Raw genomic sequence first — 55106 nt, 5'->3', positions numbered from 1 at the left:
CAACAGCTTATCCGTGAAGCCTCCATGACTCCCTTGGCAGTCTTCCTAATTCTGTTATAGTACTTTCCATGTTATTCCTTAATTGTTCATGCAAGTCTGTCTTTCCCTTAGCCCAGGAGCAACAAGAAGGCAGAAAATTAATGCCTTGCCAGTTGTTTCCATTTATTCAACAAACATTTATTGGGTGCCTACACCATGCCAAACACTATTCTAGGTGCTGTTATGTGGTGATAAAGTGGATAACAGGTCTCTGCTCTCAAGCTCACATTCTAGCAAAGGAAGTGGAGGTGATTAATCAAACAATAAACAACAACAACAACAAAACTATAAAGTTATAAGTCCTATTCAAAGAATTAAAAATAGAATGAGGTGATTCAAGGTGACTGAGTGGTTACTGGAGATTTGGTCCCTCCAAGGAGAGTGTAGTATTTACAACTTGGCCTCTGAAGCAAGACAGAAATTGGTCCCAATCTAAGCTCCACTTTACTAACTACTTAACCTTGGGCAAGTTGCCTAGTCTCTTTATGCCTCGTATTTAAAATGGGGAGAAAAATGTCTTTGCACACCCAATATGACCATTATGAGAAAAAGACAAGACAATCCATGTTGTGCTTAGAATGATGACATGCACAGAGTAAACTTCCAATACGTGGAAATTAGTTTTTAGGAATATAATAAATATTTGTTGTTAAGTAATCAAGAAGAATAAATCATATGTCATCACTTAAATAAAGCATAATGGAAATCATATGGTTAGAGTTAGAAGGAATCAAGCAATCACACTTACTCAAAGGAGTATCTCTTGTCTCTTTGAGGCAAGAGAGCTGATTCTAGAAAAATAAGGCAATATAGAGTTAAGACACAATGCATCTCCTCTAATTTTTTTCAAATGGGTCCACTGGCTTCATGTCTGAACAAGAAAAGGGATCATTTTTTCCCCTTTAAAAGAGGTCTATTCTGATAAAGCACATACCGGTAAACCTCTTGTGTGTTTCCAGGCACAGGATGAGTGAGTCGATATTGCAGAGACTTTGCAGGGCTGAATTCTCTATTTTCATAAATCCTTGAGGAGCACTCAGTGCAGACTATCGAAATATGACAGAGATTATCTCAAAGTCCTATTAGACTCTTTACTAACGTTTATCTTCAGATGCGACTTCCCTTTTCCAAAGTCATGCAGTACCTGCACCAACTCTCACTGTTCCTCAATTACAGGAGATGTTTCAGTCATATAATTAATCATCTGGATATCAAGAAAAAAAAACCTTTTCATTGAATTAATTGCTATCTTTATATGAGCATCCACATTATATGAAGGATTAGGATTATATAAAGTAATCGGTATTGGTTTTATAATCAATGCATAAATATACAAATAAATATGACCCTTTGAAATCAGCCTCAGGACAGTAAGGGTGATGTGTAGCCCACCTGGTCATATTCAGGCCTCCTGCCAGCCTTACTCCAGACAAAAATCGACTTTGCTGGTCCACCTACTCTGGGAATGTGACCTTGATTGATATCTATCCCCGGTAATACTATATGAGTCATTTTGACTTACTCATTTACTTGTAACTTTTTCATTAATTTTCATTATTTCTCTTGCATCAGGTACGAAGTGAAGGAAATAGTGCTTGCCTTTATTTTTCCAAACCAAATTCAATCCAGCATAAGAACCTAACTCAGAGTTAATCAGGTATTATGGGGGAGGCGGAACAGGAACAAGTCCTGGTCGTCTGTTCCTTGTGGTCCCATTGCCACTGCTAAATCTTCCCGTCTTCCTGATCTGTCAGAGGCACTCCCTGCACAGGGAGCTTAGCCACAGTGACCTCCGGAGGCAGCTGTCCTCAGCGCCCACACAGTCAACCCATTCTGCAGGGGGCATTTTGAGAGGGCTCTGTACCCTTCCTCTGTGGCATCTCCCCTTGCTGGGCCTCCTCCCTTTCTCAGGATCCTAACCATGCTTCTTCCCATCGAGAAGACTCTGTCCTGGGTATCAGCCGTCCTCTGCCACAACCCAGCTTAATTCTCCTCTTGGACTCAAGTCTTGAAAACAAAGTCCTTTTTATGAGTCCAGCTATGAAAACAAAGCACAGAGTAATGTCCCAAATTGTCACCACAGTACATGAAATTACTAATAAATACATTACATAAATAACACTTGTTTAAGTAGTAAAATTTGAAAATATAGATAAGCCAGCAACATAAAATAATCCTACCACCAAGAGATAAAGACCACAGTGTTCGTGTATATCCTTTCAGATCATTTCTATAAATATAGATTGAGGTTTATATAAGACAATAAAATAATTTTTCACAAACTGAATCCTCACTAAAGAATAAGCTCTAAAGTTTCATAGTCATTTAAGCATAATTTATCAAACTACACACACAGTGTGGTTCTTGTGTAAGTTTCAATCCCTCTCAGTCAGGAATCAGTGAGGCCTTCAAAGGGTTTCGCTGAGGATCTCTGAGCTATCTATTTGCATCTTTATCTTTCTCTCACCCATATCACTAATTTTCCACCAAGTCCCATACTCCTGACAAGGGTCCCTTCTAGTGTAAGTGCTTTTATACCCCTTACAAGGTATTCTCAGTCTCACAGCCTGCAACTATCTAAAGTTTACCCATAAAGCATTGGGACCTCATCAACAGAGTTTCTCCTTAATTGTCCCTGTGCCTAACTGAATCTACCGAAATCCAGAGATGCTAAAGCGGCTTAACTCTCCACTCACGATGAGGATGTCTTGTTTCTCTTTCACTCTACGAAGGCTTCTTTCTGATCCCTGAGCTGGAGAAAGGTTTGGCCATTTAACCATCACATGCCCTCAATGTACTTAAGCCAACGCTGCTACTCCTCCAACAGTTTGCACTCCGGTTAAACTCAGCTCAGGATGGTGCTAACCTCTGAACTGAGTTGTTTCCCACCCTGGGACTCTCCTTCACTGTCTTGTATAGGATGAGTAAAAAGCAGTTCATGGGCATTAATTGAGGCATTTGATTTGGTTCAGAACCAGGAGTTAGTGTAAGTAGAGTAACATTAAATAACAATAGCAATGACATTAAGAAATGTCCTTATTTTTACTTTTGTTCATTAAAAAATGTATCACTTGATTATATTTAAAAGTACTTAAACTTTCAAACTTGAATACAATATAAAATTGAATAGTTAAAAACAATATAAGAATATTACTTAAATAAAGGAATGCACAAATAGCTGCCACCCATCGCGTGAGCTGAAGCTATTATAAAAGGATATTGAATTTTCCTGGATGGACTCATCCGGTAAAGACAGTCTATTCTTCTAACAGGCTGTGCTATATGTTACTTCAAGGTGTCTCTTTACAGGAACAAAGATGAAGAGAAAACACTATGGCCACTAGGGAATGCACTTAGCTCCTTACTACTTACTTGAAAAAAAGGTTCTCAGCCAGAAGTTACTTCATCTGTTCACATCCATAACCTCTGGACCAATGGCATGTCAAGTAAGAATGCTCAGAGTGAGAAATGACGATATGTAGAATGGGAAGAGAAGAAAGTGAGCAAGAACGAGCTGAGGAAGGCAGGAGGGATGGAGATAGCAAACAACTGGATTGGGAGGAGTGGGTGATTATGAGAAGAGGAATTTAAGAGATGGTCCATTCCCATAGTCCTTCAGAAAGAAGCACGTCTGAAGCGCTTAAGCAGCAGTGCAGGAATATGGTGTGGCAGCAAGTGAGCAGGGAGCAGAGAGGCCGTACCCCAGGAAGGCCTCTTGCCCTGCAGTGTCTGAAGGTCAACCTGATGTGTGCACAGGATTGGTAGGCAAGGAACTGGCTTGGAAAGCTGGGCAGAATGAGGCCAAGGCACAACTCCAAAAATGATTGCTGGGGACCTCCGGGTGAGGAGGAGAATGTGTTTAAACTAAAAGTTTTGTCATGTGCATATTTTCTTCTTCCCAATTCTTGACCTCAAGATATGCAGATTAGATTCTTTATATTCTGCAGGACAACCTTGTCCAAAGCACCAGATCTGCTCTCTGGATAGAGAACAAAGGAACAGCACATCCTCTCCACCCAGAGGCTGGCCCTCCCTCCGGGCTGTGGAGGTGCTGTGGCAATCACAAACGCAGGCTGCTGGAGAGTATCTGATCTGGCTCCACTTAGAAAACAGAATCCTGGGGTCTTAAAGCAGCCCTGAGCAGCACAGAACAGACATGCTAAAAATGGAAGCAGACTGGGCCCTGCTTACAGAAGACAAATCTATCTGTGGTCTGCCTGGGAAATATGGGTCAGAACTGCCAAGTGGAGCAAACCATTGCAAAGTATTGTTTAGGTTTGAAAAGATGAGTAGAAAGAGAAAAATGACTGCTCTACAAGTGGAGGTTAAGAAAGGAATGGGACTGGAAACCCCAGGGTTCACCTCTTAGCCTTTTGGAAGGCATGTGGCTCAGTTCTTCACAGGACAGCATGAGCCCAGCCGGGTGACTTGTAATTAAGCTCATAGACCAAAGTCTTGTAAACAGCCAGGGACGTTGCTGATGTCCCCCCCTAGAGATTTAAGACTTCACTGCCCAGCTTCCACATAATAACATTACATTTCTCTTTTAAATAAGGTGTACGTGATTGTTCACTCGTGCCCAATTACAGTAATGCATGATTTACATATAACTAACTCTCCTGCTTAATTACAGTCATGCAGGGATTAAGGGAGAAAGGACTTCTACTTTCTAAATGTTATGTGCTTTAACACTTAGCCTCTTTATGACGTATGACTGGCCCCATTGCAAATGAAGACCAGTTCTTCAGTCACTGGGATTTACCACACATTTTTTTCCCTTCCATTGGGATTACACGTCAAATGAGTCATCAGAATCTCTGTCTCGTTAGAGCAAAGAGCCAATTCTCCTGAAATGTGAATGTATAAAATGGAGGTCTTTGTAGCAAGGATCTCGGGTTCAGAAGTTTTGCGTGCAGTGCAGAGTGTAACTGTGTGGGCAAGGAATCTGCCAAGGGCAAGAGAAAGGGTCTCTAGTTTTCCAGAAGCAGTGAGGAAGGTACTTTCTTCAAAGGGTGATCCAAAGCTGCTTGGACAGGAAAACGATGAAAGGCTGCCTCTTCTCTTATCTTGCATCTGTCACTTCTCTGCATTCCCTTTTGCACAAACATGAACATAATTTTTCTGTGAGTAAGGAATTGTTCCAATCGCCCATTAATGGAGAATTAAAAGCGACGTTCCTTGCAACCCACACAAAAAGAATTTTTTTCCAGACCTGGTGCCAGAAAACTGGAGTTGAAGAAAAGTCATTGAGCTGGCACAATAAGAAAATGATTGAAGGCAACAGGCATTGAAGTTTCCTCGTTATCAGTTCAGTGGGGACATGAAAATGCTGCCCTGAAAAGCTGTACAAAAATACCTCCAGGGGCCTGAATGCTCACTGCACAGGCTAACCACAAAAGATGGCAATTTCGTCTTGCCATGTTGTCAACCCTCTTTTCACCCAGGATGCAGAAGAGCCAGATACCATAAGAACAGGCTTGGAAGGAGAAAAAGAGAGACAAGATAACCTGTGCGCTCCCGGGAAAATTCATGGAAGAGCAAGATCTTATACTCAGAGCAGATTGCATTGCAAGGAAAGGACTATAAATTGAAATTAGGCAAACTGGATCTTATTTCAGAAAAATGAAAAATGGAACAACACATTCCTAACTCAGGGTCTCAGTTAATTTCTTAAGCAATCCCATTAAACACTGTGCCTAATAAATTAGATACCTATATCACAGCAAGAACTTTTATAAAAAGATCATTTACCAATAATTGCCTTTAATATGTGGAAACACTTGGCATACTGTACAAAATAATTTTACTTCATAACCCCTGCCTGTTTATTCAGCGGCAGAACATAAAGTGAAGAGACCTTCTTCGAGCCCTTAAATCCAGGAGGGCTTCCGTAGGGGACATTTTCAAAGACATCTTTGGAAAGGCTAGAGGTAATATACAGTCACCTGATAGTTTGGGAGAAAATTGGTCCAGTCATCTGTGTTTTGGCTCCTGGTTTTCATCATTGCAAATTTTTCTGTCATGATCTGAGGCTTTAGAGAGATCAAGTTGTTGATTTTATTTTTCTCTGAAATCAAGGTCTTTCTGTTCTCCTGAGTTACATCTTGCTGGCACTAGCTGCTTCACATCGTGCCCGATGCTATAAGACACCTTCACTTTAAAATGCGTGAATCAACCTTGAATTTTGCATCCTTTGATCCTTTGTTGAGTTGTTGTTTCACAATGTCAGAAAGCCTCAAAAGCTATGACTTGAAGAGTGGCCCCACAAAGGAACACTATGCTGGATTTGATCCTGAATACACAAAATCAAGACTCCTTCCGTTGCAGACAGAACTGTTTGTGTGACCTGAGAATAAGGGAATGAAACAGTCCTTAAAGGATTGACTTTTTCTTTCTCGCTACGTCTGAGGGTTTTAAGAATTGGTACTATGGTTTACTGAGTGTGATAATGTATGATGCACATAAAATTACAATTTATGACACAGGATAAAATCAAGACCCAGGTAGATTGATTTTCTACTCATCTCTTATAGGAGAGAGATTGTTTGGCACTTTATGAATACCAGCTCACTTATTTCTTACAAGAGTCTCTGAGACACGTTATTATTATACCATTTTTATGATGAAGTAATTGGGAAGCAACTTGTAAGGTTGTAAATAACTTGTCCAAGGTTGCGGAGCCAGACCTAGTCACAGTCAAAATTTGAACCCAGATCAAACCATAATCCATTCTGTTCCACCCTATCACGCTGTGTCCACTACTTTTTGTTTAATACCAGCATGGCAGAAATCATACATCTTTCAAGGTTACCTGTTGGCCAGCCAAATTCTTGTTCCAAAAATGCTGTCGTTGCTCCAATTATTTTGAAATTTTGCCATGGAAATTATCCTCAGAGATGACTTATGAACCGAACCAGCACATGTGTTTCAACATATTATAAGGATACTGGCTTTGGCTTCCTACCTTTCTCTCCTTTTTCCCCTCCTCCTCATTCTCCCAATTTTAATGAGCTCCACTATCCACATACCTCTTTCTACCTACCATATAGGTGCCGGGGAAAGAGTTGAACAAGGTAATTTCCAATTGTTATAAGTGATATCATGTCAGACGTTACCTTGTTTGTGTACATGTTTGCTCGTTTTTCTGTCTCTTCTTCATCTCTGGTCCCTCCACCCCAAGGAATGTTAAGCTTCATGAGATCAAGAAGCCTGTCTTGTTTATATGGCCCAACTGCTTAGAACAATTCTCAGAATATTGCAGGTGATCAATTAATACTTATTGAAAGAATGAAATTAAAATCACCTCTGAGCTTCTGCCACCCTACCTGGACTAACTGGCCACATACATCAGGAACAAAACTATACCATTATGGTATAAATCAGCAGAAGCTGAATAATCTTTGATTTGAAAGTTGCCGGTCTCTGAAAGAGGCCCCAGAAGTCTAAGCCGATAGTACAGAGGCTACTAAAAGGGGCTTGGAGTCTTTTTTCTTCCTCCTTTCTTCCTTCCAACCCACCATAAGCCACACTAGTTTCCAGGCAGCACCCTGGTGGGGCTTAGGGTGGTATGGAGCTGGTGTGCTATAAATCATAGTCATTACACATGTCAGCAGCCCCCAGCTGAGATCTTTAACTCAGTGCTATGAGAGATTTCAAGGGCATCCACTTTCAGAAAGTTTTAGGAGCATTAAATGCCTTTTGCAACCCACCAGGCTTTTTAACTCATATGCACCTGATACTTATTGGGTGCGTTTTATCTCATAATCAATTTAATTAGGAGCTGTCCGATTAAAAATGATTTGTTGCTTCTGAAAGGCACTCAAACTGTAAGATTCATTTGTAAAAGCTGTTCTCTTTCCCTTGTCTCTCATTCTGTCCTTTCAGTGCCTAGTACAAAACAGCATAAGAGGGACAATGCCTTGTGGCTACCTGGACTGCCAAACAAATGTGCCTAACAAAGCTCATTTAAAAAAATGAGTGAATGCTAAGTCATTATTGGAGCCTTCAGATGGCATACACACACTCATTGAATAGTCAAGATGGAAACAGGCCCTTGTTTTATTTCTTATTAATATCCCTTATTTCTGTCCTTTTCTCAAAGATGGGAAACTTTTTAAGTGGCTCTGCAGGGCAGAGATCAGAATGGCCAAAGGGGGAATTGATACGTAGGATAAAACTCAAACACAAATCTAAGCAGGAACAAAGGGACAAAGGGTACCTGGTCTGATTTCATTTGTTCAAGACATGGGTCCTGATTCTATCATTAGCCATTCAAGTGAAGGGATGCAAGTAAAAAAGGAAAATGTTAGCTACCAAAGAACAGTACTTCCAAAGCCACTGCCGGAGAAACTGTAAAATGAACCCTGCTTTCCGTGAGGTCAGCCCTAAATGAAAGAGATGTATTCAGAATAAATTACCACCAGCAAAGGCAAACAGAGAGCTCTCTGGTGAGGAAAGTAGGTACCTCTGGATTTCACCTGCCCAGCTCTGTCCTAGGGAAGAGGTGAGAGCAAGGAGAGGAAAAACTATTTTAAATGACCTAATTCTAAGGACCTATTTTAAAATTTCAAATACAAAGAACTTGCTTCATTAATGGTTAATAAAAATAATTAGTAGGTAGAAGGCACTGAATCTGTCAGACCCAAAATGCTAGAGAGAAAAATCTATAAGATGCTACAGGAGATTAAACTGTTCTTAATTGCAGACATTACTATTATGTGTTTGCCCATTTATTATTAAAATTTGATTACTCTTTCCCTCGTTGGTATAAGCAAAGTAAACTGGAGGTCCAGTGAGATTTAATTGTGTTGTATTTGTTATGTGAATTGGGTCCATTCAAAATGTCCTGGGTCCAGTGAACTATTCCAAGAAGAATCTATGGGGACAGAACTATATTAGGAGCTACAAATTCAGTGCAAGGACAGCCTTAGATCTCTATAAAGGGATTTACCAATGGCAAGGACCTCCACAGTGAGTACACAGGAACCAAGGCACAAGGTTAGCAATGCACTTTTCGGCTCTGAGTGGAGACTTGCTCTAAAAACAAATTGCAAGGAGATCTATGAAGCCAAGCCACCTATGAATAATGCACACTGGTTCCTTTTCTTTTTTTTAACAAATATCACTATAGTTTTCCAGGTGAAAAAGAATGAAGTTCTCAGGATAAATAATACCTAATTGATTGTGGAAATCTGCAGTTTAGCATTTCCTTATATTTTCCATTCTTAGTACCATTCTTGAGATTTGGGGTAGGGGGAAGGGATGACGAGGACCCAAGACTGAGAGCACAACTGCCAGCTTTGGGAAGGTGACTGTTTTGCGCAGCCTTTGAGAAGTCTTGTCTGGGCACGGTGATGGCCACAGCTATCGTGCCCAAGCACTACACCACACTGGCATTTGGGCAGCAGGGGGTTTTGGCAGTGAAGGAGAATCCCAAGTAAAGCACAATCTGCCTTGTTTTAGGCTGCATTTCAGAATCAGTTGCATGAGCTAATCACTTTTTAAGATGGAATATAGTCTAGGAAACAAAGAGATCTGAGGACTTGTACAATAATGACAGAAGCTTGCCAAGTGGTGAGGTGGTGGCGCAAAGCATATTGCTTAATGTTTTGGATAGTCTTTACATTTCCTGGGAGAAATGCCCACTCTCTGTGAATTTCTCTAGATAGTCATACATCAGACAGTCAAATTCTAAGTTTGACTTAGAGTCTGTGAAGCCCTAAATAGTACATACCTGTTGAAACCAAGACAGCCTGCTGTCCTGTGTCTCATTAAAGGCGCTACAATCAGCAGGATTAGACTTGCTGAACATCCTGATGAATACTTGAAAGAGAAGAAAAGAAACAAGGACTCTCATCAAGGAATCCCTTTACCAAAACCTTTTGTACGCTTTTAAAGTCTTATTCAGGGTGGAATTAAAAACCTTTTCCCTGACTTATGGACGTCTTAATTTTAGGAGATGTTACTCAGACATTATAACTTAGGTTGAAAAGACATCCTTCCCTCTCTATTCATTTAGGATTAAAATAGTACCTATTTAGTTCAGCCATCTTCATCATGAAATACAGCAGTGTGGCAAGATGATTACCAGCAACATTGTGACTGCATGTGTGTATGTATGTGTGTTTGACCAATCAGGCCTACAGCTGTTAAAATGCTTAGTGGGTTCCAAATTACTATAAATGCCTTTTGAAGGTAACTTTCAAAAGTGAAACACTCCCAAAATTGAAGAATTGTTCAGATCTTTGAAAAATTAAAACAACAAATGGAGTTCAGGATGAGAGTTCAAAAGGAATGAGAAATAATTCATGTCGATACAAAAGATTCAAGAAGATTACGTCAGTTTTTAACTATCCTAGCATTATTAATTTAATTTCTAGTCATTATGATAATACCGAGCATTTAGAATGCATTTAGTGTTTATGTAGATGGAGTCATTCCTTCTCAAAATTATAATTTTGAATTAATATGCTATTAAAAATGTCACTAGAAAGTGCTTTTATCATTCTGCCAGAGGAATAACTGTTCCCTGTTTCTTTTTATAAATGGAATTTCAGCATTTATTTTTTGATCTTCCTTAGCTTTTGAAAACTCTAATGTTTCTGTTTAAGAATTCTCCTTATGCTACATTAGTGCCATGTTCTTTGACAGCATAAAAAATATGCAAATATAGCCTTTTTAATGGTGATTTTCATTTTGTTACTGTCATTTAACTAAAAAACAACTGATGATGTTTCAACTTATCACTTACAACAGTGAAGTTACTGAATTGATATTTATGTTCAGAACAGATGACACAGAAACAAATATGTTTGAAATACCATCTGCACCATGTTGATTTCTCCCTTGAAGGCACAATAGAGTTGTTGAAGTTCAGCCTTAGAGGGAGTATCAGACTTGGGGTCAGAGATGGCACGTTACTACCCAAGGAAAACGGGTAGATGACGTTTGCTGAATTTGGAGATGGGTTGTGAGGAAGAGGGGGAGAAGCGGAATGTAGGGCTGTGCAATCTGCAACCTCGTAGGAATCTTTCCATTTTGGCAACAAGAGCGCTCTCTCTTTTTGGCCCTCCATCTCCCAGACTGCCCACTTGGCTCCTCGCCTCATTGCCTACTCTCCTTGCAGCCTCTACTCGGTATTACACAGCTTCTCCATCTGTTGCTGGTTGCCAACCTGCTGCTTAGGAAACCCCAGAATACTCTGCGCTGAATTACGTGGGAGTGGCACCTTTCACAGCTATTTGAACTGAGAGAGGCAGGCAGCTGGGTGGGAGGAAAGTTGGACTGAAGAACTTTGCTGGAGCAACATGCCCTGCCTAGCAAGACCGACTCTTAAAGGTGGAGCTACAGGCTTATCTCGGGAGTTGCTAGATGTCATGTAGGAAGCTTTCTGTCATTCCAAAATGATTAGGAAATGAAGAGAACTCCTTTTAATGGGCCAGCGGATAGAGTATTGTATTGAATGAGATTTTTCTCCTAGCTTGACCTAGGTAAATGATGCTAGGCAATTCAATAAACTCCACTCTGCCTGAATCTCCTGATGCTGGGAGAGCCAGACTGCATCTTCATGCAGAGAAAAATTAGGTTTCTGTGAAGTCTTTCTACCCTCCCCACACACACACATGTTCACTCCGCTTATCTCCATTCATATATCCCATTAGCAGGCAATAATAATTATAATAATAGTTAACATTAATTGGGCACTTATTCTTTGACATAATTGGTATTAAGCTCTTTATGTGCTATGCCGAATAATTTCCATTTGCCCCTCAGAGCCACTCTATATGTATCTTCACCCTGCTCTGTGCCCCTCTCTGTGCCCTGGGAGGCTGATGGCTCTGGACTTCATCTTTAGTCTCCCTTGCCTCTTTTTGGCTTCTGGGTGAGTTCAGCTTAATATACAAGCCATTGGCAGCAGATGAGTAGGAGAGAGAAAAGTGAGGTCAGGATATTATTCCCTCTCTGCCCCGTCACAGCAGGTTGGCTGTGTCCCTCCATGGAAAAACCTACCCAGCAGCCATCTCCTATAGCTACAGAGTCCTCCCCTTGCCCATTCAGGCAGAGGAATGGTAACTGTTCTGTTTCACTATCCCTGTTTTTTTCCTTAAACTTGTCCACACCTTTGTGAACATTTCCTTTATTAAACTATTCTCAATCACTTGACTTGGGTTGGCCATCTGTTCCCTGCTGGAACCCTTACTGATGCGCATGCATAGAATCCTCTCAACAACCCCATGAGGTAGGTACCCTTTAATAGGTGAGGACGCTGTGACTTAAATTGGTTTAGAACTTGCCCCAGGTTATGTATCTGGTAAACACAATGATCAAAATGCAAATCCAGCTTTCTAACTCTAAACCAGTGCCCAATATTGTCAAGATGATCAATTCTAACTTCATAATATTTTATTATTGTGTAAAATATTATTGTTTTGTATTAGTCTGTCTCTTGCCCTTATCATTGCAAAACTCCAAACTCTTCCTTAGACTATTGCAACCCTACCACATTAGGAAAGATTTACTTGGTTTTAGGTAACAGAAAACAATTCAAGTTAGCATAAGAAAAAAAGAAAATTAATCTAAGGTTGTAGTGGGAAGCCTCACATAGCCCCCATTCTCCCCACCTCCTGGTATTTATACCCTTTTAGAATCCCCTCCCCCTGAGGGTTGACTAGGTGTGTTAACTTCTAATGAACAGACTATGGCAGAAGTGACTGGATATCACTTCCAAGATTAGGTTATAAAAAAAATTTTTGAAATGGCTTCTATCTTGGATACTTGCTCTCATTCGTTCTTGGATCACTCTTTCTGGGAAAAGCCAGCTACCCCATGGAAAGACCCACAAAGGAATTGATGCCTTCCAATAGCCACAGGAGGGGGCTCAGAAGCAGATCCTTCCCCAGTTGACCCTTCAGATGACTGCAGTCCCAGCCAATGCTTCACTGCAGCCTTGTAAGAGGCCTTGAACCAGAACCTCCCAGCTAAGCAGCTCCAGGATTCCTGACCCACAGAAACTATGAGTTAACAAATATTTGTTATTTTCAGCTATCAAGTTTTAGGGCAATGTATTATGCAACAACAGATAACTAAGATTTTGATTCTAAGAGTGATTCCAGAGGAACAGAATCTTAAGGATGAATTCTCTGAACTGGTTCTGGTTCTGTGAGCCTTGTAGGCAAGTTGAGTGTGCAAATGGAGGAGTAGTTTTTTTACAGCACACACATCATGGCTGATCTGCCAGCTCACCCATAGCATGAGGCAGCAGTCAGACCTGCAACTGCTCCACCTTCCCCTGGATCTCCCCCTGCACCATCTCTGCATCCTGGGCCAGGAGTGTGTGCTTAGTTCCCAACCTTATGGAGACCGCTTAACAACATCCTGCAATTGCATGAAGTCAAATATCTTGAATTTCATAAATTCAAGAAAAGATTTAATAAAAAGCCCAGGAAATTCAGGAGCCAGAGTAGTCAGCACCAAGTGATTGTTGAATTTCTTTCTCCAGCTCCACCCTAAACCCAACTCTGGTCCACTAGCTTCCCTTCTCAAATCTCCCAGCCCGAAGTTCCATATTCTTGAGAGATAATCTAATTGGTCCAGCATGGGTCAGCTATCCTCCCCTTGACAAATAAGCTATGGGTTTGGACCATTATGTGGTGAAAAATATAGAGAGACACAGTGTCCAGAAGAGAAGAGCAAGGTCAATAGCCCAACAGACCATCACATCTTCCCCAAAGGTCTCCCTGCCTCCAGTCTTTCTTCTCTGATTTCTCCTACCCACTGGGGTCGTAACTTCCTACCAAGTACTCACGACTCATTTAAACATGGTCTAAAACTACCATTTGCAGTTCAGACCAATATAGTCCACAATCCTCACCTAACATGCCCAAGCCACTTCGAAACCCCATGAAGCTATATTTGTGCATAATTTATGACAGTTCCCAATTTGGCCTTTTATTATAATTACTCACGGGCTTCGAACTTGAGTTAAGCTTTAAAATGCACTACACAGTTATCTCACTTTTATTCAGTAGTACTTGCTGTCACCACACTTTGGTCAGGGCACCATAAGTAGAAAGGCTTCCTGGAGATGCCTTCTGAAATCATAAATAGAGAAGGTGTAACTTTCCTTTTTAATTAGATCTCCATCTTTTCAGTGTCGGTAATGTTTATTCATCCAGTGAATGACTGATAAGAAAAAGGCTATAATACTGTAATAACGTTCTTGCCAAAGAAGGACAAGAGCAGTTGTTGTTGTGAGGAAGTCTTAAACATACTTTTGCAGGCACTGACTGGCTTTGTTCAACACAAGTCATTCGGTACACAAATGGAAACACTCTACCTTTGCTTAAATGTACAGGATGCTTGCAAAGCTGTGCTAAAAGAATGTTCACTAAATGGTATTGTCCTTTGCTTCACAGTTTCTAAATATCTCATAGGTATTTTAAATTAAAAAAATGAGAAGATGTGGCAACTGGAGTCCTGGATTTCTATTTTTTGTGTTCATGAGAATCATCTGAAGAAGTGGTTTCGATAAAAGTCCTGAGCTCCAGACTCATAAATTCAGATTCCGTTGATCCAGGACAGACCTGGGAATTCACATACTTAATAAGCAACTCCAGGTGATTCTGAGAAAGAATTTCTGCCCGTCCACACTTTGAAATATTCATAAAAATGGAGGTAACCCAGAATTTAAGCCAACCCATTCTTGGCTGAATAAACACAAATAAACTAATTCTTGTGAACCCAATCACATCCCAAGCCATCTCGCAGCCCAAAAGGAATTACTCTGACATGGAGGCTTGACTGAGTGTAAAGGTGAGTCAGCCACAGGATCAAACAAGCAAGGAAAACTCCAGGAAGGAGAAAAGGTCAGAATGAGAGTGAGCAGCCCTCCGCATGGGGTTCTGAGCATCTTGATAATAAGGCTGTGATGCTCAGTGCTAGCTGAGAAAAAGTGTTCTAAATGTTAGTCAAATAAGAACAAAAGACCATTTTGTTGTAAGAAACAGTTTCTGTTTAGAATGTTGGAAAATGAGCCCATAATAGCATCCTTTATGGGTACCACCTCCATAGATTTGGTTGCTTTTAGAATGATGCTATCAAACAGCCTCCCTTAAGACTTGCAGCCTGTTGCCTTTGCTGTGTGTCAGGCACAATTTAACCTTCATTATGTTCTCAGCAGAGGTGTTTATATGAGGCAGTGTGATCTCCATGCATTGCTCCCTCCTTTTGTTCCTCCACAGCCTCAAATACTAGGTGCTTTTTTAAAACCCTGTGGTTAGTACAACTGTCCTGTCTGGTCTGCCCAAGCCCACCCTGAGGGTGATGGGCTTTCAATGGCTGTGTAGGTTTCAAGGATGATGGCGTAGCAAAGAATGCTAAAACGGAGCAGGTTAAATTGAATGACTGATGTGGGTTCAACTGACCAGGGCTTCTGGCCAAGGGTAAAGGGAAACTCAGGCATTCAGGTAGGGGGCAAAAGACAAGACAGAGATGTGGTCAGGAGCAGGGTCAGAGGTCAAGGACGCCACACTGAGTAAATAGGCCACTGGAAGAAAAGTGAATTCTCGTTCCACTAGAGACAAAAAATGAACAAGCAGTCATACAGTCGGAAAGCCAAGGTCAGTTAACAGAGGAGTTGAAAAGGTAGCAAGACAAAAAATAAAACTCTCCACACCATTCAGCTGCTAAAGCCAAGGAGTCAGGACAAGATACTCTGGTGGTCCTGCTGAAAGTGGCAATGTTTCCCAAAGTCGAGTCCTTGTGTTACTGACTTCATCCAGAGCACTGGGTTAAAATGCAGTCACGTGACTCTAGCAAGGGGTACTAAATGGGACTTTGGGGATGGGGCTACCCTCCCACAGCTGGTTCTGTGTTCATCCACTAAAGCTGGAAACCCACAGCATAAGTGGCTCGAGCAACGGGCTCCATTCTACTCTCCTCCCCCACTGCCCTATCTAGTTGAATACAATTAGACGTCAGTGTCTTTATCACAGAACTCTTATCTATTTCCTTTGAAAATTGAATCTAGCAGAAGGGAGGTTCTCAAGGGAGTGTAGACTGTTCACTAAATGTTTCTCATAGACCAAAATTTACAGGACAAAATTTTGCAAGCCAATGGGGTCATAATGTCTAGAAAGAAGATATTTACCCATATTTCTAGAGAACATCATTTTCTTACCAGAGTAGCAAGGCATTACCATGTTGATCTCTTAGATTCATGTAGCAACTTTCCCCTAATGAGCTCTAAGCTGTTCCATTAGGATTGCTGTAAAAATAAGACGGGAGAAGTAAACACAGTCACCCAAAGTGAGTATTAACCATTCGTAAAGGGAAGACCAGAATCCAGTCCTTCTAACCCTCAGTGGATTATTGCTATATCTCTACAATATCAAGTGTGGGAAATTATATAAAACCCTCAGCGGAATCTCCCCAATATTGCTTTCTGTAATCTGAATGGAAAATGAGGCCTGCAGCAATACAGAAAAGAAAATAATATTTACTGTTTACTATCTATACGTAGTTCATCCACAGAGCAAAACAACAAGTAAATACACACGTGTGCAGTAAATGACGTAAGAGGGAGAATTAGCAACTGCAGTTTTTCCACAAATTGTTTCACGAAGTGATAATAAAATTCCCAAATTACTTGTACTGAGTTCCCAACTTCTGCACACACAGCCATCATCCCCTAGTAGGAATGGCAGCCGAGTCACACTGCTGTAACTGAAGCCAAGGACACGTCCTAGAAAATGCCATTAACCCCTCCTTCCTCCCTTTGCATCCACCGCCGCGTGTGTGGCTTTTGGGTCTTGTCCCAGAGTAAACAAAACTGTGCTGGTACATTCCACCGGTCAAGAATTTTACACTCACTCAGATTCATGGAGGACCATGAGTACTTTCCAGTTAAAGTAACCTTGCAAGTTACAATTCTGTCGCTCTTTACGGAGTTCCTATTAAGTCTTAAATGCTTCAGAGATTAAAAGGGTGTATTAATGTTATTAGAGACTTGAGGTAAAATGCCATGCCTTGCAGGGTATCTTAGCACTTAATGAAAACATTTTCATCACATTGAGTGTATTATGCCAGATCTTCATTTCATAAGTTGTAAGATAATCTTATTTTAATTAGAGGAGATATACCAAGTACATTAGAGTAATACAGTTAAATATATTCATCAACTTCCTTCTTGTCAGGTAAAGTGGCTCCTTCAGAGTTTGTTATACTGATGGGCTGCCACAGGTGTGAGTAAAAAAAAAAAAAAATACTAAATATCTATGTATGTAAATTCTGGATGGTTTTAGAGCATTAAAAGACTGTTTCTTAAGGAGGACCTTACCCAAGGCTGCACTGTCCAATAGGGTAGCCACTGTGACATGTAGCTATTGAGTACTCGAAATGTGACTAGTTCAAATTGAAATGTGCTATAAGTTTGAAGTACACACTGGGCTTCAAAAAATTAGCATAAAACAAAATATCTCAGTAATGTGTATATTGATTACATGTTGAAATAATAATTTTGGCTATTAGGGCTAAATAAAATCTATTATTAAAATTAATTTCACCTGGTGCTTTTTACCTTTTTAAATATGGTTACCAGAAGATTTTAAGTTCCTTACGTAACTCACATTACATTTCTTCTGGATATTGTTGCTGCTCTATACCATCTAATCAATACATAAGGTCCAATCTTAATTATCTGTAGTATGTTATCCATGTTGTTAAATAATAACATAAATGATAAATCTCAGATTGCCTCCACCTGAATTCTGAATATATTCCCAAGTGCTTTTCCCCACTGTCCAGTCAGTGAAAGAAAAGATTGGAAAAGCCAGTCTTCATAGCAACCTAAGGGAAATGCTACCAGACAGGTCAGAGGCTGCGGAAGAAAGTTGGACATTACCTTCCAGAGCCAGACATGGATCACATGATTCTCAGAAGTGGATTGTGAAATGAAGCCAGAAGTAATTGTGGGAGAACCACTCTTTTACAGCAATCACACTTATGACGCAGACATTCAAGCAGGACAGGGAAAGCCTCAAATTCCCCCTTGTGGTTTCGCGATTGTTGCAAGAGAAGGGAAGCGAAAAGGTACATGTTGGGATAGGAAAAGTTTTCAAAATAACCAAGTACCCCTAGAGACTGTTAAAATACTTTGTTGGAAGGCCAGGAAAAATGTGAACACCAATCAAATCAGACAGCACTTAAACAGAAGCCACTCATGCCAAGCTGGTAACAATCAAAGGGCCATACAAATATCTTAAATGTAAAACTTGCTACTCTTGAAGAAAAGGAATGTAGAGCAGGTCAGAGTCAAACTAAAAACAAATGGTCCATGAAGAAATCAGTAGAGTACCTCACGAGGGACTCCAAGGCAAAAACGCAAACGCCTTTAAGTCCAATAAAGTCAGAAAGCCAGCTAGAAAAGGCAAAGTTCATTCAGGGATGAAAAAGCGATGGCAGGGAAAACTGATGAATTATTTGCTTTAGTCTTTACTGGAGAACACTTTAGAAAGAGTCTCCCCTCCATCTTGCTTTAAAGCAGACAAGTCAGAGATATTAGAACAAACAGTGGAAAACACAGGATTTCCCTAGCCAGAAGTAGTGACAAACTAAATGTAAATAAATCACCAGGACCTGAAGGCACCTTGACTTCCAAAGGAACTCCAGGGTGAAATATGGAACTGTTGGCCAAAATGTATAACCTGTTGTTATTGATGCCACTGTAAGAGAAGAGCAGCTGGCTAGCATTACTCACACCTGTAGGAAGCACTCCAGAGCAGATTCTGGAAACAAAAGTCTCTCAGTCTGATTTCTAAATTTAAGAAGGTAATGGCATCTACATGAACATTAAAAATGCAGTAGGTAGGGGAGTTATGGTTTAAATGAGCAGGAATCCTGGCTAATAATCTATGAGGGACATTGTTTAGATGATTTGGGAAACTTGCACCAGATACTAAGAAGTTTTTGAAATTTTGTTGAGCCTTTTAAAGAGTGTTTATCTGTTAGAAATCAAGATGAGTGTTTATAAATGAAATTATATAATATGTGGAGTTTGCTTTAAAATACTCAGAAGAAAGAAGTTAGGAAAAAGGGTAGATATAACAAGAAAGAAAGCAGACTGTTGATAATATGGGCACACAGTGGCTTATTATCCTCTTCTTTCTACTTTTGTGTGCTTGAAAATCTCCATCATAAAGCTAAAAATTAGTCAAGGAGGTAATATAGGAATATATAAGCACAGGTCCAAAGGGAAACCAATGAGTACAATTTTTTTAGACTTTTGAAAATGTTTTAAGTTCCACACTAACATTTTACACACACACAGTGGGTTTTTTCAGTTATAATGAAAGTTTTTCTCACAGAAAGGGAATCGCCCTAGAGGTAATCAAAGGGGAAAGATGAATGGGAATTTCTCTAGATGGTGAAGGTGCTAATAGTGGTATCCCTGATGAACCAGCTTTATATAGAATCTTTAAAAAAAAAAAAAAAAAAGAACCAAATGGAGAAATCAAGTTTGTGGGTGATATAAAATTCATCTCAATAGTGATCTGTCCAAGCTTACAGGGAGAAAAACAAAATGCCAAAAAAACTCTACCAGTATTAAAAGATTAGCATTGAAAACAGCAATATAGAAATACATGCATAAGATATGAGATCTTATCAATTACTAAAATTCTAGAAAAATCTTTAGGCAAAACTATGATCCATTCCTCCTAAAGGTGGCTTTATTTTGCTTCTATGGCTAAAGGGAAACAGTGCTGAAGATTCCTGGAAAAGCGTATCAGGAAAAAAACATTTTCAAGACTAGAGAGGTATAAGGCAGCAATGTGTGTGCTTTTTCTGTTGGCTACATTTCAATGACAGTACAACTAAACTGAATGAAGTCAAGAGAATACCTACAATCAGAAGGGAGTTGAGTAGACTGTATCAAAATAGATTCAAATGGTTAAAACTGTTGGCTTAGAATCACAAAACTTAAGTGATACTGCATGAGCAATGTTTATTGAATAAAAAGCATATAAATAGACTAATTATGACTTCATTCGCCAATACATAGAATTAAGAGCTACTCCTTGAAATGTTAAAGCCTTAGTTCTTAAACAAATAAAATTAGTAAGATACCATACAGTGAGAGCAAACTTAAAAAAGATGTAACCCTCAAGAAGGGGTTGAAACAAAAAATATAAAGGGATTGAAGGAAACTTTAGATAAATGTATGTCCAATTTGCTGAGCATCACTGATAAATATTTAGAAAATAAATCTACGTTTTATCAAAAAAAGAAGAAACTAAGAAGGGCAAAAGAATGACTACAGTATCTTTTGGTGCACCTCTCAGAGTTGGAACAGTAGCAGATGATATGGACAATTACACAGGTTTTACAGGATTAACTTCATCTTTGTTTTATTGGTGTCTCTTTTTTCCTTCATTATAATTAAAAATTAACTGTATGATACAAATATCTCAGTTATGTAATTCAATGCCATAAACCATAACTGTACTAATTATGAAGATAAAGTACACTAAAACTCATGTGACAACAAAAGGGACCCAATAAAATTCCCAAATATTTGTGTTATAATTTATCATATTGTTTTCATACAAAGAGTTTAATTCACCTATGATAAGAAATTTAGCATTAGTAAATTATTTTCTTTAATTTTTTCTTAAAAGCTATAGTAATTTTGTAAACATTAGTTGACTACATCCTTTACTCCTCCTAAAAGGCAGATGATATTCTATAGAGATTATTATTTCAACATGTTCCTCAGGCCATGTCTTTTAAACTCCAAGAAGCTGAGTGTGAAATGGTTAACTCGTTTCACCAAATAACCAAGAATGGTTATTTTTACACTCAGGGAAGCTAATATAAAATAGAGATAAAATGACAATAGGATGCTGTCCATCAAGATATTTGCTTATTTGATCTTGCTCTAAAATGATTGGAATACTTTCCAATCCTGTCATAATCTAGTCTAAAACTTCAACTACTCATCACATTCTAAGAGGAAATATTTTCCTGCTACATATCTGAAAAGATAGCATAATTTCTTAATCTTTTCAATTCTGCTTGTTCCTAGATTCATCGTATTTTAGATAGCTAAAACTTTTATCTCCGAACTTATAAGTTATAAAGGAAAAAGTCAGGTTAAAGTGAAACTTCCTGTTCCTCTCCTGCAAGAGATGGTGGCAATGGTTTCATCTGTCATCTCACAAGAGGCGAAGGATGTCTGGTACCCAGTGCAGCCACACACTTGCCCAATTTGCTACACTGTCCCTGACTCAACTTCCGGACAATCTCTACAGTATCTAGCAGATATTAGGTAAATAGCAAAAACACAAAAGCCTCATCATTATGACCAACATTAACCCTTGCCTAATAGCTTTTTCTTGCTTGGTGTTCTAAAAAGAAAATTATTCAGTTACAACAGCTAATTAGGTAAAATATTAATAATGGTGATATCTAGTTAGTGGTTTTATTGGTAATTTTAATTTCCTTCTTTATATTTTTTATTTTCCAATTCTCCTTAGTATAGATTAATTGATTTACAATCAGGGAAGGCATTAAGGGTGTTTTAAAATAGATGTCACAAATTTCCATTTATATAATCTGGAAGGAATGTTTAGAGTCAACAGCATCTCACTGGCAGACAAGTGCTCAGGAATGGAGTCTTATATAATGACTTTCCATTTTCTCTAAAATAGAAAATGCGCTTGATTTCCGTCCACGTAGAAGTTGCGAATCAAAGTCCTTTATAAGAAAAATAAGCTAAAAAGCTTTATGGGGCTCCACTTTAATTTTTGATGAAGACCTATCATCACCATCTACCATCCCTTATGTCTGACTGGAACAGACTTAGGGATGGACTCAACTATCACAACACAGTTTCTTTGTGCAAGAGACTTAGCTGTGTTCTGGATCATGAGAGGGGACTTGACATTTTGGAGTAAAATGCCACAGAATTTCAAATCAGGACTTTGAGAATTCTCAGGGTCCATATACAAATAGTGCTTTTTTTTTTAGCCAAGGGAACTAAGTGGGAATTTTACTTTACCTCATTCATTAAGGAATCTCAATCAATTGTTCCCCAAATAGCAGAGTACAGACTCAGCAAAAGGACTCAAGAATTATGTCACACATTGTTTATGGCTGAGTGAGCTTAGAGAGTGCTGGTATATGCTGAGCACACAGCTATTTGTCTTGAAGCCATCAATCAAATTCAGTTGATAATAGAAATCCCTAAATAAATGAATTATAGAAATCAATGAGTCTGCTATTCTTTCAGAGTTTAAAATTACTAGAAAATTTACCATGGATTTAGAAGACAATTAAATAGCGGGGCATCAATATTCTCTTATTCATTTCACAGCTCTTTCAGGCCTAAGTGCTCTGTTTATCAAAGACCCAAAGAGACTACTAAAGACAGAGTCCACTGGGGTCATCCCAAGAATAAGGGGAATGAAGGCAGAGGTCAAGTTGAGTTAGTTATTTCACGAGCTCCGAATAACAAAATAAAATGAAGTTATTTGGGGCTCATCCAATCACACTTCCCAATATAGGCCCAGATCTCATTGCCTATTATCTCAATTAGTAGGGCCAAAGGGGAAGAAAAAAAATGAAACCCCATAAGCAATCAAAAACTCTCACATTAGCTGTTAAGTTTAACTTCATTTTTCCCCTCATATTGCTAAGAGTAATGATGACTGTTCTGAGTCTCATCTTTTCTCTTTGTTCCACTATAAAGCACTATCAATGCCTAAAAGCCCCGATGACACTTAGTAAAGGAGAGAAACAAAAGGCACAGATAATTATAAATTCAATGATGTGAACTGAAGTGAGTTGGTTCAACATATTCATTGGTTTGAAGCCTAGATTGGCGAATGTAGTCCAATGCTGGCTTAAAGGGGAGTTCATGTACTTATATAACAATTAAGCTTAATTTCTTTCATTCTTAATACTGTTGTAGCAGCTCTCCTACTTAACACCATGATGGCAGTGTGTAAAGGCTGCCCACTACGTGCCTGGAACTGTGTTAGGCATTGAAAATACAAAAAGGAACACCATGGGTCCTTCCCCAAAGAAGCTCTAAGCTGATGGGGACAAAAGACATAGAAACCAATCATTGCCATGAAGCATGAGACGCATGATACTGTGTAGATACAAAAAGCAGAACAGGATTCTTAACGGTTTTAGGTGTAGGGGTTCAAAAAGTGTCGCAGGAGGTAATGATCTGACTATTAGCGGCTGAGACATCTTTGAAGAATAATTGAAATTTAGCTAACAAACTAGGAATGGAGGGCAATTCGTGTAAAGGTTGTAGCATGTGTAAAGTTACAGAGTGTGGAATTGCCTCGTATTGTGGGACCTGTAAACAATTTGGTGTAGTTGGAATGAAAATTTGGACAATAATAACAGCCTCTGTCCTCTAAGTGTATATATCATCCATCCATTATTCCATCCTCTGATTAGGGCCTATTTACAGAGATGAATTTGTTTGAGTTCCCCAAGTTGTGCAATTTTAATCCAGATTGGAGCTCTGATTATCACTGCATATTCCTCTGGTGCTGTCATTCCTGCTCATTAGAAGCCATGTTGCATGACTTGTGCTCCATTGTAACCTCTGCTCACCTTGCTTACAAACACTTAAAAGGAAAACTGACACTGAGACAGCCAATACGTTTTTATGAAAATGTAATTACTAACAGGGCTTTATTGCTGGAAATACAAATTAAATTCTTTCCTCCCTTCCTTATCCCTATCCATCATCCTCCACCACTCTCCAGTCAGAGATACTTTCGCAGTACACACCAAAAACTACAGTTAGGTCTTTTTGAACACCTTTCAGTTACAGGGATTGTGTTGTTTTTATAAATTCCTAGGTGGCTGGCAGAGGGGCTTGCCTACAAATGATTGATGAACAGAACAACCAATCAGTTCATCTGATGTCTGCATTGAAGGCAAATGTGGAAGCATATGCCATATAGAGCCAGCCAATTAAAGCAAAGGGAAAAATTGTACACTGTCTGCAATTCTAATGAGCCAAGGGAATCAGACATGAGAAATCATACACATTTGTCTTTGCATAAATCCTACCTAAAAATAAAATCATGACAGGTAATATCAGTGACAATGTCTTGGCCACAAGAAATGGAAAGTTTATTGCCTAAACAATAAGGAAAATGTATTATCTCACAAAAGAAGTCCAAAGTTCTCGAATTGATTAATTCATCTGCCATTTTCAGGCTCTATTCCTGTTTGTCTCTTTATATTATAATTTGGTGCAGTAGCTTCAAACATCACATGATAACATAATATCCAAATGCCAGATTGTCTTGTATTTTTCTTATGTCCCTTTGGCCAGAATTGCATCACATGCCCATTCCTAGCCAGTGGCAGTCAAGGAGACTGGACTTGTTATGATTGGCTCAGCCATAGGTTAATCAAGGTACACTTGGCTTAGAGGCTGGGGAGGGTGAGAAACTAGGGAGTAGGGAAACACAAGCAGGATCTGCTGTTAAATAGGCAACCAATAGTGTCCACAATAGCCAATGACCTATTTAACTTCATTTCATTGCGCTTATTCAACTTCCCAAGGGTCAAATAAACAGCAAGTCAATCATATTTTCCACAAAAAGAAGGACAACTGTATTTACCTTAAGAAAGAAGAAATAGATAAATAATGCTTCAACAAAAAAAATAAGCAAGTGAGAGAAAACTAAAATAAGATCATAAAGAATTTTAAGCACCATGATCTTTGAGTGAAAAAATACTATGTTTGACTGCTGTGGATTGTCTTTCCAGAATAAATATTAGAATTTCAGTGCTGCCTCCAATGCAGTAAGTCAAATCTCCTCCATGTATTTCTTCTGTTGACAGTAAAGATTGAAAAGTGCTCATATTTCATGCAAGAGACAATAGACGTAAATAAAAACAGCCTAAGACTGAACTTCCAGCTACAGCCCTTATAATTACATTTGCTGTGTCTGCAGTCCTTTACCCAGAAATATTCAGGGTTTCACCAAGTCTTTGAGGATAATGCTAATTAATTTGTTAATTTATTCAAAAGTTATTTTGGTGGGCAGAATAATTTAGCTCCAACCACAAGTTAATACAGTTTTGAGAAACCTTTCTGGAATTCAGTGCCTGCCTCACATTTAGTGTTAATACCATATTGCAATATTTAAAAGTTTATTAACATAAGGCGTTTCCAGATATACATTTTTAAATTAATCTCAAACTAAATTGAAGATTACACCCATTAAGCATACCTTTAAGGGTTGAATATTGGGCATCACAATCTCCACTGGTTCCCTAGCAACCCTGGTACCAGAACTTACAATAGGCTTTTCCTAAACACTAATGTAAAATCAGTGATGAATATATATCCACTTCAAGTCTCTGTTTGCTAGAAAAATGCACTTTTTCTGTTATTAATGATTCTGTAATTTGCTCTCCTGGGGAGTTGAATTTCGATGCCAGGGTTGAGAAGGGGGTGTCTGGGTCATTAAGCTACCATCCACTCTCAACAAGCTGTCCTAAGAATCATGCCCAATTATTAAATCAATGGTGCCAATCACTGGTTACCACAGTTAAAATGAAATTCATATGAGGTGAGTATCTCAAGCCAGCCTTTTTTTTAAAGCCACGTGGAAAGTATACCCTGCTTCCATACATTCTAATTTCCAAAAAGAATATAGGATTCGATTATGAGTGCCTCGGGGCACTCTCAAGGCTCTCCTATTCTTTAAAATGCCTGAGGTAGGCCCCACAGTCAAAAAATGTCATCTCTCGTCCCATTTTTGTCCTGCTCGAGTGCATTATAACAAATAACCTTTCTAATTCTGCACACATTCCCATGTCTGTACATTTACATTACTGGAGTCTCGGGTGCCACAATTGCCAAGGAGCTCTCTGAAGCACTGTGGCTGCGCTCTGCCAACTGCATTTGGCTGCCCGGCTCCTTCTGGGCTCCCAAAGCTGGCAAGCTAATATGCTAATAGAATTCATTAGCCTGGGCTTTGACAGACAGTTAAAACAGGACTCCACATCAGCACTCCAGCGCTGCACGGCCATTATGCCATTTCAGGAGGCGCAGCTAATTCAAAGAAGATGATGACAGGGTTTGCAATCAGGGAACATTAGAGTGTCGGGCAGTGGAGAGGCTGAACATGCTAGGCAGGCAAGACTGCCAGCAACCCTGATTCGATTTCTGGCACCACTGGCGGCTTGGCAAAAAATGGAGGTAATGAGATAAACTGAAATACCAGGGACTGGGACTAGTCTTTGAAGTAATTATTCTCTAGGGTAACAAGGGACAAGATGAGAAAGCTTTCAGGGACAGGCAGTGGGCACCCATGGGACCTGGTTTCCATTACAGCATGACACTTTGCTGAGCAACTCTGTCTCCACTCGGGAGAGCAGAGTACTAAATAGGCTGTCAAAAGGAGGGGGCTGGAAAGGGTCTGGAAAAGGAAATCAAGCTGAAAAAAAATAGAAGCAAGATGGAGAGGTTGCCAGAACCCCTGCAAGGGAGCGAGGATTAAGTGAGGTGTTTCAGAATCTCCATTAGGAACCAGGATGACTTGCATGTGGCTTTCATCAATTAGTGTTTACATTCCACACACTAGGGGGAGAATGGAAAGGGGACAAGCAAAGGATGCGAGGGGCCACAGAAGCCCCAAGAGTAGTAAAAATCCCTTAAGATGTTAGTCGAAAACAGATAAGCCTTCAGCATTTCCCCGTTGGGGCTCTTGGCTCTGTCAGGTTGAAGACCTGAGCGAAATGATTAAGAGAGCACTTTCTGGAAGTTCAGGCCTCTAAGCCTCTGCATCTAATCAGACTCACCCAGCAATTCTTTTTTTTTTTTTTTTTTTTTTTTTTTAAGATTTTATTTTATTTTTTCTCCCCAAAGCCCCCCAGTACACAGTTGTATATTCTTCGTTGTGGGTCCTTGTAGTTGTGGCATGTGGGACGCTGCCTCAGCGTGGTCTGATGAGCAGTGCCATGTCCGCGCCCAGGATTCGAACTGACGAAACACTGGGCCGCCTGCAGCGGAGCGCGCGAACTTAACCACTCGGCCACGGAGCCAGCCCCTCACCCAGCAATTCTTTATGTAGGAACAGGCCCAAGGCTAAAGTTGAACCAGAAATGAATCATTTCTCATTCTGCAGTGAATACGACTTCTTCTGAATCAAATTGGAGGTCACTGGCTAAACAAACTGGGAAGCAAGCATGTTCGAAACCAGGAGAGTTACTCTGTGTGCACAAACCTAGAGCTTCAACTTCTTTTGATCTTTACAAGAGAAGACATTCCCCAGCTGAAAATAAACACCACACCTGGATTGACAACTGAGAACATGTACACATCAAGTCACCTTTGCCCTGCTTGGTTTAAAAAGTGGGAATCAGGGTGTAATGTCTGACCATACACACACACACACACACACACACACACACACGTACACGCACACATACACACAATGTTGTGATTCCAGAGAAGCTGTGGCAGTGGTGCACTTTTGTTTTTTGATTTCTGCATGTAACAAAATGTACTGAGCATGTTTATCAACCGTACATCTCACATACTTTCTTCAAAGATCTCCCGTGGCTCCTCTCTTCTTTTTATACTTACTTCTTAGCAGCGGCATCCCATTCATTCCTGCAATTTCAACTATCACCTTTACGGAAATTATCATCAAGCTTTCTCTAAAACCCAGTTATCTATAAACTCCAGGCTCAAATTTCCATTGGCCTTTTGAAGGGCACTAATGATGTACACAGAGCCGCCGACAATACACCTCAACACAGCCACCAACTCAAATTCTGCTTGGCCAAAACTCCTCCTTCTGTGTTCTCATTTTCGTGAATAACATTGTTATCTCTTTATTTACCCAGTTCAAAACCTGGGAATCATCTTCCCTTTCCCTTTTCTCCCACACCCGATTTGATACAAACTTTCATGTCTCACGCATTGACCCCTGCATGCCATTCCCATATTGTTTTTCTAATTTAGGAGCCACATTGTGAATTAAATTGTGTTTTATGGATAAAACTAGCAACATAACCACCGTAATATTATTTCAGCGGGAAAATATATTCTATATACCTACCAACCAACCAAGTTCAACTCACTTCTGACTCTGTTTACAACACCTCAAATTTATATACAGATAGTTCCAAATCTTGTGATTCCAACTCCATTTCACTTATATTTGTTACTTCCAGATAGGGTCCTTCTGGTATCCTAATTTCTGCCCTCAAAACTTTGACCTGGAGCATCGCAATCACCTCCCAATCGGTCTTTGTTACATACATTGCTACAAGATTAGCTTTTGAAAATATTAATCTAATTGTGACATACACCTACTCAAAAACTGTACCATCTTTCTATCTTAAGAATAGTTAATCTGGCACAAAAGGCCCTTTGTGACCTGGCAGGGACATAGTATTCCAATTTTCCCTCCTTCCAGTCACTCAACATCACTTTCTCTTGCCCAACAAATTATGTATCTTTCCAAACAACCACTTTTGTTTAGAATGCACTAATATGTCAAGCATAAATTTCTTCTTGTCACATCCTACGTATCTTCAAGATTGCTCAAATCCTACATCCTTCAGAAGGTACGACCAGTATCTTCCCCCTGTGTAAACTATTAACTGTTTCCCTCTGTGTAAACTATGTTAACTCAACCACCCTGATAAATGTCAGTTAACTTAACATTCATAAGTTTTGTCAGTATTCATTCTTTGAAAGTAAGCCACAGGGTTTGTGTCTACAATCATTTCGTGAAACATACCATGTGCAGATTGACATGTAATTATGATTCTTCTCTATGACATGAATGAAAAGTAAGTATCCTCATAATTAGGTTAGTAAACAAATTCCAACAACTGGGAGCCACGACTTGCACAGCTAAGTAACCTCAGTCTTCACCAAAGGGGTTCCTCCATGGCACTGTCACATGGGCTTTATGGCCACCCAAACTATCTTGAGTCAGAGACTAGTTGGAAAAGTTATGCTCCCCCGTGTTTCTCTCCACTGACCCCTCCACTCTGGTTCTGAAGAAATCCTGGTGATGTCCTTGATCTCCCTCAGCTGACATTGACAGGACTCCTAGACAATCAAAGAGGGTCATTCAATTAAAAATAATAAAGAGGTTGGAGAGGAGCGTATTTTTTTGGTTGATAGTGAGGTATAAATCAAATTCACTGTGGAGTGAACCCCCACCTTGCATTCCCAGTATGCATCCTGGAGAGGTTGGGAAAAGCTCCTGTTGAGAACCACTGCCATCAAGAGCACTATCATTGATTTGAGTGTATTGTGTCACTTGAGAATTTTGAGGAAGAAAAAAAACTTTTAGAACCTCTGGTTTAGGTCACACTAATTACCTGTGTCATAGGGTTGTTACGAGAACAAAGATTATAACAAACATGAAAATGCCTGACTAGAAAAAACAAACTCTAAATGTGACAGTTTTAGGTAACCTAAATATATCTGTCTACCCAGAGTGGAATAATTTATTGTTGATAATCCATCAATTTGTCTCTGCCAGTATATACTCATCGATGTGGGTCTTCTTTCAGATTGCACTTACACAGCATAAAGTGAATTGAATTATATAAGCCAGGAAAAGAAAAAGAAAAAAAAAGAATTATCTGGCTCCCCTTTCTACATCTGTCACGTTAACTGGTTGTTTTCATATCTCCTCTTTATCCTGAGCCTCACGGTCTTTTTTTGTTTGAGAAGTTGAGACCCATAATCACAGATAACATAATTAGAATCATAGAATTTTAGAGCTGGAAGAGACCATAGAGATCATAATTGAGAGTAAAATTTATTTGGGAGATATAATTTTATTTTTCCCCTTTGTGGATTAAACGACCAGTACAATGTGCTCCAGATTGTTGTGTCCCTTCTTAAAAGTAAATTAACTATGTCTTCTAAAGAAGGGAATCCTTTTCTCTCTGCACATGTTTCAAGCAGTAGTTGCTGGTACCTTTCAGAATGTCTTGTTCATCTCGTGCTGCCATCCCCGCCAGAAATGCAGTCTGGCATGCGTACTTCTCCATGAACATTCTAATTACAATATGCCCCCATTTCCAAACGGCTTGGGATGGGTGAAACAGGCAGGCATGTAAAGAAACACCATAATGAACAACTTCAATGACACAGGGGGAATTATTGCGATGAAAGAAAATGTCCTTACTCATTCCTTGACAAAATCTTCAGAAAAGGAAATGGATTCTTTAAGTGTAGTTTAATGCTAAGTGAAATACAGCTGGCACAAAGGTGGGAAAATCAAAATCATGAGAGGAAAGAGAATCAGAAGATGCGGATTCTAATCCCAACTCTACAAATGGTGTGAACATCGCATAATCTAGGTGGAAGTAATTTGGCAGTTGTAAAAAAACAAAAATTTTAAAAAGCCTGCAAAATAAAGGTGTTTTTAACCATTGTGTACTGTACATATTCAATTATTATCTGCCTTATCAGCTTGTAAACCCATGGATGCCAGCAACCTATTTTTTGTTTTTTGAGGCAGTCAGAGTCAATTATCCTATATAGGATCTTGTAAGTAAAAGATACTTAATAAATGTGTGTCGAAGAAAAGAACAGGTGAATAAAGAAGCCAAGAATCATAGAATGATTAAGTTATTGAGCGAATGAAGTAATACGTTAAAGGAAAGAGGAAAAAACAAAACCATAAATGGACCATAAACCCCCTAATGGGTTAGAGTAGTTGAACAGCATTCTAATGTGACACCCAAAATGCTTTCTCTTTTTAGCAAAAAAGAAGCTATTAATGTAAGGTGTTTCTCTACCTGCTTACAGAGGAATAACAATTCCAAACACTGTCACCTTTCAGATTGCTCTTCAGATAGTGGTAAGCCAGAAGGCACCCACACGAGGATGGGAATGACACAGGCTATTCAACCGCCAGCTTCAAGACATAAACTGATCACGAGCTGGGGGCAGGAAGAAATTACGGAGACTCCTAAAAGCTTCCTCCAGAGCATGCTGCCATGCTTACTGCTGCAGTCACAATACCAGTACGAAAATGAAGCACGATTGTTATTTTTTATTGAGTAGTCATTATTGTAGTTTTCAAAATGAGAGGAGAACACAACAAAGAAATCTGCTCAAACAGCACCAGAGGCTCCCTGTTCTGGCTTCCAAAACAAATGCAGGCAGTGGGGGATGAAGCGAGGAAGACTGTGACAGTGACACTGTTGATCCAAAACGCAAAGCATTCTGCCTCTGTGAGGGTCCACACTATTTCACGGAAGGACCAGGGGAATGACATAACTTTCTCCTGAGAATGTACAGAGCACAGAAAGGCAAATATCTCATCTTTAAGGTCAACAAGTATATCACTGTCAGTTTTCTCATTGAAAAGCTACTTTGGAAGTAAAGAAATGCCCTGTTCAAACGTAAAGCTTTCTGGCCCAGGCTAGTAATTTCATTTAGTTAAAACGGTTTTGTGAGATCATTTCACCTGAGAAAATAAACAGGATATGTAACTGATGAAACTCCTCTCAAGGACACAATGCCTTAAAAACACGCAGGAGGCAACTGCTGGTGGCAAAGCTGTTGGGGTTCATTTAAAGAAAAACACAATTGTCAGACATTGGACCCCGTAGCTGAGTCCCAGGAATCCTGGATGGCATATTCAAAACAAGCCTTGATCTCTGGCTGGTCCGCCTGCTTCTCAGGCACAGACCTCCTCGCTGATGCAAAAACAGGTGAAGCTGCCTAAAACCATTAGCAAAAGCCACCAACGTCCTTAACCCCATCCAAGCTCTTCACTCCTACAAGGAGCAGCCTGAGTCTTTGTGCTGTGCCCGGAGTCAAAAGTTCATTCCATCTCGGGGACATAGGCTGCCAGGGCCCCTGAAGAGAACGCCACAGTCTGCAAAGTCGAAACGTTTTGCCAGATCCTCACTGTTTTGCCTTAGATGTCAAAGAGAATGCTGTGAAAAGGCTGCAAGCCAGAAGACTATACCTGTTTTCAAATTAATCGTGCCCTGAACATACTAGAGCACAGTATACCTTAGATAATAAGAACATTAGGTGGTGCTGAGCTGTTTAAAGAAAAGATGGACACATTTAACTCCAGTGCAGCTCTCCCGGAAATTGTAAACTCCCACATGTAATACACACGTGTTGAGTGCCTACTCTGTACAGGGGATTAAAGACAGTGGTGAACAAGACTTGGCCTTTGACCTTCAAGTGTTGAAGTAAAGCATTCCATAAATAAGTTCTAAGTTTCTCCTAGGTCTCAATCTTCTGTAAGGGAAATGGAAGAAAGTGTCATTTAAACCAAATGTGGCTATAGCCACTGGAGCCTTCAGAGGCGTAGAGGTCAGGGTGGTGGCGGTGATATAAGGCACATAATCAGGGATAAAGGAGAATGGGTGGGACATGCAGGAGTTGGTGCATTGTTTAGCAAAGAACATTCGTGAATAACAGCCAGGCAGAGGAAGCCCCAGCAGTTTATGGGGAGGAAGTAGAGAGGGCTGGATTGCATAAACAAGTGTGAGAAAATATTATTTTTCTTTTTGGAGTGGCTGAAGGGCAGAACATAGAGGAGAGAGCGCGCCAAAAAACCTAGCAGGCATCCGGAACTCAGGTTTGGAGGAAAGGCTGAGGGACGTTTTAAAGAGCCCAACGTTGAATTTTGGATTATCTGACTATGGAACGCCAAATAACTTCTCTCACTGTTGCTCATCTCTTCAGTAAAAGGCCACCACACAGCTGCTTCCTACAGTGACACTTTGGGAATGTGAGGGGAAGAATCATGGAGAAGAAATGGCATCCTATGTCTGGGTCGGTGCCAGGGCAAAGATAAAAAAACAACCACAAAACACAACATAAACAACAAAAATCCAGCATCAGTAAGAAATCCTAGCCCAAGATGACTAGACAGAGCCAAACTCCTCAAGTATTTGCCAAACTTCTGGGGCAGGTATTGGTGTTTGTTTTGAGGTGTCAGGTGGAGCTTCTGAAGAGCAGCAGGTGACATCTGGATTGTACTTCTGCAGGGCGGACCCATGTCTTTGTCTTCATGTATCACATCATGCCTCTACAGGCGCGAGTACAAACCTCCTGGGAAGAACTTAGGAATGTTTGTTGAATAATTTATAATCATGAGATGAAATCTCAGAGCCTAAGTGCCAGACAGGGAATCAGGGGCCTCCCAAGGGCCTTCCGGTCTGAAACACAGGAACTGCTCTGTGGCAGGTGAACAGGCAATTGTCCCAACACCCTGGTTTCAGAGGCTTCCAGCCAGAAATTTCTTCTCTACCAGTCTGACCAGGATTGAGAGTCCCACCATTAGGGATCTTCAGATAGCCATAAGACAACAGATCCAAGGGGAACGCCCTCATACCTGGGTCTCACACCCAGCAGAGGAAACCCCTTCACGTCTTGAAAGGTTTTCACACACTCTTACACAATGCCTTACCTCATTTCTGTTATTTGAATTTGAAAACAGTAAAGACCAAGCTAGCGATTCTCCGCGTTGTGAGTGATGTTTAAGGCAGAGCCACCTCAATGTCAGAATCAACAAGAAAATAACTGGTATTTTTAAAATAGGTGAATTTACTTTGATACAGAATTTTTTCTGCCCTAGGGAAAGTGAGGTTCCTGACACTTAGTCATGTGCTGACTGACAGAGCACAAACCATGCCAGGCACAGGGGATAATAACATGGACAACAGAGAAGTCAGCTCTGCCTTCTTGGCAATGGCGTTATAACGGGAGATACAACAAGGAAAGGGGAAGTTACGGCACAGCAGTGGGTGCCAAGTTACGGGGATACAGCACACAGGGAGAGTGCATAAGCAGGGGCCAGCCCAAACTCCAGGTCAAGGACAGCCTTTGAGAAGAACTAACATGTAACTTGAGACCTAAATGAAGAAACCAATTTGGCTCAGAAAGAGGCAGAGAGGAGGGGAAGAGTGTTCCAGGGACAGGGAAAAGCACACACTGGATCAAAAACCCAGATTAAGGCCAGAGCCAGTCACCAACAAAGCAGAAGCAACAAAATCTCTCTTTTTTTCAATCTGGTATTTTCAAAAAGGATCAAAGTAGTGCTCTCAAAAAAAAAAAAAAAAAAAAAAAGCATACGTTTGTTAGGCTTACTTATTGCCTAAATGTACTTTACAATTTAAAACTGTTTATATTTTGAATCCCAAATATGGGGTCCACACAATCTTTTCAGTGTTTAGGGCCAGTTGTAATGACAGAGGGTAATATTTATTGAATGCTAATTATACCCCAGCATTTCTCTGAGTGTTTTACACTCATTGACTCATTTAATTCTTACAATAATCCTATTATCATCCCATTTGATGGATAGGACAACTGAGAGAAGTTAAGTAGTTTGCCTGAGGTCACAACATAATTAAGTGACAAAGCTGGGATTTGAACCCAAATAGTCTGGTGCCAAAGTCTGTACTCCTAACTATGGGTTTTGCGCCCTCATGTTGGAGAAGTGAAGTAAGTTCCCAATGGCTTAAAAAATTTTATATTTAAAAAATGAGGCTAAAGAGGAAAATGAAAATGAGCTCATAAAGAGCTTTATGAGCCATATCAAAGAGTTTTAACTTCTTCATGAGAAGAATGGGGAGCTTTGAAGGTTTTTAAGCATGGAAATGATATAATCTGATTTGCTTTATACCAAGATCTCTGACTGCAGTGAGAGCAAATGAGGGATGGACAAGGCCTCAGGCAGGGAGACAAGGAGGTGATAGCAGTAATCTAGGTGAGAGATCATAATTGCTTCATCCAGGATAGTAGCAGGGGAGATGGAGACAATTGCACATATTTGAGAGTCACTAGGAGGCAGAATCAGCAGAATTTAGTGACTGACTGGAGGTGGGATTGATGGAGAGGGAGAAGTCAAGAATGACTTTTCCGAGTGGACAGTAGTAGAGGGCACACAGAGGAGAAAGTTAGGGGAGAAGCTCTGAGTTCCAGCCTGGACATGGCATATTCAGGGGGCCTGATGTTCATCTAGCCAGTGATGTCCAGTAGGTTAGTTAGATGAAAAAACCTAAAGTTCAAGAGAAAGACAGTAATTAAAACCATGGGAGTAAATGAGGTCCCCCTCAGCAAATGTGCTCTATGAAGTTAAAAGAAATCCAGGAAGAGAATTCCACCCGATGTAAGATTGGCAGAAGAGAAGCCCACAAAGGAGACTGGGAACAAGCCATCAGACTAGCAGGAAGTCAGAAGAGCAAGGTATCTGGAGAAAAGAGAAAGTGTCCAGAAGGGAGTAGAGCTCTGTTGCTGCTGAGAGGCCAGAAGGGTTCTGGAGGTCCACAGGATGGATCAACAAGGACGTTGTTAGTGACTTTGACAAGAGCTGTTTTCATGCAGAGTGGAGGGAGAAGCCAGATGGCACCACAATGAAGGAGGTAAGGGAGGTGAAAAAGTAGAAACAGGCTGCAAAGGTCCGGAGGTTGGACCAGGACGGGAAGAAGAAACTGGGCAGAAGAGTACAGCGGTCATCAACTTTGTGATCACTTCTATAACTGATGCTTTTCTCAAAGATGTGAGCACAAAGTCCGCCAGAAAGGAGCAGAGAATCAAGAGTATTTACAAGAAGAGATCCAGGAAAAGGCAGAAAGATTGAGATTCCAAGCAGGTTCTAACACCCTGGAGGCCTAGGTAAGCAAAACAAAACTGAGGCCTCTAACTTCCTCAAGGTTATGAAACTGAAACCTAAGGACAGCCAATCACAAACAGCCAACGAGGCTGAAGCTCTAGCCAATCAATAATTTCCTTACTTTTCTTCTGCCTTTTCTCTATAAGTCTCTCCTGAGCTCCTGTTGGTGGCGCCCTCCTAACCACTTCCGGTTTGGCTCTTCCTGATTGGAATTGATTTTTGCTCAAATAAACTCTTAAAATGTTTTTATGTGCCTCAGTTTATCTTTTACAGAGGGAAGGAATGAGGATGGAAGGCAGGCACTGACTTCTGAGCACAAATTTCTTTTTCCTCCGGAACAGGGAACAAGGTTACCCTCAGGGAGTGAGAGGGAGGATGTAGGACAGGTTCTAAGAGACTATTCCTCTTCTTTGCCGCCTTCGCTGACCGTTTGAGTGGGTAGCTCAATTCAGTCCCTGAAATTGCCAATTCACCAACAGGAGCTCTCCATGTACATCTTGCTTTATTATTTTGGAAAGGATAGTTTAAATATTAAATATCGTGGATGGAATTATGCTGGACAGAATGGAGTTAGAGAAGTAGATAATGGAGCCTGTCAAGGAAAAAAAAATCAAAAAATTATCCTAATATAAAGCTCCTTTTCAGCTGAAATGATGAAATATTTCTATATAGGATGGAGCTTAGAACCTTCCAGCATCGTTGTTTTTGTCTGTTTCTGTGTTCGTGTTGGACCTGGGATCTCTACAGTATCTATATAGGGAATTCTGCCATAACATAAAAGGGCCCAGCACTAAATATTTGTGAAGCTGCAGATTCTTTTTATCTCCCATATTCTATAATAGGATATTGCAATTTTCAGAATTGAGTCCAATTTGTATTTCACATTCCTTTATTTTTTATAAAACTGCCATAAAAAACACAGTACATTATGTTGCTTAATATCCCTTGGTTAGAGCCCATGTATTAAATTTCATTCAGAATCAAATGCTAAAACTCTCTCTTTTGAAGAAGTGATATGCTTTCTCCTTCCTGATAACAAAAATTATGCAACTTACTAGGTCTCCTCATTTGACAGCTAGAGGGAAATCCTTATGTCTAATCAGAGCCACTATATTGACCCAGGTAGTTAGCATATGCCTACTTTTCCATTTCCTCTAGTTTGTTAGCCCTAATTGATGTGTCCTTACTGGACACAAACCTTTTGGAATATGTGATAAAAATAAATTAATTAAAAGACCAACTAAATCTTACAGATAGTTGAGAGCAATTCAATTTCTCGATGAACAATTAAGTGTTTGGCTGGTCTTCATAGCACATAATAAATCTGTTATAAAGTAAAGACCCACTTTTGCTCTAAAATTCTGAGCCTACACTGGAAAACAATTACCTTGAAAAGTTCTCACAATTTAGATTGAATCGTGTCCAAATCCACTAAGCAGCATTCCAATCTCTTATTAAACCACACAACAAAACAAAGAAAACAAACAGAGGTATAAATTATCAGTGTTTTAAAAAAATTTTTTGGACTCCATATTTTACCAGGTACTTTGTGGCCCCCTCCACCTGGCTGTCTCCCAGAAAGTAGCATTCTGATTTTTCTGAAGCTAATTGTAGCACTGCTTGCTCAGTGGTCTTTATTCTTCCGAGTGATTTGTTTTACTCAGTTTGTACCATTCCTGTGCCTCCTGTTCTTCTCCAGGAGCCAGCCCATGATATTGAGAGGGGATACACATCTGGCACCTTTAAAAGTAGCATCTGCATTGCCTGCAATAATTAGCATTTTGCTTTATGGCGCATCCTGCTTTGCATTTATACTGCACCCTCAATCAAATGACTTTAAGACCCTGAATTAGTTAATCTATGCAACACTGCCATCTTGCCCAATATCTCAGAAAGATCGGAAGAAATTTCATTCAAATTTAACCTAGAAAATGGGTGAAAGCGAAATTAGGCAAGCAGAGCAATAAAGCAACAAGCCTAGAATAAAAACACCTGGAGATGAAAAACCTGGAGCTGCGTCTCTAAGCTAAACTACTTCCCTAAGAATTCCTGGGCGCTAATGAAAGCAATTAACTCTGCACACAGCTTGCCTCTCCCCGTATCCTGCATGCTGGTGGACTCTCAATGGCCTACATGTCTTCTCCATGACAGGGTTAGAAGAAAGTAAAAATTATTTCTAAGACAATAAGGGGCAGCTAACCTATTGTCCTGTAAAGTTTCCTTTATGCTGAGTGAAACAGGTATTTTAAAAATCCTTCAAGAATAAGACCACCTTGTTTCCTCAACGAGCACAGTGGATTGTTGAAAAGCAATTATTACAAATGATTCCTAAAGGTTATAAGTATTCTGCTACGCCTTTTTAGAAAGTCTAATTCCTGTCCCCTTCCATATACCTATACACTGGGGAATGGAAAGAAGCATGCATGCTCAATTCTGTCCTGATTGCTATAGATGGAATTTGGCAACTTGCTTCATTTTGGCGCAGGAACAAGTTACTTCTTTGCTGAAGTTGTGGGTTTAGTCAAACTCAAAGTGCATCTGCCATCTCATTAGCTTTTCCAGGATGCAGGGCTGTTGTGATGCATTTCAGAATTTTCACTATGTTTATAGGATGATTCGCAACTTGCAGTTTAAAATAAATGAGTTGTTCCAAAATCATCTTCTCCCCACTAGGTTGAAAGGTAGCCTTATCACGTATGAAATTTCCATTATTTTTTAGTCTGTTTCTAAACTTCTTATTTATTCCGCTGATCTGTTTATCTATGTACTGGTAGTAAATTGCATTAAATTCTGAGGCTCTAGAATAAGTTTAATCTCTGGTAGTGCTGGTCCCCCTTCAATGCTCTTCTTTGTCAGAATTTTTCTAGCTAGTCATATACGTTTTTCCACATATCCTTCTGCATCAACATGTATATTTTTAAAATATACTATTGATCTTGTTATTAGCATCCCAATTTATAAATTAGCTTAGTAAGAGTGATATCTTTACTGACTATTACTATCCCAAACAAGATACATCTTTCAATTTGATCAGCAGTTTTTTGGTGCCTTTTAACTGCATTCCAAACTTTTCTTTATATAGATCATGCATGTCCTTTCTTAAGTGTATTCCCAGGTATTTTGTTTTTTATGCTGCTACTGTGTATGGGATTTTCAAAAGTTGTATTGGATTTTAAAACTATTTGTGTATGAAACCTATTGATTTATATGCATAAAATTTTTACTCCACTATCTTATTTAATCTCATATTGTTTTAGTATTCCTTTTTCAATTTATTCTCTTGAGTTTTCCATGTATACAATCATATCACCTAGAAATAGTGATTTTTTTTAAACTTCTTTAAAATGTCTATACCTCTATTGTCTGTCTTTAGTCTAACTGCATGGATTATTAGCTCCAGTGCAAGGGCAAATGAAAGTGGTGGGAGTGGGAGTTGATATCTTGCTCCTGTTTAGAGTGAGTAGCCATCTAGAAAAAAATCTATATACATAACTTATACCTTATACATTACACCAGGACAAATTCCAAATCAAAGATTTACATGTAAATAATTAGATCATAGGAGAAAATATGGGGGAATTTCTTTATAAACTTAGTATTTTTTTCAAAATATTATTCAAAATCCAGAGGCTATAAAAGAAAAGACTGATAATTTGATTACTTTAAAAAAGATTTCTAGAGGCTGGCCCAGTGGTGCAGCAGTTAAATTCGCACGTTCCGCTTCTCGACAGCCTGTGGTTCGCTGGTTAGGATCCTGGGTGCGGACATGGCACCGCTTGGCAAGCCATGCTGTGGTAGGCATCCCACATAGAAAGTAGAGGAAGATGGGCATGGATGTTAGCTCAGGGCCAGTCATCTTCAGCAAAAAGAGGAGGATTGGCAGCAGTTAGCTCAGGGCTAATCTTCCTCAAAAATAAAAAAGACTTCTATCTGTCAAAAAAAATAAAATAAAGCCAGAAGACAAAAAACAAATTGGCAACAACAAAAAAAAAGTATTTACAACTCATATAACAGAAAAAGCACGTGTGAATATATAAAATGCTTCTAAAAATTGATTTAAATAATTAAAAAACAATAACCCAGGAGAAAAATGAGCAAAGGATAGAAATAGACTTCACAGAAAGTGAAATACAAATGGCTCATATTCCTGTGAAAAGATACTCAATCTCATTTATAGTAAGAGAAATGCAAATTGAAATGACACTATAATACCTTTCTCACCTATCAGCCTGGATAAGGCCTAAAAGCTTGATAATACACTGTTCCAGCAAGGATGCAGGGAAATGTTTCCAAACTTCATTGGAAGGAATAAAAACTGCTGAAATCTTACAGATGGTAATTTGGCAATATCTATCAATATTACAGATTCAAATACCATATCACTCAGCTCTTCTGCTCCTGAGTATTTATCCTACAGACATATTTTCCCATGTGCCAAATGAATAGCATACAAGGTTATTCATTATAGCATTGTGTATAAGAACAGATGATCGGAAACACGTCTAATGTTTACCTAGAGGAGAGTGGTTAAGTAAGGTATCCACACAATGGAATATTATGCAGATGGATAAAAGAATGAAGAACCATTCACTGTCCAAATTTGAAAAGTCTTTGAAGATACTGGTAAATGAAAACAAAAATTCAAAGTTAGGCCATATAGGATAACCTTTCCATTTAAAAGGATAATGGGGAAATAAGGAAAAATTTATATTTGTGTTTTCTTGTGTGTGTGTAAACAAACTATAATAAACTATTAACGAGGGTTACCTGTGTCAGTGGAATGAGAACTCAGCAAAGTGGAGACAGAGATGGGAGAAAGACATTTCACTATTTTCTTTCTTTTTTTTTTCTTTCTTTCTTTCTTTGTTTTTCAACCAATTAATAAATTTTTTAAATAAAGTAGGGACTTCTCCAAAAGATGAGAAAAGTAGGTCAAAATTCCTCTTCCTTACCAGTGGAGAAACAGGCAAAGTGTGTCAAAGTGCGTCATCTCCCACGGATGGCCCAGACAAAACAAGATTGAAGCGAGCCATCAAGAGCCACCTGATGATCTCCTTTCCAGGAAAGCACGGCCCACAAACTCACCTAATGTTGCCAGGGCCACTGCCAGCCCATGCAAGTTAGAAATAAGCATTCCTCCCAACTCCCCTACCTGGAAGGGCTCTGGTCCCCCAGCCTGAGCAAGTAAACAATGCAGTTATGATAATTTTTAGGTAAAGCCTCTTCCTTTGTGTAGAAGCAGTCTTGCTCCAGGTCACACAGCCCAGTCAGCAAGAATATGAATTTCAGCCTCCCCTGCCCAGCCAAGTGCCCTCACCCAACCATTAAGAGTTGCAAGCCAAACGAAGCAAGAGACAGAGAGGGCCATCCCCACTTGGACCACCTTGAGCCATTGCATCCGTGCCGTGGGAGCAAACCACGTGAAGCAGAAAGAGGTATGGATTTTTGCTGACCTCAATTTCCTGTTACGGATCCCCCCATCCCTAATGTGACAGAATACTTTTCTGACTTGAAGGGGACTCTTTCCTAAAAAGAGAGAGAGAAAAGGAGAAAAAGAGGAAGGAAGGAAAGAAGGAAGGAGGAAAAGAATTGTAGGAAAAAATAGGAACTCCTTGGCTGAGAGTCCGTTTCAGTGCTTCAGGAAAAACACTCTGAGGCAGAAGCAGAAGCACCAGCACCGGCTGGGGAAATGTGTGAGGCCACACAAAAGGGAGCGCAGACAGGCAGCTTCTCACCAACTCACCAGTTCATCCTGACTCAGAGACATTTTTCTAAAACAAAGGGACATTTGCTGGGATTGGCAGGCAGACAGCAGGAAAATGATGTCATGTACCTAAAAACAATCACTAGGTTAAAGGAAAGATCAGATGTGGAAACCCGGTCACTGGCCTCAGGAAGTACACAAGGTGCTCTTCTCCGTCTGGGACTGCACATGCCCCGATTTTCTCTCCATCCCTCTCTGTCTGCCTAAAAACCAGACTATTAATATGAATCCATATTATCTCTTTTTTATCATAAGATACAAAAGGGGGAGTGAAAAATGGCAAGCTAAGCAGTGAGCAGACCCAAGGAGAATGTACCATCTCAATTTTTGTTCAAATAACAGATCAAAATAGATCTGCCTTCTATCAAAGTATACACAAAATAAACAGTGTTAAGACCTTTGAAAAATTTTGGCAAGAAAATAATGATGTAAAGATAAAGCTGGAAGCGTGTGTTTTTACAAAGACTTATTCCAAGAAACAAACATTCGAACATTTGAGAACTTTTTTTTATAATATTTAAAATAAAAGATAAGATATTTCTGAAAGGGAGTGACTGCATTAGGGAAAAAAAATAAAGAATGTAAGGCAATTAATAATTTCATGACAGTATTTAAAATATCTCTCAAAGCCGTAAAGAACTAAATTGACCTTGCAGAACATTAAATCTGGCATGTGAAGAAAGATTTGGTGCTTGCTTTCAGAAAGAAAAGGTAAAGGAAAAAGAAATGAAAAAGTCAGAGGAAAAGGATAGAATAGAAGAGCAAGCAGCAGATTTCTGACGTCTGGATAATTGATCTCCCTTGAGGAGAAAATAGAATACCCCAGTCTAAAGCCATTTAAGAAATAGGGCTCTAAGCTTCCAGCACTCTCCTTCAGTTTATTCTTGCTGAAAACTGAATGCTAGCTCGCATGTCCGGTTCATTGATCTTCCTGCCCAGACTGTGGGTTGTTTTCCTTGGGAGCCAAATAAGGGAGTAGCAACCCAAATTTCTTGTCTTAAAAGAGAATAAGTGTATTTATTAGATAAAAATAAGAAAGACACAGCATTAAAATATATGGTGCTGATTTAGATGTCAACCTGTAATAATAATGATAATAATAATTTGAGTATATTGAATATTTTCTATGTGTGAGGGAACATGTAATTGTGATCTAATTTAATAATCACCAACAACCTTATGAAGAAAGTATTATTACCATCCCCATTTTTCTGATTAGGAAGCTAATGCTGAGCCTGGTTGAGTAAGTGGTCAAAAATCACGTGGTTAGGAGAGGGGAGAACAGAGATTCAAGCCTAGTTTCTCTTTCTCAGGAGTCCATACTCTTAACCACCATGACATGGCCACATGACAATGGTTCCCAAAGCCCAGGTTATCCTGGATTGGGATGTTTATTCCTAAGATGTTCCTGTGTGGTCATTCCAGATGCAGCCAATGAAGAATCAGGAGAGAATGAAATCTCTAGTGGGAGCAAATCAACCCCTGAGAATCTTAGCCCAGTTAAGTTTTGATTATTTCCATTACGTCTAGATATCTGTAGCTCATTATTGGCCCCAGCCCAGAACTATATTAATCACTGAATAAAGCTTAATATTGGATGTAAGTGAACCCCTGGACTGCTCCAAATGAAGAAGAAATAACAAAAGAAAGGAGGGGCGGTGAGGGGTGGTGGGGCAAAGGATAGACAATAGACTATAAAGCAAATACAGCTTTCTAACTGACCAAGCAGATTCCAATTGATCACACAATCTCCAGCAGCTGGACAGGGTCCATCTACATCAGAGAGGTTGTTAATTGTCCAAAGAAAGATGGAACTATCTCCATATTTGGCTTTACTTTTGCTGGAATAGACCATAATCAGTTAGCTTGGTTATAAGGCCCTGCTGTTTTGAATGTAAAATGTTGAGTGAACTCACTGAATCAATTTGTAAATTGAAAGAAAAATGCTGACTTCCCCCAGACTAATATAATAGGACAGAAAAACGTGTCAGTGATATAAGGGGAGGGAGAAAAAACTCTCCTAAAAGGAAGGAATGAATAAACCTGCAAAATGATAGGACACACCTGTATGTCAATCAAAACTTATTAAAAGTGACCAACACCTTGACATATCCTACTAAAATTATTGAATTTCTAAGATAAGAAAGAAACCCACAAGTACCCAGGCACAGAAAGCGGTGACTTGGAATAAATAATGAAAAATCAGACTGACCTCAAACTTCTCCCATGAAACATTAGATTCTAGAAGCAAACGAAGCAGCATCCACCCTGTATACAATATGCTCCTCCTGCAGGCTCAGAGTGCACATTAGAAAGGAAAGCTTCTGCAAAGTCATGTGATGCATATGAAAAAGAATACTATCAAACATTAAGTTGTCCATACGTATTAACTTATTGACTTCTCATGGCTTCTGTAGAAGGTGATACCGTTATTTTACAGAGAGGACACTGAAGCACAAGGAACTTAGTAAACTGCCTGAGGTTACATATCTAGAAAGTAACAGATGCCGTGATTTGTACCCAAGCACTACAGCACCAGAACCTGTACTTTTTACTATGTTGTTTTAAAACTAACAAATCATCTAAAAATAAAAAGTAATGTACAAAAGATTGGTACAAGTACCAATGACAGCACTATGATCAGTCCATTTTGGACAGTTCCCACTCATCCCTCAGGTTCAGCTTAAATGTCACTCCGTAAGAAAAATCTTCCCTGTGACCTCTTCCAGACTCAGCCTACCAGTCAGGGTATAACTAGGAAATGAGGGCTCTCTAGGTATTTCAGACAAAGGGGACTTAACACAAGGAATCAGTTATGAAGGTGGTGAATAAACTGTGAAGCCAAATAGGAGATAGTGAGACAAGAGATTAATAACCCAGATTAATAATGACAGGATCACTAATAACTATGTGAAAGTAAAGGACAACAGCAACAAGCAATGTCCCAGAGACCATGGCTGTTTAGAGGAATGTAGGACCACAAGTGAGGGACTTTCTGATAGGAGCTGGAAACCCACAGGAGATGCAGCTAGTGCTGGAGAGATGAGAAGGGGCAAACAGAGAAGGGAAGAAATACACTGGATTCTCTTCCCTTCCACCTTCCAGTCTCCGGCCAGTGCCTCCCACTGGCTGAACATATCCGAAAAGCATATGATCAGGGAACCTGGATAAAGTTGTCCCCTATGACACAGAGCAGAACAGAGGAAGAACGGTGACTGCAGATAAACTTCCTCTGCTACACTACCATATAGGGGTATCTACCCCGATGATATCCCTGTTGTAACGTGCCTTACCCTCGTACCCGTTTGTTCAATGTTTACCTCTCCCACCGCAATGCACCTTTTAGATCACCCTTCAGGAAAGAGCCTGTGCAGTTAGCTATCAGCCTCCAGCTGCCACACCTACTGGACCCACCATGTCATTCACACCAAGGCCAGAACTTCTCTGAGCCCATGACTAAGCACAGCAGAGAGATTAGAGCTAGGCCATTCCTGGCCAATATGGGACTCCTCTAATGAGCAATTTGCTCAAGGCTCCCCATCAGCCTATCTGAGACTTTCTCAGAGCTGCCCCATAGACTTAGGTCCTTCCTACCCAATCTTCCTTCCTGCGACATTGTCAGATCTGCATCGTGGTCTGACGATCTCCTCATCTACTCCTGCTTCCTTTTCCATTTTCCTTTACAAGCATTTCCTCCAGTAAATCTCTTGTACTTCTAATTCCATCTTGGCATGTGCTTTCCTGGGAAACCCACCAAATTATAACCTCCTGGTGAGGAGAGAATGTGTAGATCTCATTCATCGCTGTTGTCCCCTGACCCAGTGCAATACCTGGTACATAGCTGGTGCTAAATACATATTTAATGAATAATTATTAAATATTTGAAGAAATGAATTGACACCACATAATAAATCTTTAACAATAAGTATTAATCATGATTAGATTTGAAACAAGCAGTAAATCACTTGCCTTCAAATGAGGATTCATTCTGAGTCATCTTGCACTTTACAGCTTGCTCTCATACAAAAAGAATTTGTATTAATTATTAAAGAGAATAATATCCAAATATTCCTGGACTTGAGAACTTCTAGAATTCTTTCTTGGTTTCCAAGTAAAGCAAATAATTTTTAAGTTGGCATCTCAAAATTGTCAGATTTTCACTATTCACTGAAAGTTGTGTGTATTCAACAAATAGGAAACAAAGAATCCAGACAACATAAGATCAGAAGACAGGATTATTAATAGGATTATTCTGTAGTCAGGAAACTGAACACTACAGAATCCTACGTAACGACCCCTCTCCCTGTTGGCCCCTTATTTGAGTTTCACTCTCGTTTTTTTTCTTTTTCAGAAAGAAAAACATTTAAAATATCTGAAGCAAAACTGAGATTACTAAAACCAAGCACACAGTGCTAGAGAGCGCTAGCAATTTTCTTTCATCTTATTCCACAAAACCAAGAGCAAGATAAGAAGATACGATGTCAAGAGAAATAATAGGCATCATGTTAAGTGCCAACCTTTTTTAAAAAGTCTCCTTTGCCACTAAGATTAACCCCTTCCTAAGACAAAAATCTAAACTAGGCAAACACTTGCTTTTGTGTGAAATTTCTGGAAAAGTCTAGGCTTACTTTGCACAGTGACTATGCAATCATTCACAGTTCCAATGTTTACTGTTTTATGAAATCAATTATATTAAAAAAATTAAGAAAAAACACACTTGTTGCTTTTGATCCATATTTCTTGTAAATCGGTAGGTAAATCTACAGGCTTAATGAGATTCAGATTTTACTCTTTTGTCAAGACTCCTTCACAGGTGATGCTGTGAACTTCCATTGGGAGGCACACAATGTCTGGTCCTTGTCCATTTCATGATGGTAGCACACACTGATACTCAAAGCCCAATTCCATTAGGTGTGTAGAAGTTTTAAAATGCTACTGTAATATTATCTTCTCTTCATTTATTAACTGGAATACTTTATAAAGAGAAACCATCTCTTATCAATAATTTTGTTACCATAGATATAGTTAGTACAGGAAAAGCAGAATAAAAGCTGGATTCTATGAATTTACTCACCAGCTTTCAAAATAATGAATTGGATTCATAGAATCCTCCAAAAGTGATTGATGAATTTTTCTTTCTTTTTTATTTTAGTGTCATTATGAACACATTACTTCAAATATATTTGATATGTTTTAATCCATTGCAACCATTACCTTTATTCATGCACAAATTCATCCATTTTTGGCCAGTGGCAGCCTGCTCAAGTTGGTTCCTGAGTCCTTTTGAAATGATCCCAGCAGTCTTCGATAGTGGCTTTGCTTTCAAGCATGACAAGATTTATTTCCATGCTCATCTTTTGCATTTCCTGTCTCAGACCTGAAATCAGCCTCTTCACCAAGAAGTTATGGTTTAAATGTAGTAGGAAATGTGAGCTAGTAATGCCCATTTGCTGCGTGGGTTGGTCCTTGTTCTAGGCCTTTACAGAGAACAAAGGTAGGAAATATGCAATTTGGAAAAAGGATAAGATATATCATGTTTCCACATCACACTGATACCTCGGATTCAGATTCAGGACTAATGAGTCTTTACAGGTCTTGCATTGTAAATTGGCAGCATAGCATGCAATCAGAAAAACTTTGATTGTGGAAAAACAGGACCATCTTATTTCTGTAAAAAAGAGAGAGAGGAAGATAAAGATAGAGACAGGGATGAAGGAGAAATATATAGATTAGAAGAGAGTTAAAACATACCCATTAGGACAGCTATTATTAAAAAGAAAGAAAATAACAAGCATTGATGAGGCTGTGGAGAAATCAGAAAGCTTGTGCACTGTTGATGAAAATGTAAAATGGAATTACCATGATGATCCAGCAATTCTATTTTGAGGCACATCCCTAAAAGAACTGAAGGCAAGGTCTCAAAGAGATGTTTGAATACCCATATTTATAGCAGCATTATTCACAATAGCCAAAAAGTGAAGGCAATTCCAGTGTCCATCTATGGATGAATGGATAAACAAAATGTGGTATATACACACAATGGAATGTTATTCAGCCTTAAAAAAGAAGGAAGTTCTGGCACATACTATGATATGGAGAAACCTTGAGGACATTATGCAAAGTATAATAAACCAGTTAGGAAAAGACAAATCCTGTATGATCTACATATATAAGGCACTTAGAATATCAAATTCATAGGGACAGAAAGTAAAACGGTGGTTGCCAGGGCCTGGGAGGAGGGAGAAATGGGGAGTTACTGTTTAACGGACACAAAGTTTCAGCTACACAAAGTGAAGAGTTTGGGAGGCGGATGGTGATGACACTTGCACAGTGTGAATGTGCTTGATACCACTGAACTGTACGCTTAAAAATGGTTCACATGGTAAACTTCGTTTTGTGTATTTTACCACAATTTTAAAAGAGAATTAAGAGACATATCAACATATTGCAACGTGATTAGCGTAGCATAGTTTGTATTCCCCAAGGGCTTGAGATGTAATTCCATGAAATAAAACAGTAGAAACAGGGAAGTATGACGGGGAAGGAGGAAGAGCCGACAGGTGTTGGGAAGTGGCCTGCGCATAGGGGCTGATTCTGCAGGGCCTCTGAGAAGCACACAGCAGGCTACCAAGAATTGTCTTCTTACAGGACAAGAGAGCAAACCCTACTCCGCAGGCTCCTGCTCCCTATTAGTTGTGTTGCCCCTGGGCTTTTATGACCCCCACTTTGGGGATGCATTGTGCATCCAGTCGTGTGCTGTCTCCTTTGGTGCAGAAGGACATGAGACTCGTGCTTAGGGTGAGACACTACCAGTAGGAGAGGATCTGAGCTCACCTGAAACTGTGAGGCTGAAATTGGAAGAGGCTGAGACAATGTAGCCTGGACACCCTGGGCCTCTCCCACAAAAGACTGGCAATAAATAAGGATACCCACTGCATATTGATGACCCAGAGGAATGATCATTAGCTTTTCTTAGATGTGATCATTGTGTTGTGGTATGTTTAAGAGCAAGAAAGAAACTTCTTGTTTTATAGATATATTCCGGAATATTTACAGATGAGCTGATAGGATGTCTGGGATTTACTCCAAAATAATCAAAGAGGGAAACTTCCCTACTTCAGTGGGGAATACAGAAATAAAATTGGCCATGAGTTAATGCTTGTTAAAGCAAAATAATAAGTACATGAGGTTCACTATAATATTCTTTATACTTATCTGTGCATTTAAAATTTTCCATAGTAAAACATTTTTAAAAAATATAATTGTTTGACATCATTTGTAAAGATAGCCTCCTAAATTCACTGAGGTCAAAATGTTTATCTTTCTCTGTGGCCTGTTTTTGCTGGTTAGTCATGACAATATTTCTCATTCTCAAATCTTGAAGGATTTCTTACATGTGGGTCTCGTATTCTGAAAAAGGTCATTTCCAACTACAAAGTTTGAAAGTGTTTGCAATTAAATTCATAATTAGACTTTAAAGTAAACATTAGTTGCTCATGCAGTGCAATTATTTACTACCCATACTTTTTTACTTGTTTCCTGCTACCACAAAATACTGTAAGATTTAAACATGACTTTTATGACTCATAACATTCACTACAGATTGACATAATAAACTTTAAAATAAGAAAGCCAACAAGCTTTGTTGTACTGTGGCCACAAGTTCCAAAAACTAAGCATTGAGAGATGGGAAATCTGGACCTGCTATAATCACCCCATGTGTTGTTTCCTCAGCAAACTTAAAAACATGCCCTAAAAGTCAAATAGATACCTTGTGTTACCTTTTCTGGAGAGTTTCCTATTCTGCATTATGGCATTTCATCTGTTTCTACTTTGGTTGTAATTCTTTGGTGCAAAGCAGCAGGAACCAACTGTTGCTTACTTAACCTAGAAAGAAAATTACTGGAAGGACATAGGATGGCTTACAGAGCGGAAGGAACAGCTGAAGAACCGAGCTTGACAAAGGGCAGAGACCTGAGCAGCATCAGATGTTGTGGTAGCAGGAACCAATGGGTGGTATCTCAGGGCACCACCATCACAGCGAATGGCCTAGAATTAGTTCCGGGCTTTCTGTCACTCTCCTCAAGATTCCTTTTCCCTGGAAGTCTCAGTGGTAGAGTTTAGGCCAGGACCCTCCCTTGATCTGGATTGATAACCTAGCCTGGCTATATCCCTGAGGAGGAGTATTTCCCCAAAGCAAAAATAGGGCCAACAAGGAAGGAGAGTGGAGAATGCAGGCTGGGCAGGAAAAATCAGCAGAGGCCTCTGCTATGTCCCTCACCGACCTGCAAGAGACTCGTTTATCTCTATCCCCAGAACACGGCTCAGTGCCTGCTTGTGGAATGTGCACCACGGATGTTGACGCTGGACCAGAGTAGATATTGCCAAAAGCATGGACCTGGGCTGTAGAAAGGCAATGCCACGCAACACAACTTGACTAAGTTAGATGTGTTGGGAGACAACAGAGGAACCCAAGCAGCTTAGAGAGCCAAATGGAAATAAAACGGGGAGAAGAAACGAGAGAGAAGCACACTTTAGGTCAACCACACAACCCCATAGCAATCAGAGGCAGCACATCCCTTTGAACAAAAGTCTGATAGGATTGAAGACCAAGGAGCTGCATGCACATGCATAGCAATTAGACTATTTCTTAACTCCTTGAGTCCATACGCTTGTTTGTACATGGTACCCTCAATGTTAGGACAAAGCTACAAACAATATGAGACTGCCAATAGTGACTAAAGTATTTCCTACTCTGTGTGCAGTGAATTATTGATCACATATTGACCTGGTAGATACCTCCCTACATATCTTTGTCAGTATTATCATTTTCGAACACGAAGGGCAGAAATACTTTGTCATTAGTGTGAAGGACTTCCATATATTGCAGGGGCACAATTAGACAAAAGGCATTCTTTATTGACATTGAGAATGTTATATGAGCAACTATATAAAACTTGCCAGCGCCTGGCCATTTCTAAATCAACGTGGTAGTCCGTTAAGGTTAACACGCAATTTAATGGAAGGCTGCATGAAGCTCTTCTTAAATACAGGTAACTTTAGCAGCAACATACGTGCAGGAGTAAATATTAAGTCTCAGACTCCATTCATTCAAAACATGATCATATGCAGTGGACTGAAATCATTTTGCACCATAACATGTTTGAAAAATAAGTCACTGAAATAATGTTCATATTCTAAGACAAATGTCAATAAAAATGCTGGACAATTCTAAAACAACCAAAACGTGCTTTCTCTGTACAGACATAAATCCACTCAAACACTAAAGAGAAAGTTAGTTCTACATTATCCTTTATTGGCTTGTTCTGGAGAGTTTAAATACGTCTGCACTTTTCTAATTATTTTTGTTCCTCTGCAAAGATGTCTGATCAGCCAGTTAAATCAAAGTTGTTTACTAATAGCCTTCTGTATATCTAGAGGCACTGGCATATTCGAAAGTACATCCCTTCTCCACTAATTGTGTTTTATTTGAAAATGGCTTCATGGTCTCTGTTAAGAGAAATCCTACATGTCAATTCTTCAATTCAAGCCAATCTTCCAAAGAAAAAATTTTCTTTAGAGAAGAGAGGAATAAAGGAGAAAGAAAGTCTTTCACACATAGAATATGTTCCAGAAGTGCTCGCAGAATGAACAGTGTCAGGGCTCCCAACTTGAGCCTCTATTGCTGCTGCATTTCAGAAAATTCTGTCCGGACCTCTCAGGCAATCTAGTAAGGAGAGACTGACAGAACTTTATTTGCTTCAGGGGATGAAGAACTTTCCAGAATAAGCCATCTTAAGAGAATAAACATGACCCCAAAACAAGGACTCGGTTGCTGAAGAGAGGACCCTGGTGCTGACACTCATCTCTTCCTGTTCCCTCCCTCTGGGTGCCTGTCTGGTACCTTAGAGGAGAGAGGGCTCCAGGTGAAGCCCCAGTGTCCCATTCATAAAATTCCATACGGATAGTGGCACCAGCAGTGCCATGTCCCTACACCCTGGAAGATTCTAGGTTGAAGTGGGAGAGAGGTCTCATCCCCCACTTTGCCGCAGACCCTCCTGCAGTTTGGCCACTGAGAGGGCTCTGTCCTGTCCCTCGTGTGCCCATCAGGAGGCCGCAGTGCCTGACTGGGTGAGCCGAGCAGCCACCTGATGGCTGAGCATCTCACAGAAACGTGTGGGAACCCCTGGAATTACCTCTTCACGGGAGCACAGCATGTGGCCTGAGCAGGTATCAGCGAGAGCGTGTAAAATTGGGGATATTACTGATAATGTGACTCCATTGTACCTACAGCTCAGGGAACAAATTACAGTCACTTTAAAGCATCTTTCCCTTCACAAAATTTGATTTCAATCAAAATGAGGAGACTGCGATGTCACAGAAGACTGTGATATATCAGGACAAAGGGTAACTATGGGAAATATCTGGATTTATCCTGGACAACGATCTGTGATAATCACCATTTTTCTTTGAGTTCCATGGTTGCAGTGAATCAATCCAATTCTAAGCTCCTTAAAAATTTGCTTGATTTTTTAAAAAATACTCATTCTGGATAGTTTCTTTCAACCATTTTAATGTCATCTTGTTCCATCATATCTGATAAGCAAAAAAAGTAACTCAGGTTGACATCCTCCCTACCAGAGACACAGAGCTATTGAATTATCTAAAGATGGTTCTAAATACCAGCCTTTAAATGATAACTGATCTGCAAAAAGCAAGCATTGTTTCCAACATGCCATGTCACATTTCTAACTCTTCACTCTGCATTGTGCTACATCCTGCAATGTCAGCTAACGTGGAAAGCAGCAGTACACAACATGACGGGGTGACTTAAAATTGAATGAAAGCCACTATTCAGGCTGAGAATCCATTTTATGCCATCCATTAGGAAAAATATAAGGACAAAGAATGAAAGGTTATTTTCAGAAACCATTGTTTGAAATAAGCTACGCTTCCTTGAACACTTACAGAAAATGTCTCTCTCTTCTCTGTATCTTTACTCTGTGATTTATTATTGTAAAAGCCAATTTAAAAGATAAATCCTATGCCATTTCCCTAATCAACTTGCACTTATACATGCTGTCACCCCATTCCATAATATAGTTTTTGGCTTGCAATCGTGGACCTTTTAAAATTCTGGAGTTGGAAAGGACCTGGGAGATTATATAGGTCAACCCATTTACCATGCTGATGGGGAAACAGAGCCAGGATGTAAAAAGATTTGTCCAAAGTCACATTGCTAATTAGTGGCAAAGTTCCTGCTAGAACCTGCATCCCCTTTCAGTCCACATCTTTCAAATACACCGTGTGGGGGGTAAGCTGTTCTGAGGACCAGCAGCAGGCCAGAGGGCACCCTGAGATTATTTACAATATAAACAGCAGACAATTAGACCTACCATGCTTTGAGTGAATTTCTGCTTTATTTTCACTTCTTGTCCCATTTCAGTGACTGAAGATTGTTTGTTATTTACTTAGAGTAGTCAAGACACAAAATCCTGTGAATCTGATAAAATCTGCTGTGTAATAAGCCAAAAATAAAATCAATGGAAAGCCCCAGAAAAGACCAAAGAAAACAGAGAAGGCAAGGAATTTGGAGAGGAGATAGTACTGATCACCTCCTAGCTATTGTTCCCATTTTTGAGATGAGAAAACCAAGGATCGGAGCCGGTTGCTTGCCCAAGGTGACCAGGCAGCAAACATGTATCAAAGTTTCTCTCCGCTACCTTTCCAACAGTCACCAACCAGACCTTTCACAACTTCTTCTCAACCACCTTCCCAATATAAATAACCCTTAAACCAAATTTATCCGTTCAAGTTAGGTCGTGAGAGATGATGAAAGGGAGGAAGGATAAAGAGTAGAGTCATATCCTAGAGAGGCGCTTCTAAAGGCTGGCTGTGTTTCTGGGGGTAGGAGAGACCTGTATGCAGGGATTCAGGAGAACTACGATCTCCCCTCCCATCTACCACCAAGGCCTAAAACAGCAATCGCTGCTTTGTGTGAAGGGTTTTTGTTCCTTGTGCACCAATTGCCCATCGTGAAGTGTGCATGTTACCTTCCGTGTTGCTCCCATGAACCTAACCAAATTCAGTTTTGTATTTGCCTCTCTGCTAGAGGCTCTCAGCTCTGTGACTATGACTCTCATTCCCAAACTTGCTTTCCTTTTTAAACGTACACAAATCATTTGTTTAATAATATGCCCTCCCTTCTTGAAAATGGAGACATTTACCTCGTTTAGGGCTGTTAGCATTTCCCCATCGTCTCTGCTACCTCAAGTGCTCTCACACAGTGATTCAGGTCTCCACAGGAACTGGACACAGGCATCTAGACCTGAAAGTCAGAACAGTGCTCTCGCATGATCTTTTTCCAGATCTTGGCCTTCCAATTCTCTTACCAATTGTCCTTCCACCCTTTCTAGTCTGAAAGTTCTGCTAACCTAGGAGACCGATGGAAAGAGGACTTGAAAGAGTGGGCTTTCTTGATGGTCATTGACCTTGACTGCCACTCCCAACACTGAGTACAGCGGTAACTTTAAAAGCCTCTTGTCCTCTTTGGCGTTTTTCAAGTCCCCTTTCTTTCTGAGTGAAGGTTCCTGTGTGTATTTCATGCTTATCCTAGGTCACTTACTCATTCTTCCTTTTGTTGAGCACGGCCTTTTAACCTCAGACAACCCAAGTGGTTGGTCCTCAGCCAGCCTTGGAGACTCCACAGACCCTACCCTTCCGATTTCTTCCTGAGGAAAGGCGTATTTCAGAAGTAGACTTTCAGACTTGCGTTTTCAGAGCCTCCTTTTTCTCCTGAGCCACCTTGCCCATTAGAGTCTTGGCTGTGCAGAGTCTTGAGGCAGAAGGAAACATCGCCTGTTCCAAGACCTGAAAGGTGGTGGGAGATGAGACTAAAGTGGCTGAGGCAGGGGTTAAGGAGTTTGGCATCTTGACCTTCAGCCTTCTAACACTAGCCCTAATAATAATTAGAATGACGTCTTCACCTTCCTCTCTTCTGCTGATCACCATAAGCCCACTTCTCGACCTTGAAGGGAAAGGAAGAGGAGAGAGGTCTCAGGACTCTTGAGAATAAATATTGTTAACATTTCTGACTGAAACTATTGTGAGGCAAACTAACGGCTAGAGTGAGATTTCATCTGCTCCGCAGGGCTCTGAGCGGCCAATAGCCACTTTATCACAAACAGCAGAGCGACCTACAACAAAGTGTGAGTTCTCACACCTCAGGGAGGGAATGCACTAATCCTGTGTGGATGAGAGGTCCCTCCATTTTTACATCTGCCATTCATGGAGGCTCCCATGTGCACTAAAACTTGCCCCAACTCCAAGCCCCATTTGGACCCAATGATTCATCATGGATGCTGAGTTGTGGCAAGTGAGCAACAGTACCCTGAAGACTCTCTCTGCCCACCTGTGAGTCACACCTTCTGTCCCCAGGCATCATGTGACCTCTATTCACTGACTCATCACTGCCAGTAGTGGAGATGCCAGTGGAGACAGGTGTTCCTGCTGCTCCTTTTGACGCCACAGTGCCCCCAGACGGCTGTCAGAAATCAGTGACTGAGTGTCTCATGCCTTCTTGCCCGACCCTCGTCCACCTCCTTCCCAGGGCCTATTTCCTCACTATAAAA

At 40.0% G+C, this 55106-nt stretch overlaps 1 long non-coding RNA gene across 1 annotated transcript; it reads right to left on the bottom strand.

Annotated features, from left to right (window-relative positions):
- Window positions 1–46600: 46600 nt before the first annotated feature.
- LOC138918807 (uncharacterized) lies at window positions 46601–53840 on the bottom strand. Its single transcript, XR_011428577.1, has 2 exons — window positions 53703–53840; window positions 46601–47143 (listed from the first exon to the last, which is right to left on the bottom strand). It is a non-coding gene; the product is annotated as an uncharacterized lncRNA (long non-coding RNA).
- Between the last annotated feature and the right edge of the window lie 1266 nt (window positions 53841–55106).

Source organism: Equus caballus, chromosome 18, assembly GCF_041296265.1.
Source record: "Equus caballus isolate H_3958 breed thoroughbred chromosome 18, TB-T2T, whole genome shotgun sequence".
NCBI lineage: Eukaryota > Metazoa > Chordata > Mammalia > Perissodactyla > Equidae > Equus > Equus caballus.
Note: the sequence above shows the minus strand (reverse complement) of the source record. Positions and strands in the feature narration are given on the sequence as shown.